We start from the raw sequence: 72,089 nt of genomic DNA, 5'->3' as shown, positions 1-72,089 counted from the left end.
ACCCTGGACGCAGGTGGGAGTGCAGTGAACTTCAGGCCCCTCCAGGTTTCTTATCCAATGAGCAAACTTCCCCTCTCACCTGGGGCCTTCTGTAGACCCTGGAGCCCAGGTTGTGTAAATGTGTGCAGATGACTCTGCTCTCCATGCCTCATGTTTCTCAAATGTGAGGGGGCATGACAATTACAGTTCTTAACTTGGAGCTCATGGTGAGGATGAAATGATGCTCATCTGGTACAGTGCCCAGCACTTACTGTAGCAATTGTTCACTAGTGTCATATTAAAGCATGATGATCTGCCATCTCTTAGAATAGTCAAAATATTTGCCCAAGTTCTGAAAATAGCTGGAAAAGAGAAAGGCAAAAATGTTTTGACACAATTGGGAAAAAAAAAACATAGCCTTTTGAGAAAATTGTTTGGAAGAAGACAGCACTGAATTAACATAAGGTTAAGAGCAGGCTCTGTAGAGATGCGGCTGGAATCTCGGCTCTTCTACCCGTCAGCTGATGGCCTTGGGCAAGGTACTCAGCTGCTCTCAGCCTCAGTTTCCTGATTACAAAATAACACAGCACAAGTGTCTACTTCACGGGGTGTGTTGAATACCTAGAACCACGAGTGGACAAAGTGGGCATGTAGAACAATACATATCGCAATCAATGTCATCATGGGCTCTTGAACAACAGCAGCACACAAATGATGGTCAGTTGATTACAATGTGATTATCCTTTATTGTCATGCCTCCTTTACACATCGTGCCTTGATTTATAGGATCACCTGGTTTATCTGATGTTTTCCCAAAATTAAATGGAAGTATAGGTTAGAGTCAAAGGCTGCTAAATTTGATCTTAGCTGAGCCTTGAATGGCTTGCCACAGCCCTTATCTGAATTGGGTCTCCAGTCTTGCCTGGTTTCTGTGTGATGTGTCAAGGTAAACGTGCATTCACTTTGCAGTGACTGGCCGGTCACCCACAACAATGATAGGCCCACTTTACACGAGGAAACTGCCACTCAAGGAAGACAGTGACTTTTTCATGATTAATGTAGGCCTCAGGCACCAGCCCCAGAAGGAGGACGTGAACCAGTGTCCAGTCCTCTGAGTCATGCTCCTCCACCTAATCAGTACCAGTGGCTGTTCCAAACCACAGGCCTCCCTGCCGGGAAGGAGAAATTAATCACAGAGGCCTGCTGGTATGTGGCTGCTTGGCCACATGGTGGAGCTTCATGCCTAACAATTCCTTGGGTCTGCATGCCCGGAAGATTTGAAATTCAAACCACAACCCTGGCCAGGGAGCACAGGGCGCATAGGGATGGTGGGGACAAGCTGGATTTATTAACTGGTTGCCGCATTGTAGGAAAAACCTGATTCTTGCTGGTTTCATCAAAACCAAGGGGAAGGCTCTGGTTTGAAACCAAAGGACCTAGAGTTCTGACTTCAGAGTCCAATTCGCACAGTGTTTTCACAACATTGTACCAACTCCACATACAAAGTAAGTAAAACATCTACCACGGTGGCTGATGGAAGAAAAAGGCTCCAAGTGAGGCAGAGTTTTGACTTTCCAGAAAAGAGATTTTTCTGAAGATACCACCTCACTCCAAGATAGGCCTAAGCTTCTTCCAGGGGAAAAAAAAAAAAAAGCTGATATGATCACCAACCATTTTTATTACTTTCTTGGGGATTGTATAGGACATGAGTCTAAGTTAGAATGCCAGCTCTGACACTAGCTAGTTTTCCAGCCTCAAAGCTACTTAACTTCTTGATGTTATTTTAAAGGAGGTAAAGTTTATAGAACCTGCTTTATGATGGTGGTAAGGATGAATTAATGTCCCCTGGAACCAAATGGAATTGCTGACATTTGGCAGTTTTTCACCCACAGGGGTGGCAATTTCTTAGGGTTCATCCTACAGAACTTGGACCAGGCACATAGGGAGGCTTTGTAGACAGTGAACTAGTGCCCTCCCAGCTAGCATCACAAGAGCACAACAAGCACTTAACTGAGAACATTTAGAAAATAAGCTTCCTTCTTCTAGAAAATTTTTCCTGCAGATTCTTATCGATAGGTGACTGTTGTCTCTGTGTGCCAAAATTCCAGATATGAAAATATGACTGAAATAAATCTGTCCTTACACATCACAACTGTACTATTAGCCAAATCTTTCCTACCTCACGCTAGGGGGGAGACCAGAACCAAGGTGAGGCCAGTGGCCGTCCCAGTTGTTACCCCTTCCCTCCACCATCCAGGGCCTCCCTTTGTATGTTGTGCACAACTTGGCTCTCTGGGAGAACTCTACACATTGAACTGATAATCGGGATTTACCTTTCTCAGTCTCTCCAAAGCACATAGATCAGTTAATCTCTTTTGAGTCCCAGTCCCCTTTCAGGCCAGGTGAACACTCGCTGATCTTCTTAACCAAAACAATAGATATGATTTTCCTTTTGGCAGAAGTTTTGAAAGCTGTAGCCAGAAGAAATGAGAGTTTCAGGCCTCTGGCAGGTAGGGGAGGTAGATATTTTGGATGAGAAGGGCCTCAGGGAGTCGAGTGCTGGGTCACATTCCACCTTGTGTTCCTGCTGCTTTAGGCCCCGATGGGAAGTGGTGCAGCCGGGGAGAAGCAACTGGACTCGGGGAGACCAAGGGTAAAGCAGAAATGCGGAAACTAACTGAAACCAGATGATGGTTGTATTTTGTTGGAGAAAAGTCTACAGACTCTTTCCCTGTGCTCTCCTCTCATTTCTGCGACTGTGGAGATGTTCTTTAGTGCGTGTGCTGTGGCAACTCATCCTCCCCCCTCAGATGGGAAACAAAAGGTTTGTGATTTTCACTGCCCGTTGGGCACAGGCCACAGAAGATGGCAAGTGTCTTGTAAAATCTCATTACATATCACAGAATATGTATCAGATGAAACTGTTTACATACAAATGTCTATTCGGGAAACGTTTGAAACTTCAGTGCACCAAACATGGCTTAACAGTAAAAAAAGTCAGGGCCTCCCCGGTGGCACAGTGGTTGAGTGCTGGGTTGCGAAGCTGCCCACAGCCACTGCAGCGCTGGTTTGATCCCCGGCCACAGGCGAGGGTCCCACACGGCGCGCAGACCTCTCCTGCTGCCCGCTGCTCCCCTCAGCAGTGTACTTCATCCGTCTGCCTGTTCTGCTCCCCACTCTGGCTCTGGTGAATTCTCTCACCCTCCCGCGCTTCTGACTGTAGCCAGTGCTTGTATAAATAAATAAATCTAAAAAAAAAAAAAAAGTAAGAACATAAATTAAAAAAAAAATTTAAAAAAGTCAGACACAAAAGAGAACATACAGTATGATTCTGTGAATATGAAGTTCAAGAGCAAACAAAACTCATCAATAGAGTAATCCGAGTGGTGGTAGCTGGAGCCCCTGGTGAAAGGGAACCAGGAACTTGCTGTGACGGCGGCCCCTGGCCCTATCTTGTCTCTTTATACCAGTGTCAGTTACACAGGGGTAGACGTTTGTTGGCGTTTGTGGGGATGTGCCCTGAAGATCAAAAGAGGTGGCGGTGAAATATCCCACAGAACAATGCTCGCTGCACAGGCGGGCAGGCCCGTTATGTTATGGGGAGAGAAGGGGATTTCCATCTACTCAAACTTCCTCACTAGGCTGTCGATGTGATTGAAAAACATAAAACATCAGCCAATTTCCCAGACAGTTTCAAAATCTAGGGATGCTTTCTTCATGCACACGCTGCCTATGTCTTTTCAAATGTTTACAGAGTATTTACAAAAAGTAGTCCTTTGGGTGGCAGCTGTAATTAGGAAAACTGGCAGTGAAAATTAACACATACCATAAAAGAGGGATAATTGCTCACTGCTATCTACAATATTATTATCAAATGGCATTCACCAAAGAATCCCATTGGCCCAGGCAAGCTCAATCTCGTTGTTCTAGGAAAGATTCTCCCCTTCCTTGTTACTCCGAGGATGAAGCTGCCACAGCCCACGAATGATATGCCATATGGTACTTAACATCAGAATCAAAATGAGCTTGTGCTTTTTGTGTGAGATGCTGAAATTTATTAGAAAATCAGAAAGCCTAATTTCCACCAAGTTCCTGAGACCTGCCATCTGCTGCATGAGAAAGAAAATGGAGATTTTAAAAACCATTTAGGTATTGTGAAATGGGAGAGCGCTGGTGTGCTTGAAAAAGCAGGGTGGGTGCCGGGCGGGGGGCCTGAGAGAGAGCCAGAGCAAGCCCACTTGGCAGGGGAGAAAAGACTGTCAGCTGAATGGTGGCAAAGACTTGGGAAGCATAATTATGGAAATCACCTATTCCAGAGCCTTTTTTTCTCCTCCCAACCACATGTTCCTTCCACACAGGAACAGCAAGTAGAAAGGCCAGCTTTTGAGAATAAACAGTCTCTGATTTAGGAAGGACGACGAGAGGTCTTAAACAAGTACGACTGTCTCCTAGTGTCAGGTCTCTCCATGGAGGTGTTGGTACAAGGAGGATGGGAGTGGGGGGGTGAGGGGGGTGGGTAGGAGGGTACAGGAAAGGCAAGGAGAGCTTTCAAGGGAGGGTACAGAGAGAGGGGGAGGGGGGAGGCAATCTAAATGGGAGAAGATCTGAATGGGAGGTGGCATGGGGGTGCCTATTGAGAAGGGAGAAATCTTCCAATGAATTGTTTTGAATCCTAGAGTATATGTTGGGTATCAGGGCTACAAAGATAAAGATGCTTTGCATGATAAGGAGGGCGTGTCAGATGTCAGCATTCACGTCAGGGGAACACCTCCATCCCTGGCCTTACAGGGCCATGAGCTGCTGCCTGGAATGTGATCGTGGCTGCAGGCTGTCCTTTAGCTCCCAGGGCATTGCTGCGTGGAGGGCTTACCTAACTAACCCCTTAACTAACCCCTGGTTTTATTGTGTTTATTTATTTTTACTCTTGTTTTTACACCAAAGTTGGCATGTCTTTTGGAACTGCTGCAGGCAACATTCATTGGCCCTGGTTTGTGGCTGGGTTTCTCCACTCTGATCAGGAATTAGACTTCTAGGAAATCATCTACTGACTCCTGAAATGGGTCAGTGAGGGGGAAAAGGATAAGGTTTTAAAGTACCTGGGACTTTTCACATTATAACATCAGAAAGTCAAGTTCTGGTCAAAGCAGCCTGTTCTTGGACCACACCCAAGGAGGTTTAATTAGAGAAGAACTAAAAAGACCACTCAACAGACAATCTCATCTGCAAGGCAGGCTTCCTGCAGGATCCCAGAAGCCGCCCCAAAGTTGAGTTTAGGGTTCTGAGAATACTTTGAGGACAAAGGTTCTATGGTTGCCTCCCCACCCCCGGAGCATAGCCAACCCTCTCAGCCTCTAGACTCCCCAGGGACTCATCATGGGGTGCCACACAGGGAGATGACCAGCAGGGATCTGTTGAATGAAAGAAGGAATGATTTTGCAAAAACCTCTGTTGCAGGAATCCTGGTCTCCCAATTAAGTCAGTTTAAGAAAGAATGCCCTACAGAGTCAGACATCAGCCTCTGAGAGGAGGAATTGAGCGGGAGAGCAAGAGAATTTCTGAATTTGCAGCAGATTAAGTGGGACGTGATGACAAGCCCCAGGATTCAGTATAATCAAGATGTGCTTGTCCTCCAGTTCTCCTCCATGGAGGGTAGTGCTCTGGCTAGGCCACTGCCTCCTTTGTGCTATGAAGTTCCCTGCTGTGTCTGGGCTCCAGGGGTTCCATGCTGTTGTTTTGGCACTTCAGGGAGAACCTTCAGGTTTCAGGCTGAACCCTGGAGAGTTTCAGTTTGGCAATGTGCACTCCCAAGGCACCAGGCCACGGGTCCCACACACTCACAGGTGGGTCAGCCTTTACTTTTACTTCCCTGGAGACCAAAATACTCAACAGTTAGCTTCTTGCCTCGTGGCCAGTGATCAGCTCCTGATTTCCCTGTGGACCATCCAGACCTCTACAAGACAGCCTTTGGGAGATGCTGGGATCCTCTGGAATGACCGCAGGCTGACGGGAGGCTTGGGAGCTCAGCTCTGCAGTGCTTGCTCGGGCCTGAAGACAGCTCTGAGGCAACATGGTAAGCAGCTATCAGCCTCCTCTGTCCTCACTTCCCCTCAGCTTCCACTTGTTGAGCACCTGTTGCTCACAGTGCACCTTATCTAAGAATGATTGACATTTCCTGAGCCCTCACTATGTGCCAACTGTCACATGCTTGTTATCTCATTTATTCCTTACTATCATTACAACCCTTTGAGGAAGGGACCATTCTCATCCCCATTTTCTAGACAACTGAAGACAAGTAAGATTTGGTAAAGGGTTTGGATCAAAGAGCCAATAAAATATGGGGTCCGCAATCAACCAGTGTAGTGATTCCAGAACCTTCTGTCACCCCAGCAAGTGTTCCAAAAGAGTAAGCACTATTATCTCCTTAAATTAACTCTTGACCAAACTGGGCTCAGAGAGACTGGGTAGTTTACCCAAAGCCACACAGCTCTAAGGTACAGAGAGTTATCCATCTGGCTCCAGAGACCAAGTTCTTTCCTCTTGGCCACACCCAACTCTGGGCTCACTGAGGCTATTTTGCACTATGAAGCCCCTTCCCTGCCAGCAAGCGGCAGGCACAGTAAGAGAGACTGCATGGCAATGTGCAAAGTCACCTTTACAGGAGAAAGATTTAGCTAACTCTTAACATTTTCAGTCATTTTAGAAAAAGAAGTAAGTTTCCTCTGTTAACAACAATGTTGCTCTGCAGTACCGTGGCTACTACCCAAGTAGCCCCCGGAAGATTTGGGTGCCACCAGCCAACACGAGTCCCTGCCTGGTTTCATGACCTGACTGGTTCGACAGGGCTGAGCATTGGAGGACTTGATTGCTGTTTGGTATTCATGCGCATTTCACAAGACTCTCAACTGTATAAGGGGTGTGTCTTATCAAGAATCCCTGTGACCTGCTGCTGCACAAATTATGGGGAGCCACCTGTCAGTTCCCTCTTTTGGCTATCCCATGGGTGAGGGAGTCCCCTGATTTCAGCACCCAACAGAAGAGTGCAAAAGCAGGGACCCAGGAGAAGGGCCTATTTATGATCAGCAGAGGGTGAGGGGGTTACTCTCTGGTCAGTATGCTCAAGGGCCCCGAATCAAAACCTGTGCCCCAGCTTCATGGGCCTCTGAAGCCAAAGACCAAGTGCTGACAACATGTCTCACTGACCTCCAAGTCATCAGAGAGACATTATCCCATGTGGTTATAACCCAGAAGCAAATTGCCTTGGTTTCCTTTGTCCCACACTGGAAGGCTGAGGCAGTGGGCACGAGCCTTCCAGGGGACTTGGCACTACTGCTAGGATAAACAATTGCTAGCTTTGCTGACGTTGGATTGATTTTCAGTGCCTGAGGGCATTTAAGGATTTTTATGAGTTCAGATTGAGGTTTCAGTTCAGTACTTATTTATTCAATAAGTATTTATTAAATCCCTGCTGTGTGCCAACCATCATCTTAGTTGAAATATAGATTAGTTACCCTACTTCCTGACCTTAAGGAACTTGTAATTTAGCAAAGGAGTAGGGGAAAAGCATATGTACAGATTATATATATTATATACACACATACACACACATATATGTGTGTATTTATATATACCTACATACCGATGAATGTGTGGGTGCGTGGAAGGGTGGGTGGATGGATGGATAGGTAGATAGATAGGAAGCGTATGTGTGTGGATATGGTTCTTTACTAATACTGTGATGTTGAGGACACAGAGGGTTTCGGTGGTGCATCTGAGACAGAGAGAGGCCAGAGTCCCGCAGAGGAGTGGTAAAGGTGCTAGAGTCAAGGTGGTTTTGGAGCTGAACTATCACAGACTGACTGAGCAATGGGGGAGGAAACACCATCAGCGCCAGAGGTAGCAGGAGTGGGCGATCATAAGAACATAAAGATGTTTCTAGAGTGTTTAGAATGCCAGGCCAGAGAGGGTGTCTCTATGGATCACATTTTGAATGCGGGTAGACACAGAGGAAGGGGAGTAACGATGTCCTGGTGGGGAAGTGGTCATGAACACCATTCCCAGAAAAGAGTTGGGGAGTTTAGAGCCCTCTCCTTCCTCTTGGCATTGGTCTCTTTCCCTTTAAGAAATCCCAGATTTCCCAAGAAATCCCAGAAAACCCAAACTCAGAAGAAGTCATTGAGCCTGATATTTGGGATACACGGATTCCTCACCTTAGGAAGATATCTTTTTAACACCCAACTCCCTTGTTGCTTTCAAATACAACCCAATCATCCACTGCCCTTAGGTTAGGAGTCCCCATGGTGTGAAAAATGGGGTGGCCTGTGTTTATGTTACTGCCCTGCACTAAGCAGAGGACTTTAGGGGCTGTAATTTTTTTATTTAAAAGTGGTTGTTTTCTTTTTTCAATCTGAGTGAGCAAAGAAGGATCATGAAATAGGAAAAAGTTGGAGAAAAGAAGGAAAACCACAGATTTATGAACAAACCTAGTAGAAAGTCTTTCTGTTCATCTTGGTGCTCTCTCTATCATTTTTTTTCTTGCTGCAGTTCCCTTCTTTCATACACAGGCATCTCTAGGTCCTTTTCTGTAAAGAAAATTATCCTTTCACGGCATTTTGGGAATTGACCCGAGGAGAGCGGCCTCCCCCATCCCTCCCTTCTTTGCCACTGCTGTGTTTTTAAACTTTGCTCCTACCAAACAATTCTTTATTTCAGAGGTGATCACAATGAACCTCTTCTAGTTATAATCTGTTTCAAATTCAGTTCATATATTTCTCTGTGGAAACAACGTCTGCTAATTCTGGGAAGGGCGCAGATACACAAGAAGTCAATAGGGGAAGGGGGTATTCCTTTCCCCTAGGGGATGCCATCACATTTGTCCTAAAGAAGCCCACTCAGAGGCCCTTAACTGAGGATTTCATGCTCCAATACCCATATTTTCTCTTTCATCTTACGTTCTAGTATGGATTTATCAACACCTGCCTGCAATCTCTGGTCATAGAGAAATTTGGTGAAGAAACATGGGAAAAACTGAAGTAAGTACACTGAAGGAAAGATGAAGTATCCGGTGCAGCTGGTAAGCTTCCAGGCTTCTGATGAAGCCAGATATAAACATACCAAATAAATAATTAAAAACTTGCCATCCATATCTATATTTAAGGAAGGTATCATCAGTCTCCATCCCTAACCATCTTTAAGCTCCCATATGAATCATAGCAACACTATTCTACCTTTTCTTTCATGAAGGGATTCTTATTTGCTTTTTTAATCGCAGGAGAGAGGGCCACTGCATCATTTGCATTGCACAAAAATGGAGCCACCAAATCCCACAAAAAGGGGCATATTTCTTTTGAGTGTCACTAGAACGCTTTCTTAGGTATTCCTTTAAAAAAATTATAGCAGTAATATTGGTCTGTAATGTTATATAGGTTTAAAGTGTACTCACTGTCCTTTACATCTGTATCTGCTACGCTGTGATCACCACCAAGAGCCTAGTTTCTGTCCACCATCAGATGCTTGGCCCCTTTACCTACTTCACCCACCCTAACCACTTCCCCTCTGGAGTAACCACCATTCTGTTCTTTGAATCTAACCACATGATTTCTTTCATCTGTAGTAAAAGATAAAAAACAAAGCAAGTGAACAAACAAAACAAAAGCAAACCCTTAGATGCTATTTAGGTAACTGGTTTTCCTCTCTGGCCCTTGTGGTAAACCTTGAATGCTGTCTTTCACATCTCCCTACACTCTCCTGTCTGGTTCCTACAATCCTGTGCCTTCGCCCTGTGTCTCTGTGACTCCCAGCCTTAAAATGTTAGAGGACTGGACTGAAAGGGTGTCTGAAATCACCTAGTTCTATGAAAAGAGAGGAATAAAAAAAGTATGAGAAAAATGATTATTTTCCTCAGTTAATCAATGACATGCAAATTAAAACAATTAAGTGCTGCTTAGCCTAATAGGACCCCCAAAATTTAAATAATAATACAAATTCTGGTTAAGATGCAGCAAAATGGATAATTGCTGATGGCATTGTAAATTAGTGTAGCCCTTTTGGAAAGCAATTTGACATGTACCAGAAGCTATGAAAATGATGGAATTCTTTAAAGTGGTAATTCTATTTTTCAAAATTTATTCTTGAAAATCTACTCCTTTAGAAACACACGTAACTAGATACGCACAACTATGTGCATGCAAAAAGTGGTAACATGGACTTACATTTATACTTAATGAAAGAAAAACTGTCTTTGTTCAAAAACCAATCATCAAGCAAGTAGAATGGCAAGAAATATGTACCATTTATACCTGCTGATTGCAAAGATCAGGAAGCAAGCTGTGAAGTTTTATGACGATATAAGGCAAAACACAAGCCACTGGGTAAATCGCACAAATGAAAATGGACCAAGAGAAAGACCAAAATAATAATTAATAGTAATGAAATAGAAAGATGAAATGCTGGATATTTTTCCTAATATTTCCCAAATTTTCCATGCAGTTTTATTGCTTTTCTAATGTGAAAACAACCCAAAATACTTAGTGTAAACATTCCTTTGTCCCCTCCTATCCCCAATTTGCAATTAAAATAAATAGAACTAACGGTGCAGGAGACTTGCAACCAAGAAGCTGAAATGAGGAGGAGTCAGGCACAGGCACTGCCCAGTTCCTGTGGCCAAGGGCTCAGACTGTGTGCCCCCACCTGCTTGTTGTAGGGAAAGGCAGCCAGCCCATTTGCACAGTATCTTTAGGATAATTTGCTGAGGGCAGATAATTTGGAGAAGATGGTGCTTGACTTCCTTCGAGGCAAAGAATATTCATTTCCAAATACTTCAAAGCAGAACACTGAACAATTATGACCAGAGAAAAGTTGGACAGGTAGACCCTAGTAATATCTAGCCCTGTCTCCTCATTTTATAGGTGAGAAAACTGAGGCTCAGAGTAAGTAAGAAACTTGCCCAAGAGACTGTGCAGCAGTGCTCAGTGGGGCCAGGGCTCCATGTCAGCCTGTGGGCTGCTCCATTTCTACCCCTAAGCTGCCTTGCGGAGAGAAAATTTTGAGGACTCTGAGACATGTCTTTTTTCTTTTAATGTTGTAAAGAAGAGTTTTCTTTTTCCTTATTGAAGTAACATTGGTTTTCAACACCGTATATAATTTAGGGAAATAAGTTCACTCCTCCTTAGCTATATGTTACCACCCCACTCCCATCAAAACACCCATAGTCTTTTACCCTAGGCCACTGGGTCCCCCTCCCTCCTTTGTTCCCACCCCACCATGCCGCTGCCTCTAAAAGTCGTATTTGTAGGGTTTGTTTTGGTTTAATTTTGTCAATTCCTCCTCCCCAGCATATTCTATATATGAGTGAAGCCATCTAGTATGTCTTCTGACTTATTTTGCTTAGCATTAGCCCCTCTAGTTCCATCCATGTTGTTACAAATGGCAAAAGTTCATCACTGTTTAGTTCATTGGCTGAACAGTATTCCATGTTGGATGTCCACCACATCTTCTTAATAACCACTCTGCCAATGGGCATTTAGGTTGTTTCCATAAGTTGGCTATTGTAAATAGTGCTGCAATAAATACGGGTTTTACACAGTGTATCCATTCCTTCATATTAGTGATTTAGTATTCTCCTGGTAGATATCTAGGAGTGAAATTGCTGGATCATGTGTTATATCTTTTTTTTATTATTTTGAGAAACCTCCATATTGGACCAGTCTACATTCCCACCAACATGTAAGAGGGTTCCATTTTCTCCATATCGCCAACACTTGCTATTTCTGATTGTTTGTTTTAGGTGGGCCACTCTCACTGGAATGAGATGGTATCTCATTGTGGTTTTGATTTGCATTTCCTTAGTATAAGTGACGATGAGCATATTTTCATGTGCCTGTTGGTCATCTGAACATCTTCTTTGGAGAAGGTCTTCAGACTATTTTTTGATTGGTTTCTTTGTTTTCTTTTTTACTGAGTTGTATGAGTTCTTGTAGATATTGGATATTAACCCCTTGTCAGATGTATGATGTGCAAATATTTTCTCCCCTTCAATAGAGTGTATTTTTGTTTAAATGATAGTTTCTTTTGCTCTGCAGGTTTTCAGTTTGATGCAGTTCCATTTGTTTATTTTTGTTCTTGTTTTCCTTGTTATTGGAATTGAGTGCCAATGGGCATCCCTGTGTTTTGAAAGAACACAGGGATGCCTGTGTTTTCTTATATATATTTTATGGATTCCAGTCTTACAGCCAAGTCTTCCACCCAGTTTGAGTTACTTTTTGTATATGGTGTGAAAAAATGGCTTATCTTCATTTTTCTGCATGTGAATGTCCAGTAGAAAATAACTATTATAGTAAGCATTCACTGTGGCCAGACCCCTTCTATGATGATATTATTAAAGTTCCACATTTTATTACAGAGAAAACAGAGTTCCAGAGAGAACCTTGCTGAAAGTCACACAGTTTAGTAACAGGGCTGGAGCTTGAACCCAGGCCTGTGACTACAAAGATTTCTCTTTCTAACGGGCCATACTGCCTGGGGGAAGTGACTTACAATAGCGATGAGTTTCTGTTTATATCGAGTCTCTGGGTAAAAAAGAGGGGCATTTCTTTAAAATATGTATTTACCAAGTTCCTACAGTGTGTGAAACCACTGGAGGATCAAACACCCAACTAAGCCATTTTGCCTGGATAGTGTCAGGATCTGCAGAAGCATTCTATGTCTACCTGGGACATAGGAACCAAGTGCCAAGGGCTCACAGCAGATGAGAAAGTGGGAGCATTTGCTCTGCCACAAGCTGGACAGGGGCAGCTTAGCTAGAGCCCTGCCCTCCTCTGCCTGCCAAAGGTCAGCTGCCCCTACCAGGTGCCATTTCTTGGGAGGAAGATGGCAGACAGGCTATGGGGTGGACATTACAGGGAGGAATGCAAACCAACTTGGGAAATAGGATGGTCACACTCTTTGAAGGCACTGGATGAGGCTTCATGTCCCTATGAAGTTGTGGTTCCTTTTAGCAGGGACACCAGAACTACAACCTCGTAGGGGAAGCACACAGGCATCACTTGCAGTCCATAGGGCCCGGGACAAGTCACTTAACCACTCTGTGACCCAGGAGTTCACCATAAAATAATGATATAAAAGTAGCTAACAGCAAAGGGGTTGTTACCAGCATAAAATTAAATAATACAGAGTAGACACTTAGAGACAAGTGGCTGGTCTTTGGTGCACACTCAGCAGGTAGAAGGTGCTATTACCCATTTGCTTATTTCAAGATGCCCATTCAGGGGGTTGGGGAGAAGTGGAAGGACAGTGGGCGGCAGCTCAGTGCATCTGAGTCTTGGGAGTGCTGCTCACAGCTGCGTGCTCTTGAGCACAGCACTCCCCTCACTGAAGAGCTGCTTCCTCACAAAGAAAAGGGGGAGGGTACACCTGTCTGCCAAGGCTGAGGACTGAGAGGGAAAATCTACCTTAAAGTACATGGTAGGAGAGTCACCCCCTCAGGATATAGGGGCAGCATTAGAACTTGATTATATTTAACATTAGCAGGCACCATTCTGTGGTTGGTCAGATAACAGTGCCTTCCAGCAAAGGCTTCCCCCTTGCCTGAGGGAGACCTGGCTTCCTAAAATTAGCATAATTTGAGAGATGATGTTGCCTCTGCTCCCTTTTTCCGTCTCCCTGATGCCAGTGTGGGCATTTGTCTTGCTCTACCCTGAGGACCCCCATAAACACTAGAGAGCAGCATATAAGAGGGAAGGACTGACTTTTGTTGCTTGATTTTTAACTTATGAAACTTGTACCATCTTAACTCCTGATCAGGACATATAGCAGGTTGCCCAGAAGAAGAGAGAGGCCAGCGTTCTGGAAATCACATAAAATAACATAAAAAATACCTAGGGCCTCCCCAGTGGCACAGCGGGTTGAGCACAGCACTGTGAAGCTGTCTGCAGCCTCTGCAATGGGGGTTCGATTCCTGGCCAGCCAGGGAGAAACCCACATGGCTTGGCAGACCTCTCCTGTCTCACCCGCTGCTCCCCTCAGCAGTGTATTTCAGTCTGTCTGCCTGTTCTGCTTGCTTCCCACTCTGTCTCTGGTGAATCCTCTCACCTTCCCATGCCTCTGGCCTGTACCTCAATTCTTGTAGGAAATAAATAAATATTTAAAAAAAAAAATACCCAGACAGACTTGAGTGACAATAAAAAGCAAGGTATTCATTCAGACTGCAACAAGTCCTGGGATTTGCTAATTAAAGAAGCTCCTTACAGAAGGAGCAGATGTAGTGGAACCAGCGACCCCAACTTTGACCGGTTGAGATATTGCATATCCGGGGGTGGGGGGGGAAACCTGTTTTTTTTTTTTTTTTAATGTATAAGCAAATGGAAGAAGCTTTTTTCCTTTTTGGATCCTTGGTGAGAAAGGAATTGTACATTTCCTCTTCCTGACCCAGAGGGGCAGTTCTTCTAGCACTCCCATACCCAGGAAACCCTGGAATCTTCAGGAATTTCAAAGTGATAAGGACATAAGTGAGGGGTACAAAAGAGTGCAAAGGAATCAGAGACACATGTCCGGGGACAGCGAACCAAGCAGCGCCATATCCTGAGTCTGTGTCACTAGGTTCTACCTCTTTATTTTTCAAGCACCAATTCTCTTTGAGACTAATGAGTCTCAAAGGACATGTCCGCACAAGGAACACTAGACACCTTGTGATTGGAAATGCATCTTTAAGCCAAAAGTGGACTAGCTAACAAACTCAACCAGCTTTGAAAATTGCATCATATTAGAACTTGTTTAAAAAAAACAACTGTAGAGTAGAAAAGCAACTTATAAAACGCAAATTAAGGCAAGATTATTTGCCATGCAAAATGATTTGCCTCAGGCTACATTTAAATAACAAGTTCCCTGATGCTTTTAAAATAGAGTTGAGCTGAAAAAGAAAAACCCATCAATTCTTACACAAATTTTAAGAAGAAACAATTAGGTAAAATGAAGAATGTCTCCAGACTTTATGACACAAATTTTATTTTACATGAAATAATCAGAAACAGATGGCTCGCCTCCTTTGCCTGCATTATTTATTTCCCTCTAAAAACCTAGATTTATAGGTTTTTAATTATGAAACTCTCTTTTATAACCTTCTGGCTAAAATCTTTATCAAGACTTAACAGTGAGAAGCAACTAATGGATTGGGAAGAGTAAGCCCTTTGGAGTCAGATAAATCTTTACAGTTTGCCTGGATCATTTACTAGCTGTTTGACTTGGGCAAGTTTATTTACTTAACAAGCATTAATTTAGCTCCTAGTATATGCCAAACAGAATTACCAGCACTGGAAATAGTGGTGGTGAGGGAAACAGAAAGGGGCTCTGTTCACCAGGAGTAGGTATTCCAATATGTGATGGACTAGACAAAAAAATAAACAAAAATTTTTGGATTGTGCTAAGTGCTGTAAAAATATAGACTAATAGTATCTGGGGAGAGAAGATGCTAGTCTCCTGAGGTGGTAAGTAAAGTCCTCTCTGCAAAGGTGATATTTGACTTGAAAGGCAGGAAATCTGTGTGTTCGAGAGAACAGCAAATGCAAAAGTCCTGAGGTAGGAAGGAGTTTGGTGAATTTCAGACCCAGAAAAAAACTTAATGTGATTGGAGTATCATGAGCAAGAATTTGGTAGGAGATGAAAGTGGAGATGTCATTAATGATCAGGATATATTGGTGTGTAGAAGATGGAAGTTGGAAGTTGTTTTTTTTAATTGCAATGGGTTATCTAGGTCTCTGAACCCGAGTGTACTCACTTTTAAATGGGATAATAGGGCCTCCCTGGTGGCGCAAGGGCTTAAGATACAACCTATGAAGCTATCCACAGCCACTGAAGCATGCATTCGATCCCTGCCAGGGAGTTGACCCACATGGTGCAGCAGACCTCTCCGGACTTGCACGCTGCTCCCCTCAGCAGTGTATTTCAGTCAGTCTGCCTGTTCTGTTCCCCACACTATCTCTGGTGAATCCTCTCACCACCCGCAACACGCACACACACACACACACACACACACACACACACACCTCTGGCCTGTACCCCTGTTCTTGCATTCATAAATAAATAAACCTTTAAAAAAATAAAAATAAATGGGATAATAATGGTATTCACTCATCCACTTGTGAAGACTGAGGTGACTAACATAGGTGAAGCTCCTGGCATTTTGCTTGCAGAACTGAGTCCAATATTTTACTTGCAAGGATCAGCAATTCACTATGTGAGCTCAAGTTTAAAGGAGTTAGTGCAAGGATTCAGAGGATCACAGACCTCTATTGCAGAGAGTACAGAAAAACCTTGGCAGAAAATAGAAGACTCTTTCCATCTCCATGCCTCACTTTGTGTTTAATTTTATTTCCTATCTTTCTCTGCAAGTCTTTTAACATCTATTTCTCCAAAACTTTTCTGTGTGTCCCTCCAGTTGAAGAGATCTCATTGATTCAGTTTCTCAGGGTCTCAATTCCAGATGCCTGAGACAGAGGGCTTGATAGGTTGGTGCTTATAGGGTGTCCATAGCTGGCCCAGTCAGAGGGAATTTGGAGGCCAGGGCCTAAGCAGAGTTTCTGGGTAGAGCCTCGTGACTGCCATGTCTTTCCCACTGTATAAACAAGTGCATACAGAAGGGACGGACAGTTGGATGATTTTTGTGTTGTAGAATGGAGTAAAGTATGGGAGATGGACGAATGACTACCAAGCCCAGACCAATCCATTTAGGGGTGTGATGGATGGGATTAAATGGCATCTCCCTGTCTTAGGGGTTCTTAACCAGCATTACATGGAGTTTCACCAGAGGATGCGAGAACCTCTGAAATCATCTATGAAAATGTGTGCACATGTCTATGTGTATTTCTGGGGAGAGAATCAGTGGTTTTCATCAGAATCCTTAAGAGTTCTATGACTTAAAAAGTTCAAGAAACTCTGCCTATGCATCCTTGTGACCTTGGTTCTTACTAAATAAGAAATGCTCCTAATATTTTGACACCTTGAAAAGCATCTGTTCAAATACACTGAAAAGCTATCTGAGCCAGAAACAACTAGCATGGACATTCACCTCCTTCTGCTTACCTCTAGCCATCAAGTCACCCCTCCTTACAGATCCAGAGCACTCACTCACAGTTTTCCACTGTTCTCAGAAGTAAAGTCAGGTTAAGAAGTAACTAAAAGCCAAGCACTTTTGCCTTTTTACTAATATGAAGGAAGTGTGCCTATCTGCCCACTTCTATTTGGTCCCTGGCCACAGCGTGATGGTTTATTTGTTTGGCCACCTAAAATCACCAGTCATCAGAGCAAGAAGCACCTTGAGAAGCCAATGTGGTAAAAACATTTCAATGGGGTGACTTAACTCCCCCAGAAATCATATCAGAACAACCAAGGTCTTAGAATATTTAAAAAAAAACACATGTAATTATATATATAGTAGAAACCATTTTTATGATAAAGACCCTCACATATATGACTTGTGAAATACTTTTGTTAAGTGGGAATATATATGGAAGATAAAATTTAGTAGAAGTAGAAAAAGATAATATAAGGCCTGAAGTTTACATATTTTGGAGACTCTCCTTCTAAAAAGAATATAAAATTTTAGCTACAAAATATTATTTAGCTATAAAATTATTCAAAATGAGAAAAAAATGTAAAAACTGACAGGTAACATAAACATCAAAAGTCCAAAAGGTAACATGTACCTATTACTGATATCATTAATTGACTATCAATCCACTTTTAAAATACTTTTTCCTACATCTTTGATGCTTTTGGTTAACCTTCTCATAAGACAATAATTTTAGTATGATCATTTTCTATAAAGAAACTAACATGAGTATTTCTCTAATATGGTTTGCTGAGAATTATTTTATTTTATTTTCATTGGTAGCTTTCTTTATGCACATCTATAACTTCTTCTGCAGATTCTTGCAGAGGTGTGCTTCCACATGGCAAGTCCTAGGAAAGCACCAGCCCTTAAATCTATCTCCCTCTACAAGTCTCAGATCTCTCCCTATGTTTTCTTGAAAGTTCCTGGTGGTTGCAAATCAAGGGATTTGGCCTCTGCTTCAGCCTCTCTTCAGATGTCTTTTTTTTTTGGATGGGGGGATTGGGGGGCCACATTAAGGTTTGGATACTTGTTGAACCTACATGAGGGCTGGGTGTTCTGCAGTCCTTCCCAAAGCATCAAGGACCACCCATGTGTGTGACCTCCCCAGGCAGGGGATGACTCCAAGCTAAAAGGGAGCCGCTTCGTCCCCTCAAAGACTCAGTTTCATTCACTTCCAAAGCAAATATGATTCACTCTGGTTTTAAATGAGAAGTTCTCAAACATTTTGGTCTTGAGAAGTCTTTTTAATCTTAAAATTTACTGAAGACCCCAAAGTACTTTTGCTTATCTACCAATATTTACAGCATTAGATATTAAACTTGAGAATTTTTTTAAGTTACGAAGTAATTAATCTAAAAATGACAATTACAAACATTAAGTATCAGTATAAGTAAATGCTTTTATAAAAAAAAACACTGTATTTTCCAAATAAAAAATTTGTGAGAAAAGTGAAATATCACTCTTTTTACATTTTTGCTAATGTCTGCAACATTTGACTTATTAGAAGAGAGCTAGTTTCTATCTTCCACATCCTATCTGCTTTGATCTGTGGGTTTAGTTAAACTAGATGAAGAAAATATGGGGGGAAGTACTTTTATGCTATTTTCAGGTAATTGCAGAGATTCTTTTAAACCTCAGAAGAGTTCCACAAGTGGTAGTTTTCCAAAGGTCAGGTACAATGTTGAGTGTTAAACCACACTAATGGCTCTTTTCACTCGGTGATCTGAAACCTCCTGCTTAGTCTTAAACTTTGAAGTAAATCTTTTACCATCATTTTGTACTATCATGCAGCAATCATTTAGAAAATATTAGCTGCTGAGTAATGCAGATCTCATAAATATCAACAGATTAAACAAGTCAAAATCACATTTTTTAATATCACCACAATCTCATCAAAACCTCTAAGAACTGGGACGCTAATGAGCTCACAGCAGCAGATGCAAGTTTTCCAAAATTCCAATTTTCACTTAAAACTTGAGTTTTACCATTGGCAACAAATTCTGTCAGTTATTTTCCTTGAAATGACAAGCTGGCTTTGTTCTTTTATTTTATAAAATGTCTGCCAAATATCCAAGTGTGAGTGACTGTTGTTCATCTGTCAGGGGCTCTTTCAAGTAGAAATGACGTTTCATGAAAAAAGTTGCTAATTCAGTCCACAAAACCAGTTGTGTGAATGCCTTTCCCTGAGGTGACCATCCACACCGTACAGCAGATGCATTTTGTGGCTGTGCCCCTCCCATTTTGTCACATAGAATCTTCAAAAGGTGTGTACAAAGGGCCAAGATTTATAAAATTGATAGTTTTGTACTTCTTCCTTCGGGACAATCTCAAGTGAAACTGGCATTTATTTTGAAGCACAAGTATGCAGCAGTGACAACTACAATGACTCCTGCCTTGATTCATGCTGAGAGACTGAGAGTTTTACAACAATGCTTTTTGCACCACTAGCACAAATGTCAAACAGTAAAAAGGGCAACTATTGTCTCAATTATGAAGATGGACCCCTAAAGTCAACTTAGAGATCCCCAAGGTTTCCATGGAACACACCTAGAGAACTGCTGGTGTAAGTACCAGAGTCTTCCTCCGTTAATCACATCATTGTTGGCCGGAGAGTATAAAGCGGGAAGGGAGGGTCGAATGTCAAAAATGTCCATGGAAACACTGACTAACTCAATACCATCATTTGAAAGATGAAGAACTGGAGGCAACAGTGAAATTTGTTCCAAGTCATCCAGCACGATTGTGGTAGAGCCAAAATTAGCTCCCTGGTCTTCGGATTCACACACATGGACACCTTTGTCAAATTAGGTGCCTCACAGTTCCGAAAATCTCTTGTAAATATCTACCAGGCCCCTATTGTGTGAGCTACTATATTAGGTATTGAAGAAATGAAATCAAATGCTTGTTGGGACTCTGGAGTCTAGGAAGCTCGCAGACAGATAAAATATACCTGCAGCAGTAAGTGCGGGAGGCTCAAGTAAATAGGGGACAGGTACACACAGGAGGCTCAGGGGCTCAGAATCTGACTGCAACTCAGAATAGCAGGAGTCAATGATTCTTAAGCTGAGTTGGAAGGAGGAAGAAAAGCTAACCAGATCTGTGGATGCAAGGTCTGTGCCATGCAGGGTGAGCTGCTGGCAAGGCAGGAAGAAGGCATCCTCACAGGAACTTGGAGCAGCTGCAGGATTGGTTAGGAGAGGAGGCTTGGGGGAGAGAGGGAGGTGAGGTGCTAGGTGCAGGAGGACATCTGCGTCAACCCAGGAAGCCTGATCTTTATCAGAAAAGACTGGGGGAGCTGGAAAAGCAGCCATAGGACTGGTTGGAATGGTGGGCAGGTGCTGCTTCACCTCCCCAGCTGGGCATGACATTAGGACACTTTCTGACTCTCACCTTCCCTGGCCTCACCTTCCTGAACTGTCCTTGAGTCACTCGGTGACACATACGCACATTTGTTATATGAATCCCACCAGCCAGGAGGGAGCTCCTCAAGCTCTTGGCAGGCAACTTGCTACAAAGCGCTCTTTATTTTTCCTATGGGCTTTATGGCTCATTCCAGACTCTTAGAAACATGACATAACTTTGGTAATGTTGAACAATGCAACATCTATAATTTGTAATCTGTCCTTTTGCCAGATTGAATCCTAGAAAGTGTTTCTGAACAGTGGATTCCAGGCCTGAAGCGTCATTGGAGACACCTGGTTGGAAGCAGATACATTGCCAGATACCACCTCTGGGGTCCAGGCATTTGGGTGTTTATCTTGCTCCCCAAGTTAGTCTGACACAGGCAGCCTGGCCCTGGTGACCTGCCCAGATATTCTGGTCATCACTACTTCATGGAATGGGACTGACTAAAGAGGAACCCATATCTAGAGGCTGGCTATTCCAGCTAAATATTGACTTGTCAGACCTCCTGACACGGTGTATATGGCCGACTATGTGGCCTGTGTTTTACATTACATGAAATGCACTCTTCCTTGTGCGAACTGGAGATGGCAAGCTCTTCCTTCGTTTCCCACTCTCTTCAAACTGTTTTCTGATGACCGTGTTTCTCTCCTTCCCTTTTTATCAGAGGGTTTCCTATCTCATTAGAAAGATATGACATAGCTTATTTACTTTCTTTATTCTTGGTGAGCACATTGTCTCACTAAAGCAGGCTGAGTGGCTGTCTGTGCCAGCAGGCACTGATGCTGTGGGAAGGTTACAATGCAAGACTGTGGGGGTCAGCAGACACGAAGCCAGTTCCCGGCAACCTAGACAGTCTGTGCAAGTCTGGCATCCCAGAAATGTGCATCCCAGAAATGTGCTAGATATATACCAACCAAACATATATATGATACCAAAGTATTATCAATTCAGCCTCCAGCAAAGAAGAGGCTGCCAGACCCAGCACCGATGCCACACAAGAGGCTGGGGATACCCCAGAGTTGGTTACATTTCCAAGGGGCTTTCATTTTTACATTTCCTTTGGGGCTTTCAGAATACATGATGACACGTCAAGTATCAATTTGAGTCTTGTCCTCCGTGTTCTGATTTTGTTTGTGGGCAAAGAAGCAGGACACAAAGGTCCACAGGCCCTGGGGAAGGGGCTGGAGGAAGAAAGCAACACACAAGCAATTGGTGGTAACTGCCCCCCTCACTTGCCCTTGGCCCCACAGCCAGCTTCTCTGTGCAGTTGCAGCTGATGAGGCTTAGACATGAACCTAAACAGGAAATCTTACAAGCAGAGGGCAACTCAGAGCACCGTGTCCAGTGATGCCCAAGTGAGGGGTAGGTCCATTGGACTGTTTGAAAATGCCCAGTAAATGTGGATTGAAAAAAATGACTGAAGGGGCCTCCCTGGTGGCACAAGGGGTTAGGATGCAAACTATGAAGCTTTCCGCAGCTACAGCAGCACGAATTCAATCCCTGGCCAGGGAGCTACCCACATGGCGCAGCAGACCTCTCCTGTCCCTCCGCTGCTCCCCTCAGCAGTGTATTTCAGTCAATCTGCCTGTTCTGTTCCCCACTCTGTCTCTGGTGAATCCTCTCACCCTCCACACCTCTGGCTGGTACCCCAGTTCTTGTATGCATAAATAAATAAATCTTTGAAAAAGAAAAAATGACTGAAGCTGGGCTAAGCAACCACCTCACTTATTTTATAAGGAAATTGAGGCCCAAAGAAGGGAAGTGCTTTTCCTCTTCAAAGCTCACTGGTGTCGGGGGCATCTGACTTCCAACCCCAGTGACTCTCCTTTATCCCCTGCTGCCACTGTGTTCTCATTATTGAAGTTCCTCTTTGCATATCTGTGGTCGTTCTCATTTCTCAAGCTCCTTTATGCTAATTAACCTATTCAGTCTCAGATATTATTCCCCCATTTTATAGTGGGGGATAAGAGGTCCAGAAAGACAAGGGGCTTCAATCCAGAAAAAAATAAAGATTTGGGAATAAATGAGGATTTTCCAATATTGGAGGAGCTGGTTTGTGGAGGAGGGACCAGTCCACTCTGCATTTCTCCAAAGGGCAGAAATAGGACCAATGAGCAAAACTGCAGTGGCAAGATGCCAAAGATATGTGGGCTTTGCAGCACAAACTCAGCACCTTAATGAACTGATGAGGTGATCCTGGGAAGATATTTAATGTCACTGAGTATCAGTTTCCTCAACAGCACAAGGGATGATCAGAAAGAATATGCCAACAATTTGGCCAAAAGCAGATGGTCAATAGCAGGTACTGCTGGAGTCAAGAAGTTTTAGTTCAACATAAGAACTAGACACATCAAAGCAGCCTGTAAGTGGGATGTGCCACCTTGTAGAGGAGTAGGCTTTCTGTCACAGGAAGCATTCAAGAAGAAAGTGAAACACCAGCAATCAGAGATAGAAGGTGGGGAATTGGACAATCAGAAAATTTCAAACCCCTTCCAATTCCAAGATTTGATGATGTGTTGGGATAAACTCAAATGTTCTACACTCTTCTTCAAGCATGCTCTCTGCTGCTCTGGCCTAATCTCTCTGTCCAGGATGCTTTTCTTTGCCTTCATCTTTCAGCCTCAGCTAAACCTCCCTTCCTCAGGGGAGCTTAGTCTGCTTAGTCTCCTTTCCCAAACTGTCTGAATTGCTAACCATGGTTTATTGGTTCACCAAGAACAGAACCCAGAGGGCAAGCCTCCTAACTCTCAACTTAAACCTTTGTGCCAGGTTTGGTTAGTTGTTGCAAAATTAAGTCCATCAGTGAGTCCTGCAGCATAGCCAACCATGTTGTACAAGAGTCAGAGTCTCAAGTAGGGACTACACTTGCTTCAGAGAACTGGGCTCCCTGACTGCCAAGTTCACTACCATGTGTTAGGTTCTCAACAGGTGCCAAGCGCAGTGCCACTTGCTAGGGGCTCAAGGACAAAAATAAGTCACAATGCACATACTCAAGTAACCCAGTCTAGGGAGCAAGAGCAACAATTTTGACATCAGGCAGGGAAACACATAGCCTAGCATGCATACTTGAGAAGGGAGCTCTTGGCTCAAACAGGTCTGGCAAGGGCTTTTTGGAGGTGAAGATGGAGGCAGAGCTACTAGCCATGCCTAATGATCAGGAGTTTTCTTGCTATGTTATACCTTGCGGCATCAATGGACATTTCTGGGGTAAGTCTTCAATGGCTGGGTTTTAATTGCATCCTGGTTTATCTTCCAGAACATCTACAGAAGTGCAAGATGCCTTCATGACTTACACAGTGTATGACGATACCATCACCATTAAGCTTGTCCAAGAGGCTTGCAAAGTTCTGGGTGAGTTTGAAAAGGACTTGTTTCGGTTTTCTAAGCCTGCCATAGCAAAGCACAATTAACTCTCATTATTTGCAGTAATTCTGTTCTGTCAGATCACTGCAAACACTGAATTAGCAAATATGTACCATGCCGTGACTCCCAGGGAAAACACAGGGCTAGGTTCCTAAGAGCCTTTTCTCCAAGCAGTAAATGCATAACCTGTTCGTGTGTGTTTCTACTTAAAGATACCTTATTTAATATATATTTATAATATACTATTATACATGTTATTCATTAACAGTGCTAACAGCTGTAGCACTCATTCCTGAACGACGTTTACCCAGTGCATGGATTTTCTCTGTAAGGCACATCACAGTCTTCTTGCTGAGGAAAGCTAGACAACATATCAGCACTGTTTGGAGCATTTTAAACAGCACAATCACCAACAAAAAGTGCAAGAATGCAAAAAAAAAAAAAAAACCCATGGCACTAAATAGATTGCATAAAGGACACTTGTTTATAGGATGAGAACTGAAACAGGAACAGAGTGTTGCCATGTTTGGCCTTAGCTAGAGACATGTTTGGCCTTGATGGCGGTTTTGAAATGGATTGTCATGATTCTCTCTGGGCATCAGGAAGAACAGCGTTGAGAATTCTATTATGCCAGCTACCCCATGTTTATCTGGAAATGGACACGGTGTGTTTTTCATAGGGACGAGGGACCTCTGCTCCCAGTGGCTCTGCTGTGGGACGTCTTCCTATCTTCCCAGATGTGGCTGCTTCCACTTACAACACACTCATGCTTCTAGGGCGATTTTTCTCATGGACATATCAGCAAGGGCTGATCCCTCCCCGTGCCTCGAGGGGCAGGACAAAAAGAGGATTTAGAGCTACCTCTTTGTAGTTTAGTGATCCAGTTAAGTTACTTATAATTTTCTCATGGGCTAAACACAAATAAGATCTAGCCTTCAGAGTTGTTTTGAGGATTAAATGAGATAATGTATAAGAAAATACTGAACATGAGATCTGGTTTATAAAAGTTCTCAAAAAGTATTAATTTCCTAGGTCTCCCATAACAAAGTTCCATGAATTGGGTGGATTCAAACAACAAAAATTTCTTCTCTCACAGTTTTACATGCCAGAAGTTGAAAATCAAGTTGTGAGTGGTCAGTTCCCTCTGGAGGTTCTGAAGGAGAACCCACCCTTCTCCCTAGCTTGTTTGCCCACATCCTTGGCTAGTAGCTCTGCCTCCATCTTCACGTGGCCTGCCCTGTCTGTCTACATATATCTCCTTTATTTGGTAAGATTTATTTATTTATGCTACAGCTGTTAGCACTGTTAATGAATAACATGTATAATAGTATATAATAAATATATAATAAATATATTTATGAATACAAGAACTGGGTTGTAGACCAGAGGTGCGTGGGGTGAGAAGATTCACCAGAGACAGAGTGGGTAGCAGAACAGGCAGATCTACCAAAATACAATGCTGAGAGGAGCAGCTGGTGAGTCAGGAGAGGTCCGTCGCCCCATGTGGTAGCTCCCTGGCTGGCCGGGGGATCGAACTCGTGCTGCAGTGGCTGATGATAGCTTGATAGTGCTTTCTTTAATCCCTGCACCACCAAGGAAGCCCCTACACATATCTTTTTATAAAGATGGATCGGATCATTGGATTTAGGGTCCACTCTAGCCCAGTATGAGGTCATCTTCATTTAACTAGATATAGCTCAGACACCATCTCCAAATAAGGTCACATTTGGAGGTTCCAGGTAGACATTCAACCCAGTACATCCTCCTTTCACTTATTCTTCCTTCTCACCGGCAAGTCATGCAGCACATGATGAGCTGGGCCGGGAGAGGAAGAGGGGCAGGCAGCCCAGGGCAGGCCCCTGTGACCCAGGCTCTAGGGGCAGCTATGGAACCAAAGGAAGACCCTCTGGCACTTTGGGCTCTATGAAACACCCCCTTTTTGGTCCAGATAAATATATTTGCCCATTACTCACAGGAAGCTCAGCTTTGGGTCACTGTGAGGAGGAATCAGGAATTATTGTAGGTGGACACTACGTCAGCATCCTTGTCTGGCATTCAGGAACCTGGGCCATAATTGTTGGAAGTTGTGGTGAGGACTGAGTGCTTGGGGCCTTCAAGCTGGTTCCAATGCAGCCCACAGAGGGTCAGGGTGCAGGGACAGATGTTTTCAGGCTGGTTTTCACCATGTCTCTGCAGACCCTGTAATTGGCCTGCTGTCCTTATGGCCTCTTCCTGAGTCACAGGCTAAAGCCACCCCCAGATCCACAATAGCCAGCCTGGGAGGGGTGCTTGGGAACACACGGGGCAGGTGGCTTCTTCTGTGCAGCCATGATGTGTAATGTGGCTGTTCCAGGTGAGGCGTTATGCTTATTATCCTTTCCTTTGTGTTTCTAAAACATTCTCTTTTTAAAGAAGTGTGCCAGTCTTAACTCCATGCACCTGGATCTAGTAGGAAAGAGAGGTTTCCCTTTGCTTTTCACATGGCAGTTTGGCTGATGTCTACATCTCCTCTTATGGTCCTGGTCATCTCCTGGGTGCAAAAATCCTTCTGGGTATCTGTCTGGGAGAAGCTCCAAGCTTGCAAAGGATGGGGGGAAAGCCACTGAGGACTGGGGATCTGACTGTCCCCAGAGTGGTCAGCTGCTGACCAGGTGAGCTACTGTGCCAGCTCATCAGGCTGCTCTGCTGTCTTACAGCCGCAGAACGGAGCAGGGGCCAGAGGTTCCAATAAGGGCTGGCAGGGTGACTGCCATCGGAGCTGGGGGGAATCAGGGCACCCATTGGTCATTAACTTCGACCCAGATGTATGTTATGCCCTGGTCACATGCCACCCACGTCTTTTGATAGAAGGCAAGTTTGTTTCTGATGCTGGAACAAGTAGAGTAAAAAACGTTCATTTGCTCCTTTAGTTTCTGGAATTTGTCTCCAAGAGCAGCTGGGTCCCCTGACACTTTCCCCAGCCAGTGCCCAGCCCCCCCACCCCATGACCCTTGAGGGGGGACACAGGCCATGGGCAGGCAGGGCTCACGTGGCCTCATAGTGTTCATTGACCAGCAGCCCCTGGGTGTTCCCCCTTCCAAAGAGGTTCATGGAAAGAATTTCTAGGAAAATGGTAGGCCAGGACTCAGGAAGTATCAGTGGTACTTGCAAACCTCACTCTTACAAGTCTATCCTATTTGGGGGAGGGTGGGGCTCCCAAACTCATTCGTTGCTCCCATAGCTGATATTAGGGGACACTTGTGTGGAGTTTAGATGATCAAAAGCAGGTAGAGTCAGGATGTCCCTAGGGAGTCCTCCCCAGCTATGTGTTCTCCCCAGTGCTGTGCCGGTGCAGCGAGCTGGGCTGGCCAGCTCTGCTCCTGAGCTCGCAGTAGCAACCTGCAGACCCGAGCTAGGCAGGGGCTGGTGCCGCCAAGACCCCCTTCCCTACCAGCCTGCTTGCCTGATACACATCTATTTTCTTAAACATCACTTTTCAATAGTTTTCATTATGTGATTATAGTATCAAATGTGCTCTTCAAACCACACAGGCAGAGTCCTTCCTTTTTTTAGTCTGTAGCTACCATCTGGGGGGCTTGATGCTGAGTGAGGGCAGGAGGCCTCAGCAGGCCTGGATGCTCACATTTGCCTTTTTCCTTCCAACTAAGTAGAAGGAGCATCCAGTTAGTTTCCTTCTACAGAAAAAATAAAAACCATTAGATGGCAATGCTGTTCTGAGAGGGACTATTTAGACTCAACCGGAAAAGCTGGAGTTTCAACAAAACTTAGACACTATAAAAGCAAAAAATCTTAGACCGGGAAGCAGAATGAAGCCCACCTTCAGGCTTGTCTTGATTGTATTTCAAGGGATTCCAGCAGCAGGAGGCTGTGGCGGCCCTCTGCTGAAGGCTTCTTGGCACCATTCTAGTAGGAGCAGGAGGGGCTGGATCCTGCACTGTCATGCCAGCTGTGTGACCCTAGGTCAGCAATGGAATTTCATTGAGAGTTGGGCTCTTCTTCAGAAAGGAATACTATCTATTTGAAAGAATGGTAAAAAGAAATGAAATAAATCAGCAGCAAATATAAAGAAATGAGCCACATAGTGGCCACTTGGTATAAATTAACTGGATGGTGAATCTGAAGGGGAGGCGAGGGCATTTCCATGTTTCATGCCTCTGACAATAGTCTCTTCAAAGTAGAGACAAGCTTTGCTGTTTGCCTTAAATGAGTGAAGTAAGGTATAAAGTAATGTTCTGGCGGCTCCGTACAGTAGTTGGCAAACTACCTGCCATCCCTTGGCCAAATCTGGCCCCCTATCTGTTCCTATAAAGTTTTATTAAACTACAGCTATGCCCATCTGTGTATAAAAGCTTTTATGCTATGATGGCAGAATTGAGTAATTGCAAAATGACAATATTTACTATTTGCCCTTTTCAGAAAAAGCGTTGCCACCTCATGTGCTAGAGAATGGATTTTAAATAACATATTTTTCAAGATTTTTAAAATCTTTTTTCTACTGAAGAACTAATATGGACTGAATTATGTCCATTCCCACATTTATGTGTTGAAACTCTAACCCCCAATAAATGTGGGGCCTTTGGGAGGTAACTAGGCAGATGAGATCATGAGGGTGGGCCATTTATAATGGGATTAGCACTCTTACAGGAAGAGATACCTGGAAGCAAAAGCAAGCACTCCTTCCTTCCCGCTTCTCTGCTCTCTTCGCTCCCTCTTCTTCTGTTGCTTGCTCCTTAATTTTATTCTTTTTCCTTCTCTCTTTTTCCCTCCTCACTTCCCTCTTACCCTTTTTCCTTCCCTCTCTCCTCTCTCTGTCATATCAGGACACCATAAGAATCCAGGAAGAAAGTTCTCAATAGAAACCAGCCATGCTGGACTTCTAACCTCTTCTAGTGAGAAAATAATTTTCTCACAAATAAATTTCTGTTATTTAAGCTCCCCACTCTCTCTAGCCTATAGTATATTATATGGAAGCTCTAGAAGACTAACCTAGGAACTCTAAGGTTTTTAGATTTCCAGAAAGAAACACTATATACATATAATATGCTCAGGTCATCTCTGTAGCTGTGTATGACTGTGAGCCCTAAGCTGTGGCCGCCCTTTAGCAGAGAGAAGCCGTCATGCACCTGCCCTAGCACATCTGGCCCCAAACCCACCAGCATCATCAGAGGTGGCAGCGAGTCTCAATGCTGTACACACTGACCAGTACCTTTCCACAAATGCCAAGTGCATCGTTGTGATTTTTCTTTATCTAATAATGAAAATCAGAAGATAGTTTCCTTCTTGTTTACCTCAATAATATCTGTTGGCCTGTATTCCAAATAAAAAGTTGGGATTTAAAATCAAGAAAATATGTGCATGAGATTTGAAATTAGGATGCCCTGAGAAATGGGCCCTACGGTCTCTCTCTCTCTCTTTCTCTCTCTCCAAGTAAATATCTCCCATGAGTCAGCTCCCATGAGAGAGAAGCTCTGCCAGAGGACCTGCTGGAAAAACATTTTACTGTTTAATAAAATATACTGGTCGGTGGATACTCACTCCTCCCTTAGACAAAGGAAGAGCACACTCCTTTACCACTAGTCGGTGCTTTGCCTTCCAAGCGGGCTTCAGAATGCAATTTGCCTACCTTTAAGAGATTGTTGGGACCTTTCCAGACCCCTCTGCCACTGCTGAGCCCTGTGCTTGCCAATTAGCATAATTCAGGATGTGACCAGATGGCAGGTTGAGCATTGCGTCAGGAATTGTTCTGTGTGTGAATAAGTGTCTACTTAGTGTGTAAGTGGGTTATTAGTGTTCTGAAGTGACACAATTCAAAACAACACACAACAGCCATTTGGCAGAGCTGGGTCAGTCTGGACTTCCCTGCTAAGAAACTGGTAGTACATGTGTTGCAACAGTTAGTTATCAGCAAATGCCAACAAGCCCAGTCTGCATCTCTCTTTAAAAATTAGTGACAACACATAATTTGTCAAGTTCTGAAATCGGGCACTGTAATATTTGATCTTTACCATGGTACTCTGAGGTGGGACAAGTCACCCAGGCCACGCAACTGACTGAAAATGGAGACTGAATTCAGGCGCCTAGCCTCTGAGGCTGGTGCCAAAGACCAAATACTGGAGGAGCAGTTGACTGTGTGGGCATGAGCATCTCGTGCCCACCCAGAGGGTCTTGTGCCCACTCAGGGCTTGGGATTCAAACAGCCATGTGTGCTAATAATGTAACCGCAGCCAGTGTCCCGCTGGTAACCCAGCAAGGGGGCTGAGCTCAGAGGACTGTCAAGATTAAGTCCAAGAGTGGGAGTAAAGTGGGATCCTCAACAAAACAGTCCCTTGTCCCTGTCCCCCTCCCAACACTCCATCTAGTAGGCCCCTGTCCCTCTGTTATGGCCCCAGGTTGGACCAATTTCTTTGTTTCACAATTCATCTGGAAGCAGGCAACTCTTTCCTAGCAGGTGAGACCGCTTCGTCGCTGCACAGGGCCTCCCAGCTGAGCACAATAACCTATTTTCCAGTTTGCTTTTCTCCGTGTTCTGATCAACTTGTCACCGCATGTGGAACCCTCCCAAGTTAGCCTCGATTTCCTCCTGGAAACCTATTTCTCTCCTTTTCTTAATTGCCTCCTTCTACTCACAAAACCCTTCCCCATCCGTTATCTCATTTGTGACTTAAGTGCTACCTTTTGAGAAGGAGAGCACTTGACATGAAGGACTCTTTCTAGATACCCCAAGCTATGCCTTTGGATATCAAAGCCTAGTTTAAAAAATACTCATTTTCCATGGAAGACTTTTTAAAACAGACAGCATATGCTTCTCTATCTTGTGAAATAGCACATGGTTTGCTGGGGGCCACAGGAAGAGGGTCCCCTATGAGGAATAGTTCTTTATTCCGCTATATTCAGGTGATGGGAGGTAAATGGCAGTTGTGGGACATCGAGCCCTGAGCTGACCCTTTGCTGTGGCTCCGAGGTGCCCCTCTGCCTGCCAGCTCTCATGCGGCTGTAGCTCTGCCCTCAGCCCCTGCCCTACCTCTGCTCTTCCCAGTCCCTTGGGCTGTCACCCAGCAAGAAGTAAATATTTCCCAGTGACGCAGAAGAGCCAAGCTTGTTAAGTCAGAAAGTTTGAGTTCATACATCATTTCAATTGAAAAGCTTCTTAGAAGGCTCCACACCTAACTGGGAAGCCAAGCGTAGAAAATTTGTGACACTTATTTTCCTGGCAACAAGGAAGTCTTCTATTAAAAATAAAAAACCCTTTAAGAGAATTTTTCACACAAACACAAAAGCAGAGAGAATTGCATACTGCAATTCATGGGTCCTTCACCCAGCTTCAATAATTATTAATATTTTGCCAATCTTGTTTCATCTCTCTGGTCCCTCCACCCTTTTTCTGGTTTTGTTTTTGCTGGAATGTCTTAAAGCAAATCTCAGGTTTCCCATAATTTTGCCCATAAACATTTCAGTATGAGTCTCTAACAAGATAAAGACATTTAGAAACATAATCACAGTGCCCTGATTATACCTAACAAAATTCATAATATTACAGCGGCCCAGCTGTATCTCAGTTGACCATGGATAAATGCGGTCTTTGTGGTCTTATTAGATTAGATTTCGTAAGGTCTTTTCAGGACAATCAGCAAAACCTTTTTATTTTGACATAATTTCAAACTCACAGATGGTTTGCAAGAATAATACAAAGAATTCCCAGATACTTTTCGTCCATATTCCCCAAGTGTTAACATTTCACCCTATTGGCTCTATCCTTCTCTCAATCTGTGATTTTTTTCCTGAGTCATTAGTATGTTGCAGACGCAATGTCTCTTTATCCCTAAAAATTCTCTTACATAATTACAGTACAACTATCAAACTCAGAAAATGAACATTGATACAGTGCTGTTTTCTAATCTATAGACTTCATCGAGGTTTTTCTAGTTGTCCCAGAGATGTCCTTTACAGCAAAAGAAAAAGTCAGTTCTCACTTCCTTCAGCCTTGCATAGTCTAGACCAGTCCCTGAGTCTTCCTTTGTGTTTTATAATATTGCTATCTTTGGAAAGTTCTGGTCAACTGTTACATGGGATGCCCCTGATAATTCCTCATGATTCCATTCAAGTGGCATTTTCTTGGCAAGAAGACCACAAGGTGATGTTCTGTCCAGTTTATTATATATCAGGAGACATATCAATTTTTCTCAGTACTAGTGTTAACTTTGATTGCTTGCTTAAAGTCCAATCTGCCAGGCATCTCCACAGTTACTGTTTTTCTTTTTTGCAATTATTATCTGGTAAAAAGATACTTTTAGACTATGTAAAGTTTTTGTTGCTTTTCAAACTCCTTCCTCCCTAATTTTAGTATTCAATGGGGATTCTTGCCTGCCTGAATCAACAATTTTGATGGTGATCAAATGGTGGCTTTCTAAGTATATATCATTCTCCTTATAATTAGTTTGGTTTTAATTATCTGTAAGATTTTCCTCCTCTCCCCCATTTATTTTTACCCATATGAACTCTTGATTCTAACTTTGAAATACATGCTGTAATCCTTTACTTTCATTATTTATTTGGTTGTTCAAATTCCCCCAAGATTTAGCCAGTGGGAAACAGTAGGAGCCCCTCCTAGCTGGCCCTGCGTCCTTTTGACATGTTACCATCATTCTTTGATCACTTCTTTAATTTCTGGCATAAGATGTTATAAACTAATTTTATCCTTCCCCTAACCCAGTCTTGAAAGCTGCCATTCCTCCAAGAGACCCTGAAAACACACACTCACACACACTCACACACACACACACTTTATCTGTCTCTCTACGTACCTATCTAAAAAATCATGATGGTTTTTGTGGTCTTATCATGGTAGACAGTCTGATCTCTCCCACAGGTTTCATTCTATTTCCCCTTTCCATGATTACAATTTCTTTCTCATTTAGTGACTAACATGCTTCCATTATCCAGCATGTATTTACTTATGTGCTCAAATGTTCAAAAGGCACTTCAGAATTTCTAACTCACACTGCTGTGTAAAGGAAATCTGGTGACTACAGTTACATATTTGTTTAAAGTTCTTTTTGTTTTTAGTCTGAGGACAAAGCAGTAGAAATACTATGTTCCCATATTACTGGGTTAGTTTTTGCCCCTGAGTAATTGTTATTTAAAACTGTCCTATCAAAATACCATTCTGTTAATGTTTCTGTTTGTATTCCATCTAGGGTTTTCCCTCTTTTTTTTTTTTTTGATCTATTTATCTTCTTCAAGCATATAAATCATTAACATAATTCCCCAAACCAGAACTCTACAAAAACTTATGCTCAGAGGAGAGTTAGTTCCTATCACTCCACAATTTTCCTAGCCTTTACCTCTTATTCCTACTATTGTAATCAGTCTCTAAAGTCCCTGGTTTATCCTTCTTCTAATTTTTCACAAATAAGCAGATAGCTACATGTTTCCTTTTATTTGTTACAGCAAAAATAGAATAATCAGCATATGACAGAGTCTCCTTTGCGCAATCAAAAATATGTTAAGGCCATAAGACTTACATTTTCTTTCAATTCCTTATATATCCCTGGCCTCCTGTGACTCAGAAAGTCCATGAAATCCTAAATGCACTGAAGTGAAGCTGTATAAGAAAATAATACAGGTGTTGCTTTTTAAAAGTGGCCTCTGTTGGACAAGAACACTCAACCAAGAATCCCAGAAGCCCCAACCCTAGCATGAGTGGAAACACCCTACCTAAACCCAAGATCCTTATTCAAGAAACAGCCAGTCTCTGAGCCAGACATCCTTTCCTATTAACAGAGCTGGGTGCCCAGAAACAAAATCACCAGTGTCTGGAACAAGCCACTCCATAGACGTCTGCAGGCGCACAGACTGGAGCAGGCAGTCTGTCTATACAAGGACACCAGCCACCTTGCCATTAACTTCGCTTGGCTTGCAGACAGCCCAGGCCTCCTGAGAGGGGCCCCTGGGTGAAGGGAGGCCTCTGGGACCTGTGCTTTTCCTGGCAGGTACAGGATGCACCTGCCCAGAGCTCCCGCCTGCCGGATACAAAGCACAGCTGTTTTTTCTCAACTTGAACAAGCTACATTTAGTGGGAAAGCCAGGCTGGGAGGAGGAAAGAGGAAGAAAAATTCCACACCTGTCCTACACTTTTCAGGAGTTCTCCTCCCAGGACTCATAAGCATTGGGAAGGACTTGAGGGGAATTTACTCAGTTCCTTTGAGGGTTAGCAGGTGGCTCTTGATTGCTGTTACAGACAAGCCTGTCTGTGTCTGCCAGGGAGGGAACTGCTCGCAGAGAACCCAGTGGAGGCAATTAGCACAGGCTGAGCTTCCCACCCTATGTCCCAAGCTTTGTCTAGATTCAAACGCCTGGACCAATACATTTCGGGGATGTATGTATAACTCATCTCTGACAAGACCAGACCAACTCACTGGGGACTCGCCCCTGCTCAGATTACAGAACAATTATCTGCCCTATAGTCTGGCAGTGGACAATGAGTCACAGGGAAGCTGCTGCTCAGACCATCATAGGAATCAAATGGAGGCTGGAACGCGCCCAGACAGACCCAGACCTCCTTCCCTGCCCTCCCTGTAGGAGCTGGCCCAGGATAGAGCCAGAGGCCTGGGGAGCCCCTCGCTGTCATTCCAGACCTAGCGAGAGTATCCTGGAGTTTTCAAGGATCCAATCAAGGATTCTGGCAATTGAATCCACAGGTCTCCCATAAATCGGAGCATTCCAGACTCTCCTCCAGCCTCCAAGACTTACCCTGGGTCACCACTCTGCCATGAAGAAGAACATGTTCTCTCACAGAGGTGCCAGGCTGCTAGCATTAAGGGGAGTATGTCTCCTGTGTCAATGATGAAAACCTAGGAGCAGCTCCTATCTTGGAGGACTGCCGCCCCAGGCAGCATGTAAGCACTGAGGTCAGAATCAGAGTCTCTGCTGTTGGTATTTGGGCCAATTCACAGAGATGACTTTCACCCTTAGCAGACACACCTGTGTAAGAGGAGACTGGATAATGATTTTCTATCTTATGAGGTTTTGGCAAGCATGGAGTAAAACAATATTGACTAATGAGGGTTTCAGGAACTATAACAGTCTTTAAAACACACTGCCCCTCCGTACAGCGCTAGTGACACACTGTCTAGCCCACTTCTACAGCAGGGGCAGTGGCCTATAGATCTTACTCAGGTATTCAGCAGGCACCTACTTTGTGTCTAGCACAGAAGATACATAGAATGAAGTCACTAGTCTTCATAACTCTCACACAAACGGTAAAGCTGGATAATATCACCTTGCCAGTATCGGTTTTTTAGTTGTGGGACCTTTTCATTTTTTTAAGGATTTATTTATTTATTTATTTATTTATGCGCACAAGAACTGGGGTGTAGGCCAGAGGTGCAGGGGTGGTGAAAGGATTCACGAGAGACAGAGTGGGGAACAGAACAGACAGATCCACTGAAACACACCGCTGAGGGGAGCAGCAGGTGAGACAGGAGAGGTCTGCTGCGCCATGTGGGCATCCTCCCTGGCCAGGGATAAAACTTGTGCTGCAGAGGCTGTGGATAACTTCCTAGTGCTGCACCTTAACCCCTTGCGCCACCAGGGAGGGCCCGGGAGCTTTTCATTCGCCTTAAAAGCCATCGTACTTAGAGATGGCAAGATGTGGTAGGGGAGAAAGCAATGGGCCTCACGCCACCCAGCGTGGAGCAAACTTCGACCTGCTAGCTACATACACAGGAATTTGACAGCTCTGCCTCCCCTAAAGGAAGGTGAAGAAGTTTCTGCCACAGGGTCCGTGGAAAAGACTGGAGTAGGGGGGAGGGAGTGGACATTTAACGCCAGGTGCCAGTGAGGGCTGGGCTCCTCGTGACAGCCCCATGACCTGGACACTGGTTATCGGAAGCTGCTAAGGAAGGAGAAGTATCATATCCCACAGCCAGTATCTGGACCCTCTGGAAGGACGTGAAGACCATGCAAAGGAGAACACCACCACTTCATAGGTGCTTTTATTTCAGGAGGTATGCTTTGGATTCCACAGGTGTCTCCATGGAAACTGTTCTGAAACTCTTCGGCGAGTACTTCTTTAAATTCTGTAAGATGTCTGGCTATGACAGGATGTTACGGACACTGGGAGGGAACCTCACAGAGTTTATTGAAAACCTCGACGCCTTGCACAGTTTCCTTGCTCTCTCTTACCAGGTAAGACTGTCTGGGTCTGTTCTTGGTGAGAAGAAATCGCCCTCTTCCTGGGAAGAAGCAAGTGCCTGTAGCAGTCTCTACCCAGGCCGGTGCAGTTCTGGGGGAAACAATGGAAAATGAATACCTATTGGCCACTTTTGTAAGCTGACTGACAACAATTAAAGGCGGGCAGGCCAGAGACGTCCAGCTTTATTCTGATAGGGGTTGGTGTGGCTTGGAATTAAATCCAGAAGATTAATCACAATGGGAACAAAGGCTGCGGGAACAATCAGGTTTCAGTGGATTTGCAAAATCTCTCCTCAGGTTTCCTGGTCTGGACAGGGCTGATAAATAGCTTCTGCAGCCAGATTCATTTATTCATGTATCCGAAGGAAAGACTCGACAGGGCCAAGAGTTGGAATCGGAAAGCATCCAACTCTGATTAACCCGCGGGTGGCTGCCTGGAGTGTTAAGAAACTAATTTCCCTATTGGGTGATGTCCTTCTGGAGTTTGTTTCTTGGTTTCTTGTTTGTAGAGATCATTGGAAATTCAAATTCTTAGACTCCTTTTTCTTTTTTTTTTTAAGGAAAGAAAATGCCTTGATGAAAAGAGCAAAGTAGCATTTACATATCTCATAAGAACTGTTATATAAAATAGTTTATACTTATTTTATGGCCCTTTGTAGTTTATCAAACTCTTTTTCACCATTTCTATATTTAATGCTCATAACCACCCTTGAAGGGTGTCATGAGAATAAAGGGTTTTGTATGCTAAATTGCTGCATGGACCATAATACACCCTTGTAGATGTGATATGAAAAAAGTATTTTTTCTTTATTTTTCAAATAAAGAATAAGCAGCTTGGGAACCTTCATTAGTTCCAAGTAGGATAAGTCGAGGGGCCTGTCCTGGTGTCGTGTGAGGTTCCCGAGGACAATGGAGGGCGCCCTGGCTCTGGAGGCAGAGGGCTCAGCTTGCTGTAAGACCAACTTGTCGACATACTAGCTCTGTGACTCCAGACCAGTTCCTTGCCCTCTCTGGAGTGCCTAATATGTGCCCAACATTTTTTTGAGACATAGGACACACGGACAAAAGAGTAAAGGGGGAAAATCACTCATGTTGATATGCAAATTAAAAGAAATAGCATGTAAAATTTCTGATATTGAAATCAGCACAGAAAAGCAATTTCCTAAATAATAGTTTCCTTCTCCTTCTTTTTCTCTCTGTTTAACATGGTGCAATTTTGAAATTACAATAATTTTTCATTAAGGTAACTTTGGTTTACAGCACAGTATATGTTTCAGAAATATAGGGTCCCATTCAGTGTATGTCACCACCCCACACCCAGCACCCAAGCCCCCACCGTCATCCACCATGGTCCCCTGGGCACCCCCCAGCTTTGCTCTCTGCCTTCTCTCCAGCTGTGGCAGCCTCAGTTTTACAGTCAGATTTCTAGAGTTTGTTTTGGTTTGGTTTTGTCTGACTCTTTATTTTGTTTCCTCATATTCCACACATGAAGGAACCATCCAGTATTTATCTTTCTCCTCTGGCTTATTTTGCTTACCATAATTCCCTCCACTTCCATCCATATTGTTGCAAATGACAAGAGTTCATCTTTTTTAATAGCTGTATAGTATTACATTGTATATATACATTGTCTGCTTTTCATTATATTCCCATTGCCCTGATTCTCCACTTTTGTAAAGCCCTATTTTAATCAAGAAATGAAAGTATAAGCATATTATTTAGAAAGCTGAAGACATACTGACCAGAAGAATTAAAAGCACAGATTATGAGAAGTATGCCTCAGAAGTAGCCTGGGCTGGGGATGAGCTGGGACCCTGAAGTGGTCACAGCAATGTGCTGATTTTCACTGTGGCCCTTCTGTGCTCTGGTTATTTTCTCCACATGTAGAGTTTTAAATAATTTTTAAATAACATTTATTTTCCCTTTTTATCATATATTTTGTATATACACTGCCTCATATATTTAGATTCAGTTAAGCTGTAAACACAAACACATACTTTATGTGTATGCTTTAGGAAATGTGAAATAAATATTTTGGGGTTAAAAAAAACTTGATTTTCACCCCATGATGGAAGAGAGCAAAGATCTCAGAAGGGACCCACCCTCTTTGTCTCTTCCCTTACTCAGACCAAAAGCTGTCAGTGAGAGTGCCGAGATGCCCACCAACCAAGCAAAGCAGGGAGAAAATTGCTTCTCTGAGAGACTCCCCACAGCAAAGTCCTCGTCCTCGTCCTACTTCCATCTACCTTGAGATAATGCCCACTCGATCGGCAGAACTTATTCCCAGATTATGATGATCTCATTTGATGTATCTTGATTTTCCTAAGTGCAACTTTATACCACAATGGCGTAATCCTTCCAGAACAAGAAATGAACTCATCTCCACTTGCAAATTCCTCTGAGTCCTTGCTTTTTCTGAGAGGGAAGATGTCTGAGGTTACTTGGTCATAAGCCAGGCGGAACAGCCAGACACTCCTGGGAGTGAGAGCAGAAACAGGACAGCATAGTAGAAAGGCTCATTAGAGGATCAAAACATTATTTTACCATGAATCTAACCTTAACCTGAGCCTCCATTTCCTCCTCTTTAAAATGGACATAATTCTTACCACATGCAATCGGTTAGGGGGCAGGCATAGTATAAAAGTCCTGACATAGAAGAGCTAAAACCATGGTAGATTTTATTTTTATGTGATTGGAGTGGGGGTTTGGAGCATAGTTTTGTGGGATGTAGTGGATATGTACTGTTGTTTCATAAACATTCAAAAGTATAATTTAACCAACTCGTATTCACTGGGAGCAACACGCTGTGTCTTTTTATTAGGAGATGAATGCACCCTCGTTTCGTGTGGAGAGAGATGCAGATGGGAGGATGCTTCTCCATTATTACTCTGATAGAAGTGGTCTGTGCCACATTGTACCAGGTAAGGGGGTGTTTCCACCAGTATCAGATGTGGGGTCTCTAGAATGAGCAGGGATTCCCCATAAATTCTCCAAGAAGGCATGTAGCTGGAGGTAAGATGTTCAGCTTCATCTTCTGTGAAATTAGACTCTTTTCCATTTAGACCATTAACTTCCAAAGTCTTTGAACCTTAAGAATAGGCTTCCAAAGTGCCAAAAGAAGTTGTTTTCCTTTTTATTTCAACAGTTTAAATTATGCAGGATTTTACATAGTTGTGATCATTCTGCATGTATTATTTTGTGCCAAAGATTTGTATTCAACATTTTTTTAAAAAAGCACCGTCCACATTTTTATAGAGTCCTTAAAACTTCCATCGTCAACCCCTGAATAGTGTTACATATTCCAGTTAACGAGTCCTTTGCAGTTGGACATTTAGTTAACGCCGCTCCTTCGCATCTGAGCAGTGCTGTGATGAGCATCTTCATACCAATATGCTTTTCCTGTGCTTTATACTGTAACTTGGGTAGATTTCTAGAGGAACTCTTTTTAAAACATGACCCTTGATGCTTTCACAACTGAGTTTTGCTTATATTATCTCTAGAGTTCATTTAATGAAATAAACTTCCTGAAGTAAACAGATTAATAGATGCTTAACTAGAAATAAGAGTGGCAGGGATGTATTTAGTATCCAGTCACATATTGTGTAAATCTCTGTTGTAATGTTATTTTTTTCATTTTCTTTATCTGTCATATGCTGCCCATTTTGCTGCAGGGCCTGGGCTTGGTGAACCCGGGACTATTTGTCAGCCACGTATAATTTAAGTTGCTGACACAACTGTCCTCTGCCATCCCTTACACTAAGCATCCCTCTGCTGCAGGTATCCTTGAGGCTGTGGCCAAAGATTTCTTTGACATTGATGTGACTATGGATATCCTTGACATGAACAAGGAGGAGGAGAGGACAGGCAAAAAGGAGCATGTCGTGTTTCTAGTGGTGGAGAAACCTCTCAAGCAGATAAGAAAGGCAAAGCCACAGAGGTTACAGGATGGGGAGGACCTCCAGCGAGACCAAGAGGTACTGGGTTGGCTGTATCTTCAGAAAGCAGAGTTCCTCCTGGTGGAGCTACCTGTCTTAGACAATGCAAAGAATAGCATCGCTTGACCTTCTAGTAATGAACTCAAAACAGGGCTTCTCAGTCTCAGCACTATTGCTATTTTGGGCCAGGTGATTCTCTGTTGTGACGGGCTGTCCTGAGCATTGTAAGTTCAGCTGCATAAATCTACCCACCAGATGCAGGTAGCACCCTTCCTCACCCCCTCAGTTGTGGCCACCTCCTGCCCCAGTTGTGGCAGTCAAAATGTCTCTAGGCACTGCAAAGTGTCCCCAGGGTGGGAGTGAGAACAAGATCACTCCTGGTTGAGAACCAGTGGGTTAAGGCAACCTGGATAATATGAGGCTTTGAGGGATGTACCTTAGCCTGGAACACTTTCACTTATAGCAGTGCCAATAAAAAGGGCTTGAATTTGGCCTATTTTGGAATCCTAAAATAAATTGACCTTTCATGGTCCTGATGCCCACTTCTGCCTCTGAGACCTGTTAGGAATCTGGAGTCAACACATGATCCTGTGGCTGGCTGCCCTGTTACATCTCGTAGAGTGACCTGTCTGTGCAGGTACCTCACAGGCTAGCGGCACAGCTCTTTGGTTCACAGGGCTTGCACAAATATCCAGGTAAGGCTGTGACTCCTGTGATATCAATGTTTATACCTTAGAATATTCAAGCCTACCTTAGAGTCTGCTCACTGTTCACAACTACTTCAGGAAGATATGTAGATATCTGATTTTCCTCCCAGTCCTCTCTTGATATTTTGTGTAAAGTTCTTGCGGCCTCTGGTAGAGGAATGTCATGAGGAGCCCTTAGGTGAAAGTCTTGGGACATCCAAAGTCTCACCAGGATTGACCTGTAAGCGCTCATCATTCCTCTGGCCCCAGTCATGGCAAACAGGCTTGTTCATTTCAGCCACATGATCAAGTCGATCACATGACCAGACACAAGGCCAGTCACATGACCAGACAGGGCTACTTCTCTTCCTGCCATCTATAGGCCCTGGACGCAGCTTTCCTGAGAATGAAGGAGAAATATTTGAGTGTCTCTGTTTGTCCTGTGAAGAAACCCCACTGGGAAATTGTGAGAAGTATAGTCATGTTTGGGAAAGGTGAGTGGAAAGTCCCCTTGACCTCAGTTCTCAGAGCAGTTTGCTTGGGCCAGCTATGGCAAAGTCCTCTCTGACTATCATGTCACTGATTTCTGCAGAGCATGGATTTGGCAGGCATGGCTTTTCACTTTAAAGTGTCACACTTTACCTTGCCTTCCTTTGGCCCATTTAAGTGTGCTGTAACCAGGGAAAGCCACTGAAGAGTGGATTAGAAGCAGTCCCTATTGGTGGTTGTGTTGAAAACAAGGAGAACAATGGATTTTCCACAGCTTCTGTTCTGGATTCAGGTCTTCTAGACTGGCCTGCAAATCTGTGGATTTTACCCTCTGTGTAAAAGAACACTGAACCAAGAGTATAGAAAGAAGATATCTAGCTCTGTCCCTAAAAAGCTTCGTGACCTTGCACAAGGTCCTTCAACTTCCATTTGAAAAATGAAGGCGCAGGCACTGCTGTTAACTGTCCTTGTGGCTCCCAGCCAGTCTGGCAATCAGCACCTGGTACCTGAGTGGGTGGAAGGGGCCCAGACCTTCTACTAGAGGGCTCCTCCTCCCACCCCTCAGGTCATGATGACAAGCATCTGGCTCAAAGGGATGCATTTTGAGTTCCTCAAGCCCTTGGCAAGCGAGTCAAACATGCAATTGACGTCCTTTGTTTAGGAGATTTTCATATCAAAAAGGCTCCATTTCGAATTTCTACCCCCTGCCAAATAGGGCTGTTGGTTAAATTTTCATGTGCCACCCAAAACTGTCAGTCTAAAAAGCTCCATGGCAAATGTCCCTGACGCTGGGCTGGGCGCACACGCTCTGCTCTGCTAGCCCATTGTCTAGCTGTCACCGGCTCAATGCGACTCTGTTTTCATGGCGAGACGTACTCAATTGGCCCAGATACTCTTCAGTGGCGGGCAGAAACTTGGCAGGGGGCAGAAGGGCTTCTCAACCTGGTAGCAAGTTTTCTGTTTGTTATAATTTTGAAAAAGAATTGCCGTGGCCATCTGGAGACGCCGAGGGAGCCCGCAATAAAGAGCCAGGTCTGCACTTTGCCCATGAAACATTTCAGACGGGAACCCGAACTCTGCCCCGTGCCAGGTTGGCGCTGCTGGCCGCTGCCAACAGAACTCTCTTTCTCTACATCCAGGGCATCTCATGAACACCTTCACGCCGATTTATCCTGAGCAGCTCTGGATTGAAGAGAAGACATTCTGCAATGCTTTTCCTTTCCACATTGTGTTTGATGAATCAGTAAGCAGTTCTTCCCTCTGTAGCTCGACTTGGGGAGGGGAGTATGCTATATAGTCAGATTTTAAGGCCGGTGGAATGGTCAAGTTCCTGAGGATCCCCCAGAGTTTGGGCGTAGGATTTAGCCTGGCAGGAGCTTGGACTTCCTTTCCATTGAGACATCTCCCAGATACCAAAATGCAGGATCTTCTTCATAGACATGGAAGAAGGCAGCACCAAGGGGCTCAAATTAGTGGTGCCTGAGGCATTTTGCTAGTAGAGAAAAAGGAGTGACATTAAATCATTACATCAAGAAACAAAAGAACACACTCAGTACCCATGGGGGGAGGGTTCTAAACATGCCTCCCCCTATCCTTGTGGTCCCCATGGATGCCTTTCTCACCACGCTCTACTTTCTGCCCCTTGAAGGTAGGGCAGAGGTCTGTGTCAGCTCATGCTACTCTTCTGTGGGCACTGTGACAGTGATCACTTCAACCTGGTCATTACTAGTTTTCTGGATAAGATATGTGTTAAGTGACTTGCTAATAAACTCATATAAAGCGTCATTAAGCAAAATAAATTTCGTCCAAAATGTCAGTTAAAATACCTTCAGTTACTGGAATTTTCTCTGATATTTATTTGAAGGCACAGACATGATTTCCACCTACCTGTCAACTACTGGATACAGATTCAATGAAATTTACTCATTTGAGGTCCTAGCGCTGCTTGCAAACAATTCATCTAATCAAGGAAATCAAACACTCCTATAAAAAACAAGTGGAGAATAATGCAGACTTTTCTCCAGAGCTACAATGATATTATTCCTGCTTCTACTAATATTTCAAACACTGATTAATTAAAAACTCCCTTCATTTTTGATTAGGTTGATTTTTTGAGTCTGCCAGAGTGCCCGTGGTTAGTGAATTTAAGTATTAGTGAGTAGGGCCTCCCCGGTGGTGCAGCGGTTGAGCGCTGGGTTGCGAAGCTGCCCGCGGCCTCTGCGGCGCCGGTTCGATCCCCGGCTGCTCCCGGCCACCGGAGGAGGGTCCCACATGGCGCGCAGACCTCTCCTGCCGCCCGCTGCTCCCCTCAGCAGTGTACCTTGGTCCTTCTGCCTGTTCTGCTCCCCGCTCTGGCTCTGGTGAATTCTCTCACCCTCCTGCACTTCTGACTGTATCCAGTGCATGTATAAACAAAAACAAACAAAACAAACAAATAAATAAATAAATAAAAACATGCCTCTATTAAAAAAAAAAAAGTATTAGTGAGTAGCCTGGACTGACATTGGACACTTTACATAAAGAATATTCATTTTTTCTTCTTCCTTCTGTATGTTCCCTGGAGATACTGTGAAAGGTATCTTCCCAACCCTTCATGATGGACTGGATTACAGAATTTGCCTGGGGAGGGGGGTAGGGAGCGGGGTGGGGGGGGGAGAGAGAAAGCGAGCTGTTTCACAGAACCTGTTTCACAGCTTTAATCTCTGTTTCTTGCTAGTTGGAGATATGCTTTTGAGCATGTCCAAACTATTCTTCTCTTACAGAGATTTGCTGCAGATTGATTTTTTTTTTAATTGATTACTTCCATGGTGTTTATCCCACCACTTTCCTCCTAGTGATTCACAAATCCTGGCCAGAATGATGTTTGAAGGGAAGTTTATCATGGAGGTTGCTTTCTGTCCCCCATCTTACATCTATGCTCTGTGACTAGCTTAGGGTCAAGCAAGCTGGAGTGAATATTCAGAAGTATGTTCCAGGACTCCAAACCCAGAAGATTCGATTAGATGAGTATTTCTCCATCATTCATCCCCAAGTTACCTTCAATATTTTCAGCATCTGCAAATTTATCAACAGTCAGTTTGTCCTGAAGGCACGAAGAGAAATGATGCCCGAGGTGTGGAGGAGTCAGCCCACACTCAAACTCCGAGGTAGTAACTCACTCCATCCTCAGTTTGGGGGAATGGTCAGGAAGGGAAGGGGCAAACTCTTTCAGTTTCCTCAAACTAGTTGGGTTAAAAAGTGAGACAAAGCCTACACTGAGAACAGTTGTTTTCTTCTGACATTTCAACTTGACTTGATCTATAAACAATGCATTTTATTTCTTCAACCATATTGGGTCTAAACATAAATTTATGGACTCTAATTATATTTTTATAAAATTCTGGTGTCTGTAACCAAAAGGTCCAGGATGCATGTGGTGCTATTAGTATTAATTTCACATCTGTCCTTTATTTAGCAGTCTGATTATCCACCCTCCTGGTAACAGAGCACTCATTTTAGTGGGTTTTTATTTTCAGTTGTGATAACATTTCTATAACATAAAATTTACCATTTTTAGTGCATAATTCCATGGTATTAAATACATTAATATACTTAATGTTTATTATCCAACCATCAACAATTACTACAGTCCTGCTCCAGAACTTTTTACATCTTACAAAGCTGAAACACTGTACACTTTAACACAGTCTTCACCCCCTACTCCAGTGGTCATAGCCATTCTGCTTTCTGTCTTTATAAATTTGACTACTTAGGTAACTTTTATTAGTGGAATCATACAATATTCGCCCTTTTTGACTCTTATTTCACTTATTTCTCTGCAAATTTCATCCATGTTCTAGTTTATGTCAGAATTTCTTTGTTTCTTAAGGCTGAATCATTATTATTATTATTAGTTTAATTATAGTGTGTGTATATATGGATCACGTGTTTCTTATCCACCCACCTGTTGATGGGCACTTGATTGCTTATACTTTTTGACTTTTGTGAATAATACTGCTATGACTATCTCTTTATACCCCTAGTTTGGTATATATCCCTTTTGGTATATATTCAAAAATATTTAACAGACTTGCCGGATTATATAATTCTATTTTTAAGTCTATTGAGAAACCACTGTACTGCTTCCCATGGCTGCTGCACCATTTTATATTCCATCAGTAATGCCAAATATTCTGATTCTTCTACATCCTTATGAATACTTGTTATCCTCTACTGTTATTAGCATTTGTTCTTAAAGAGAAATATCCTAGTGGGTCAGAAATAATATCTCACGGTGGTTTTGACTTGCATGTTTCTAATTACTAGTGATGGTGCTTATTGGCTATTTGTATATATATATTTGAGAAATAGCTATTCAAGTCCTTTGCCCACTGTTTCTTTGTTGTTGAGTGAAGGAGTTCCTCATATATATCAGATACAGAATTGCTTTTCACTCTGTCGACTGTGTTCTTTGGTGCACAGATATTTTCTATTTTTTATGTAGTCTCTTTGTTTTGCCTTCTGTTGCCTAATCCCGGTCAAGAAATCATTTCCAAGTAAAGTGTCATGAAGCCTTTTTTAATGTTTTCTTCTAAGAGTCTTATAGCTTTCACTCTTAGAGTTATTTGAGTTTATTTTTTGCATATTTTGAAGCATCTTTCGACTAGATTGACTATTAGATATCCCAGGCAAAAGCACAGGCTGAGTTGTGGAGCTCTTTGAGAGGAAAACAAAATGTTCACAGAATCCCAAGTGAGTGGTAGAGTGGAGTGTTGGGAGCGAAGACTGCCAATATGAGGTCTTAAATGCTATCATGCACTTGGATATATTTTTAAATGCCCACCATGATCATAGTTGTTGTTGAGAATGATCAGTCTAGAGGTGTGTGAAGGATGGGCAGAGTGTAGTGAAAAGGAAGTCTGGGAGACCTGATGGAGGTTGCCACTGAGGAGCAGATGAGAGGATTTGAAGGGTAGGGGTAGTGATCAGGTAGGAGACTCACAAGGTAATTAAGGCAGAAATTGGTGACTGGGTGTAGGGGTTGAAAAAGAGAATAATATTTAGGATAATTAATAGTTTTCTTGCTTGTTGATGAGGTTTGATTCACTGAAAAAAATGCATGATGTAAATTCCTTGAGTGCAGGAACTTTTGTCAGTTTGAGTCATTTCTGTATCCTTTTTTTTAATTTAAATTTTATTTTTATATTCCCCATACAATTACAACCCCCTTATTTTGACCCTAAGCCCTCCTTTCCCCGCCCCCACCCTCCATAGAGAGTCTCTTGTTCATAGTTATTTGTTGATTTTGATATTTTCTTTCTTATAGTTATTCTTTTTCCTGGTCCCTTATTTAAGTTTTCTAGATTCCTGCTATGAGTGAGACCATCTGGCTAATTTCGCTGAGCATGATCCCTTCCAGCTCCATCCATGTTGCTGCAAATTGCATGTGTTTATCTTTTCATTTCTGTATCCTTAATGCCTAAAACAGTGTGCCTGACACATAGTAGGGATCAAGTATGTATGTGATAAAAGAGTTAGCAAAGAAATGGAAGATTTTCAGAGGGGACTGAAGGTGAGTTCAGTTGCAGACATCAGTGTAACAAATAATTGGTAATTTAAAAATATCAACATTGATAGGAATGTAAATTGTCACTTAGAAGGCAATGTGTCAATATGTATCCAAAGCTTTGAAAATGAGTATATCCTTTGTTAAAGTAATTCTTGTATAAAAATATATCCTTTAACAAAATAACCTTGATTATATACATGACATCTCAAGTTTGTCAAATTCAGCATTGCTTAAGTAATGATAAAACAGACATGATCAATTCTGGTTTCTTGTTTAAATAAAATAGAGTATAATCAAAGCAACGAGGGGAAAAGTGATGCAATTTCTATATTAATGGTATGGGAAAATATCCATTGTGTATTTTAAGTGAAAATTTCAGACTACAAAAGGGAGACACCAGATAACCACATTTGGGGATAATTATCAGTGCAGTATGATTTTGGGTGATTTTTATTATTTATTCCACTTTTTAAATTTTCTGCAACGAATGTGTCCTGCTTTTATAATAGGCTAATAAGCATACCTATTTTTAAGATGTGCACCTTGAGTTCAAGAACCAAGTTTTCTCTGGAAATTCAATTTCATTGGCAGCATGGTAGGATGCAATTGTGAGATGCAAAAGAGAAGAATACAAGACACCATATTTAAGAAAGAAGCAAAAAATAAACCACCAAACCTAAAGAAAAAAAAGAAAGAAGTAGGGAGGATCTCAGAGAGAAAGCAGTGTCAGGGGAGTCCCCAAAAGTGACGTTTCAGGGAGGAGGGTTTGCTTAGCACCAACAGCAGAAGGTCTGAGCAAGGAAAACACTGATGGACTGGTGTTGGAGTGGGTAGCTTCAAGGTGGTGGATGGCAGCCCCCTCAAAGGAAGAAAAGCAGCCATGGAAAGAGCTGGTGTGGAAAAAGGGAGAGATGAGTGAGTGTAGACAGCAAGTATAGGTAACTTCCATGCAATTTAGCTTAAAGGGAAGAAATGAGACGCAGAGGGTAGAAAGCATGGTGTGCGGGGCAGGGGTGAGGGGGTGATTTGGCAAACTAGCCTCACCTGCCTGTGATATGCTATTTTGTGCTCTTTCTCTCTGCGCTGGGAAGGCCAGATGATCTGGATGGAGTCCATGCGGTGCATGATATACATGTGCTCCCCAAAGCTCCGCAGCCTGCAAGAGCTGGAGGAACGGAGGATGCATCTTTCTGATATCGCCCCCCATGATACCACGCGGGATCTCATCCTCTTAAACCAGCAGCGGTTGGCTGAGATCGAGCTGTCCAACCAGCTTGAGAGGAAGAAGGAGGAGCTGCGTATCCTCTCCAAGCACTTAGCCATAGAAAAGAAGAAAACAGAGACCTTGCTTTATGCCATGCTGCCTGAACACGTGGCCAACCAGTTAAAGGAGGGCAAAAAGGTCGCGGCAGGTAAGGCAGTCCCTGCCCCTTGCGGTGTCTGCGCAAGAAACAGCGAGCCTGCATGGATTGAGGCACAGACTCTGAAACCAGATAGACCCAAGTTTGAATTTTGGCTCCATTATTTGTTAGCAACATGATTTTTGGTTAATTACTTAAGTTGCATATCCTCAGTTTTTTTCTCTCTGCGTTGAGAATAGTAAAAATATATAGGAGTGAAATATGGGTTAAATTAAAATGCCTGTCTACACACACACGTGCTATGTTAACTATAAGGACATGTGTTATATTTTCTAAGGATTTAAAGCTGTGTCCTAAGATTGGCTTCTTTGCTCAGGGACCATGAATAGAGTTCTTCACTATAAATCGAAGAGTTACATTCCCACTTTAATGAAATCATGGAGTGCCTCTAAGGACCGTCAGGGAGGGCCAGCTCTTTCTGGAGGGAAGGATGCCATGTTCATTCCTCACTCACCTTCCATTTATCACAGGCATGTGTTCACTTACCAGACTGCGTGGTGAACTTACTCCTGCCGGAGTGCTGTCCTGGGCCGTGGGGACCCAAAGCCAATCGCAATCGTGTGGCCACAGAATGAATTAATAGGGAGAAGGGGCTGGAAAGCACTTGAATCCAGAATTCACAGAATTATTACTCTATCTTCTTGGCTATCACTGACACCTGGTTTATGTTGCAGGAGAATTTAAAACCTGCACAATCCTTTTCAGTGACGTGGTGACATTTACTAACATCTGTGCTGCCTGCGAACCTATCCAGATAGTGGATATGCTAAATTCTATGTATTCCAAGTTTGACAGATTAACCAGTGTCCATGATGTCTACAAAGTAAGTGTCTGTGTATCTGGTGCATGTCTGTTTCAGTGTGCTCAGGCAGGCAGTTGCTTGCCGTGGGGCTTTCTTGCCTCTCTCTTCACTGTGTGTGAATTGATATGGGTAGGATTGGGGTATGGAGGAAGAGCTAAAAGGGAATTGGAAGTATTTTAGCAATTATTTTATAATACCCAGTGCTAAGATGTCTTTGAGAAGCAGACAGTTTACCCAGAGAATAATTCTCCTACTCCTTAAATTTCTCAGTCTAATCTAGGAAATATATATCTAATATACAGCATCATATGACTATGCCAGGGACCTTCATCTTCTCTAGGATTTATTTCCTCCAAAAGCACGAAGACCTTTGGCCCTCTTATGGTTGGTCCTTGAGACCTTGAGACTTTTTTCTTGTTGTCTCCTCCCTCATGCTTCATACACCACTAACAAATAATCATCAGCTTTAATATGGTTCTTCTGTCAATAGGTGGAAAATTAAAAATATATTTAGGGTGATATATTTAGTAAGTTAGTATTCAAAATCCCCCCCTGAATACCTTTTTTTCTTCCCTCCCAGGTGGAAACAATAGGAGACGCTTATATGGTGGTAGGGGGCGTCCCAGTGCCCATTGGAAGTCATGCTCAAAGAGTGGCTAACTTTGCCTTGGGGATGAGACTTTCTGCAAAAGAAGTGATGAATCCTGTTACTGGAGAACCCATCCAGGTAGACATCAATGGCACACTTGGCTTAATACCAATCATCTCACACAAATAAGTAAAATTCTTTTTATCAGTCCCTCAGGTGATTGCTGTTATATTAATATTGCTGTTATAATAATATTAATAGCAATGGGTAATTTGCAATTTTCTTTCTCTTCTCTTGCATATGTTGCTAAGTAATAGAGATATTAGTCAAGATAACATTGTCCCAACTTCTCTCAAGTTTCAGAAGAGGCTTTGGAGTTGGGAACTTTCTGTGAATGCTTCCTTTGTCCAGAGTGTGGGACAGGGCTGAGTGTGTCTCTTTAGTTAGTTTGTGGGACTCAATCCACCTTGGAAGTCAGCTCATTTATAATTCCTGTTTTCTTGTTCAGTCATTTCAACAAGTGGTTCGGGCTTACTAAATAGCTAACTTTTCATCGCTTAAGGAAATTGTATATCCAACATGCCGTCTGACAGGTTCAGAACTCAGGCTGAGGTGTGAAAATGCTGCCAGCCAGCAGGCTAGACACCATGGTGCCATAAGATATTCAGCATAGCATTCCTTCCAGCATGGCTATTAGTGGGACATCTGCTCGCCTTTCTCACAGGAAGCTGCTCTTCCAAGTACAGAAGTTTGTTCACACTATAAAAGTCAGACAATTTTGGAGATTGAGAGTAGGTGTCTTCGTTTGTCTGCTCAGCAGATCCTAGCCTCCCAAGATGGCAGCGTCTCTGCCTCTTAAAATCAAGAAGCCTGCCCTGCTCCTGTCAGTCACATACTCGAAATAAACTAAAAAACCAACTAAAAATAAATAAAGTCAATTGTAAGATGGAATGTGGTTTTCCAAATTATAACCCTTATGCAGGAGATTCTGAAAATGGCTATGCTCACCTCATCCTCACCACCACAGTTAGAGCTGAGGTCCTGGCTATTATGTCCTCTGTAGTCTTCGTAGCAAAAGCTAACTACGTAATCGTAAGAACGGCATATCTACAATACTTGGTTTGTTGTACACAGATATGAATAAAACCCTAACTAGGTAATAAAAAATCACGGTAGGAGGCAATGGAGGAACAGAGGTAGGGTTAGGCAAGAGAAAAGTGTATTAGTTCAATGACTATAATATACGCCACTGCAAAAAAAAATTGAAAATTATATTGTGTGTAAATAAAAAGTATGTGTGTACATGTGAGAATACGGAAGAGACATAGCAACATAGAGGGAAAAAATTCTATACCGACAAGAAAGAAATTAAACGATGAATTCCTGGGAACTCTTATGGTGGACTTACCAAGAAGAAAACAGGAAAAGATACTTTCAAGTCTAAGAATAGCGATGTATTTAGCAGCATCATACATCTACCAGAAACAGTATACTGTGTAGATTTATTTAAGGAAGTAGGGAAAATGACTGAAAACATTTTCATTCTTAAGAGAATTATGCTGCCCTGTCTACAGTTTTAAAATTAGTACTCTTTGAGATTCTTGATTATTTCATTTATACACTCCTTGGTATACATACACTGTGATATTATTATGCATGAGACAGTCTCACTAACTGCTTTCAAGGATTAAGAGAAATATGTTACAGGCTCCTTTTCCTAGAGGAATTTATAGTGTTATTTCAGGGAGAAGAAGATCCAGCATGAAAAGACAACTAAATCTCTCTAGGATATAGAAGTTGCAAGAGAATGCTGTTCCCACACTAGTGGTTTTTTTTTTAAACCCACCAGAGAGCAAAGAAATATAGATGAAATGAATTTTAAAAAGTGACAAGATTTTTCAAGGAGCATACCCATAATTATATTCATCCCAAGTAGAGAAATAATCCATCGAGGTGAGGGTAAGAATAGAACAGTCTAAATTTTAGTGAACTTTTATTTTTTTATATAATTTAATTTATTTATCTGTATATATTTTACATCATTGTTCATTTTTGTACAATGTTTGCTTTCTCCTTTCTAGTGTAGTCCCTATAGAATTCCCACCACCAATTCACCCGTGCACCATCACCATACTCCCTTGTGCTCTTCCCTTCTCTGTTTTGATCCCTCTCTCTCTCCCTCCACTGCAGGATGTCTCTGATTTGTAGTTGCCAGTTATTTTTTTTTTTAATTTATTGTTTTATTTTCTTCTGATCCCTTATTTGGTTCCCCTATATTCCTCCTACAAGTGAAACCATCCGATACATGGATGGAGCTTGAAGGGATTATGCTCAGTGAAATAAGTCAGAAGGAAAAAGAAAAAAATTAGTGAACTTTTAATGGCCACATGGGGGCTGGAATGACAGGATCCTATAGATCCTGTCTTTGAGAAATCCTAACCACAGATCTGTACTCATTTAGCAACTCCTTCCACAGTACTTCATGAAGTTCATGGATTATTCAAAGTCTAGAGGTAAGGGAGGAAAGCTGAGAGAGCTCCCCATTCTCTGAAGTATGTAGAACCTTTCAAAAATGCAAAGCACTGCCTTTAGGAGGCTCCCTCTGAGGCAGGTTTGGTCTTCACCAAGGGTACCATGATAACCATTGAAGTCTTGAGGCAGAGAAGAATGGTAGAGAAAAATCTCCTAAGGTACAGAGAGCCAAGGTGGGGCTGAAGATATGGGAAATGCCCCCAAATATCACTATTAGGCTATAAAGCAGATATCTCCCATTAGTCAGAAAATTAGTGACTTGACTGAAATCAGGAGGCTCTCTTCCTTACCAGCCTTACTGGTAAGGAAGTCCTCATCCCACCTTCATGATATCTGGAACTAGTGCTGCTTAGATGCTAACACTGACACTGAGAGACCCAGATCCAAATCAAACACAGATTAAATCCACCCAGTCTCCACTCCAGCCATTTGCCAGGAGTGGTATAAATTTTTCTGAGGAGGAAATATCATCTACTTCAGTCTCTATCATACTTTCGCACACAATATGGGACATATTTTTGAGTAATTTAAAATGTGAGGTGCAGGAAGAAACAAGAAAAATGGCAGTGTGGTGGATAGTCACAGGAGGAATAGGCCCAGGGACGGCCTGGGTGTGGGTTATCAGACAGAGTCTTAAATCTGACTATGATAACGTTTCAAATAGAAAAGGGGAACAACAGTTCTGAAGAGGTAGGAATTATCTAGCCATTCATCCATTCATGGATCCATCCATCCATCCAATGGAAATGAAAATGATAACAGAAATAAAATTTCATTTCATGAGCTTAACAGAGACTAGACACAGGAGAGGAAATGATTAGGGATTCTGAAGACAGAGCAATAGAAATTGAATAGAAAAGAAATGAAATATAAAGAAGAAAACAGTGCATCCTAGGGGTGTAGTCTATATCAAATAGACTACTGTATCTAGAACTAGAGTCCTAAAAGAATAGTGTTAGAATGGGTCAGAAGAAATATTTGAAGGGGTGATTGTTGAAATTGTTTTAATATTGATCAAGGATATCCATCCCTATATCTGTGAGAGCTTCATAAACCCATACAAAATAGATACAAAACAAGCATTTCTCTTTAGGTACACCCAAAACCCTAGTCAAACATGCAAGAAAAAGAAATATAAAGCATAAATTGAAAAGGAAGCAGTTAAGTGATCACTATTCATAGACCAAATAATGACACACCTAAAAATCCTTATACAAACTATATATCTAAAAAGTGGGCTTACCACCTCACAGTATACAGGACAATACCCAAAAATTTGTTGAATTTCCATATACTAAGGACCAAAAAATTGGGAAATGGAATAAAAACAGATTATTTAAATCTTGGAAAATAACAAAATTGGAGAACTTTCATTATCTAATTTCAAGTCATTCTAAGGTCACAGTAGTAAAAACAACAGAAATGGCAGAAGGAAAGAAAAAATAGATCACTAAATCAGTATAGAATGTCCAGAAATAAAAGATACATTTAAGGCCAACTGATTTTTGACCATATCCACTTATAAAGAAATGGTTTTGTTCCAATTGAATATCCATACGAAAAGAAAAATGTATCCCAATCCTACTTCATTCCCTATATAAAAATTAATTTGATATGAATCACGTGCCTCAACATAAATGCTGCAACCATGAAACTCCTTGAAAGGAAATGTAGCAGAAAAGCTTTGCTTCATGGTTTTGAGATAGGCAAATATTTTAGGACACAAAAAGCAGTAACCATAAAAGAAAGAAAAAAGATCTAAACGTCATTGTTTTGGATCAAATTGTGTTCCCCATTAAGTTTGTTTTGTCTTGTATTGTTTTGTTTTTTGTGGGACCCTTGCCGGCGACCAGGGAATGAACAGCCTCGCAGCCCAGCACTCAACCGCTGCGCCACCAGGGGAGGCCCCCCATTAAGTTTGTATGTTGAGGAGTGTGCAAGATTGAGGGGTATGCAAGCTAAGGAAAGAGGAAGCCTTGGAAAACCAAAGCCCCCAACCCCTTGATTTTGTACTTCCAGGCTTCAAAACTGTGAGAAAGTAAATTTCTGTTGTTTAAGTCACTGACTTTGTGGTATTTTGTTAGGATACCCTCAGCAAACTAATGCAGTCATCAAAATCAAAAATTCCCACATTCCAAAGAAAAGGCTATACCAACCCACAGAATAGGAAAAATATTTATGATATGTATATATCACACAGCCAAGTGTATATATGCTCTCATATATTGACAATGAAAGATTAAAAAAAAACAGCTTTTAAAATGAACAAAAAAAATTAAACAGACTTTTCACAACAGATCTGTGAGTGGACAGTACAGGCATGGAACGCCCTCACATCATTAGTCGTCATGTTACTACACTTGATCTTAGCCAAAAGGCCGAGAAGCAATAGCCGTCACGTTACAACCATGAGCAACCATTTCACACCTACCAAATGCAGTGAACACGTGGAGCAAATCAAAATGTCACGTTGCTGATAGACTCTAAAATAGTACAAAGACTTTGGAGAATTATTGGGCAAGGGATTTTTTACTTTTATCTTTTTGATGTTAAGTATACATCTGCCTTGTAATCCATGAATTCCAATTCTGGGTATTTACTTGAAAAAAATGAAAATATATGTTCACAAAAATAAATGTAAAAATGTTCCTAACAGCTCTAAAGTGGAATCGACCTACATGTTTATGAAGAAGCCTAGATAAATAGTGATATATTTTGAAATAGAATAGTATTCTGGAATAAAAGAATGAGTGACTGACACGTACAACAATATGGACAAATCTCACAAACATTAATTTGGACAAATGAAGCATGATGCCAAATAGAATATACTATATACTTCCATTTACATGAAGTTCTACAGGAAGCAAATTCATCTTTGTTAGAAGAAATAAAAAGCCAGTTGCCTCTGCAGGGAGGAATAACATGTAACTGGAAGAGGGCACGAGATAATTTTGCAAGGTAATGAATTAGTTTATCTTTTATTTTATATGGCAACTATAGGGATATCCACGTATACATGCTCTTGTCAAAACTCATGGAAAGGTCTGTCTCTCTTATGCATATTATATCTCAATCTAAAAGCAAGAGTGTCTGATGGTCCCTGTTAAGTGAGGTTCTCTCTGCACAGATCAGAGTGGGGATCCACACAGGACCAGTCTTAGCAGGTGTCGTGGGGGACAAGATGCCAAGGTACTGCTTGTTTGGTGACACCGTGAACACAGCATCTAGGATGGAAAGTCATGGCCTTCCCAACAAAGTGCACCTCAGCCCCACGGCCTACAGGTAGTCATTCAGTCATTCATTTATTTTGGCCTTCCTCTGTTCCTCCGTTCCAGAACCAGAGTGCCTAGTAGCCATGGCATGGGGGTAGTAGAGGAAACCTGTGATTTTTCACTTATAATACATGACTTAGATTAGACATTATGTCAGATGATAAATATTGTTGAGCTTCAGCTATAAGATAGATTCTACTCTTAAGAAGTGTGTGGTCAAATGCAGGGATTGGCAGATTATAGCCAAAAGGCCAAATCCAATTTGCTGCTTGGTTTTGTAAATAAAGTTTTATTAAACATAGCCATACTCCTTTATTGACACATTATCTATGACTGCTTTCAAGCTATAACAGCAGAGCTGAGTAGTTGTTACAGCATTGCCTGCAAAGCCTAAAATATATACTGTCTGATCTTTTACAAAGGAAAGTTTGCTGACCCTTTTTGTCTAGTGGAAGAAGAAAGAAATATATTTTAAAAGCGTGACAGCACAATGATAAAGTACAATGATAAAGATCTGCGCAAAACAATACTTATGGTTTCTTAACACCTTCCAAGACCCTATGATTCTATTTTAAGTTCTTTTACATATGTTAGTTCATTTACTGTTGCAACAACTCCATGAAGATGTATTATTCTTCTTTTCTACAAATGAGGGAAAAATCAGGCAAAAAACCTTAATATCGTGCCTTAGTTCAAAAGCAACGAGGAAGGAAAAAGCCTGAATATGACTGGGGGGTAAGGTTGGGCTCAAACCACTTTTTTAACTACTTTGCTCTCACATCAAGGGAATTACAGTGTGTGTGATGGGAGCCTAGCCCTAGGCACCTGAGCCAGTGAGACAATTCTTTGTTGAAAAGGAGATTCCAGCTCAATCTTCAACAAGGAGTTTCAGAGTGGGAATTAGCCCACGCTGGGGTACTGAGAGTGAAAAAAAGCAGCACAGCACAGATGTCCAAAGTCTACAAAGCACCACAGCAGCTTAGCTTTATTGGAGTAAGACTCTGAGTCAGGATGAGGCGAGAGCTGCGCGTGGGCCCTGCTGCAGGACAAGGACTTGCCTGCTGGTGAGGAGGAGCCCGAGGAGTGTGACGCTGGAGGCAATGGCAGGGCCACGGTCCTGTTTAACCCAGGATGTCCTTTTTTTTTTTTTATTCTGTACAGTGCCCTGGAAAATCAAGGGTTTGAGATCATCGAGAGGGGTGAAATCGAAGTGAAAGGTAAAGGAAAAATGACCACGTACTTTCTGATCCAGAACCTGAAAGCCTCAGAGGACGAGATCATGGGCAGGCCGCCGCTGGGTCACCAGGGTAAGCTCGAGGGAGGAGTCCTGTCAATCGTGCCCAACATTTTTTTCACTAACAAATCCAGGTTTGTTTAGTGTGGTCCTTGGGTTGGCTGGGTCAGCGCGGGTGTCACCCCCCACACCCATCTGCTGCCTCCTGTTCAGGAGATCTGAACTCCCTTCTCTTGCACCCCTGATGCTAAGCTGTTGCTTGAACTGGGCTGATGGACCCAAATAAAGGGTCCCTCATATTCGTTTTTAAGGCTCTACCCTGTCCACAAAAGGGATTGTTTTGGGTCCCATTCTCCTGATAAAGAAACTGAGAGAGAAAGAGCTAAATTAAAAACTGGAAGTGAAGACCAGGAGTGACCATCCTTTGAGTTTTTGGGCCCTGACCATGCCCACTGACATCACTCCATTCTCTTACCAGTATGCCCGCCTCCCCCCCCCCCCCCCCCCCCCCAGAGTGCAGAGGATTGCTGGGGAGAGATAAACAAACATTTTTTTTTTCTTTTCTTTTCTGTTTTCAGAAATAGAAAAAGTAAAGGGGAAGGGTGCTTATGACACTCGATTGTGAGGGGAAAGCACAGCTGGAGGCCTTAGCAGCCCATAGAAGGTGTATCTAGCTCAAACCAGACACTGCTCTTGCCCATGCCCGCTGGAGGGGCTTTCCCAAACTTCCCAGCTTGGGAAACAGGATCTGGAACGTGGTATGGGTCAGAAGGCTCTACCCCACTTTCACTTCTGTGCTGGACAAAACAAGAACAAAAAACAAACCACTGAGGATAGAATGAGTAAGGGTTGCTCCATTAAAGTCTCAACCTGGACCCTGAGAAAGAAGGGGAAGAAAGGGTGTGAAGAGGGGGGAGGGGATAGCCCCTCCCAGACCCAGAACATCTGTGCAGATTAGGAAAAGCATCCCTTTGGTGGGGCTCCCTGAGACATGCTTACTGCAGAGGACAGGCCCCCTTCTGCTGGTCCCCAGCCTGGTTAGCTCTGTCCTTTCAGAGGAACAGCAGGACCCCAGATGCCGAACTCAGAGAGGAGATTTCCGTCCTTTCTGGCTTCACTAGGTTTCCCAGGCTTTTGTCCCCATCAGTCCAGGGGCTCATGCCATGAGCTCGACTGTCCTTGGGGGAAGGGGTGACTTTCTGTCCAGCCTCCCCTCCCATCTCCACCGGAGCACAGTGTTGGCTGTTGGAGCAGGAAGATGAAGGCCAGGACCTCCCAGGGATGCCCCCCTGCTGGCGGCTCTCCTCTCTGAGTGTCTAAGTGGCTTGAGAACAAGACCCCACTGACCTCTGGGTGCAGAGGAACTTTCTCCGACACAGCAAGACCAAATAAAAGAGGGGGAGAGAAACGCTACCTGCATGCCTGTGCTCTTCCCGAATTAACCTCTCCCATCAGGTCATCCCCATGGGACACACTCTTCAGTGACTGGGGAGGCTTGGGAGGGAGACTGCCATGAACTTCCAGTGACTCACCCCGCGCAGTGAGCAGTATAAGCCAGGGCTCCACCGCAGCCGCGCAGGGGGAGACGAGCCTGCCCTCCTTGCCTGCCCTCCCGTGCCTGCCCTCCCGTGCGGTGGAGCTGAGAGCCACCCACTCACCAGGTGGGAAGACAGGAGCGCAGGCCCTGGGGGGCTCTTCATCCTCCTTTCTCCTCCTTTGTTCTCAAAAGCAGGTGCATTTGCTGTTCTTCACTAGATGGCGAACACATTAAACGTATTAAATGTCCAAGAGCGCACCAGCACTGACATTTAACAGTTGGAACCTCTGGTCCTTCACACTTGACACCCAAGGGGCAGCTGTGTTCACAGGCAAAAAGATAGACCCCTCCTCTCCTCATGCAGTCGGCTCACGCTTGGCCTCTCCCCTTTCCTGCCCCTCATGCTTTATTAATTAATTAATTTATTTATTCATTCATTCATTCATTCATTTTTTGCAGAGGCCGGTGCTCAGGGAAGCCAAGGTAGCAAAGTCGTTGCCATCTTTAGGTACGCAGACAACCAGCAGCTGCGTCCCCCAAAGAAAGAGACAGCAGAAGGTGAGTACAGCAGACAGGTGCATGGCACTGCTGGCTGTAAACAGGATCACTGGGCATAAGGCATGGCTCATGGGGGATAGAAAGAGCCAGAAGGGACATCATTTGTGAGTGTGGGCCCTCATCTTAGGGCTCATGAATGGTTGCCTCGCTGTCTTTTGAATACACTGTTGTTGTTGTTGTTGTTATTATTATTATTATTAACCTATCCACCTTCTTTCCCACTCCAAGAGTCCCCTTCAGTCTATAAGGGCCCTTTATGTCCTCCTCCCAAGGAAATTTCTAGTACCTAGAAAAACTCGTTATTCCTCATGTGGCCACAAAATGAACAAGGGGCACCATGCCCTCCAAGGCAGGGGCTCCTTGCTCAGCAGTGCCCAGCTTCTCCCCTTCCCACCAGGTGGTGCCCTCAGGACACTGGTACAGTCAGTCACCCAATGTAGACTCACATCCCCCTCGCACACTTGCACACTTGTCCCTGAGGGCATTTGGGAAGGAAGGTTTCTCCCACCTCATGCCCATGCTTGAGACTCAGAAGTCCTCAGGAGCCATTCTCAGCACTGCCACAGCTGGGTTTGGGGTGCAGGGTCACAAAGGAGCATGAAGAACCAGGGCTGGGCGAATGAGTTTCTGTCGCAGCGGCAGCCACCCCCCCACCCCCCTCTGGCCTTGGGGGCCCCTCTCCCTTTGGCAAACCCTCTGTTCAGTGACCCAGATAGAGCTGAATGTTCCAGGCAGTCATGTATGTGTCACAGAAGGCCGTGTTCCAGGGAGTTTTCAAAAGCTATCCCAGGACCCTGAGACAATGTCTCAAAACTAGTGTAAATCCATGTGAAGCGTTAGAACAATTTACTAATCCATATACATAAAGAGTTTGGCTTCATTATTCTTAGTATCTCCTGGCTGAGTGTCACTGAGCCACTGCTGTTGGGCACTGACCCAGCACCTGCAGAATCTGAGGATGAGGGAAACAAGAGCAGCTTGTTTGGGGGACAAGAGCAGCTTTAAACAGACTTTCTGTCATCACCGGGAGGCATTTTCCTACCCACCCATACCCCCCCCCCCCACGTTTCCGACAGGGTTCAAGCCCTGAACAGTCATCCCCTGCTACTACAAGCTCTCACTTTCACGGATTCAACAACATTCCTCGGGAAACTGCTGATGGTCTAGGAAGTCAGGGTCAAAGCCAGGCACTGTCCTGGGATCGCTCCATGCTAGAGTCATGGGGATGACGACCAAGGAAGTCTCCCTGCAGGTGCAGTACTTTAGCTGCATTGTACATGAGGGGAAGGAGCCAGCCTGACAGAGAAGGGGTTTCCAGGCAGCGCTGTGCCCTGGACCTCAGGGAGAGGGGGCACTGCGGCTTGGCGGATGTGAAGGAGGGAAAGAAGGCCAGTGTATCTAGAGGGTGTGGAAGGGAATGGAGCCGTGGGTCAAAGCTGGGTGTGAGCCTGGAACAACCTGGCCTTGGCTCACCTCTGCCCACACAGCGAATACGAGCAGGAGGTCTGGGGTGAAGTGGGGAGCTGTGAGGCTCTGAGGGAACATTCAAGGGGAAAAGGTCATTCAGAGTCCATCCAAAGTCCTCAAAGTTGCTCCATAAATAGCAGGGAAGGGAAAGTTGAAGAACTCCTTATGTTCCAAGAAGGTGAACAAATTCACTTTCAAAATTCTGTTATATGAGGTCCTACCAGGGAGAAACCAACAGGGCCAGGCAGGGCTGTGTGTCTTGTTTACAGGTGAGAGGCAAAAATTTACCAACTGGGCCTGGATACAGTACCTCTTCCAACTATGGCTTTGTTGTTCCAAAACCAACACCAACTGGAGAAGAATGGAGACCACCTCTGTTTGGGGTTGGGGCCTGGAAGGGTGGAGAGCATTTGTTGGGCAGCTGCTCTTGAGATAATACATATTATCTCATGTGATGCAATAGTCTCTTGGCTATTCCTATAAAGAGGTAGAAACTTGAACTTCAGAAAGGTTTTATCTTTTATATGAGGTCTCACAACTAGCAAGTGGAAGAAGTAGAACTTGATCTTCAGGCTTGTGTCCCGAGCCAGCCTGGCCCTGTGAGACCTCTTTGAGCAGCAGGCCAACATGATTTCATAGTTTCCCCAAGAGGTAGGCCACCACCCTGGACATCCTGGCCTCACAACGGCCCCGGCGTGTTTCCCGCAGGTCCTCTGGGCCTCATCTGAACAGATTTCTGACGATTGGGTGTGACTAGCAGGTGACACACTGTGAGTGAATGATGATCTGTGTGGTGTGAGCCAGAGGCCTAGAGAAATGAGGACACAACCGATTGGGCCTTTGGACCTCAGTCTAGGAACCCAAGTTCGACCTTCTGAATCAGAAATTGTTTTTGACAACTTGCCCAGGTAATTCAAGTTTGAATCCATCACTGACACACCTTTCTTAACTCTGATGGCCAATCACAGACATAAAATTTAGCCTTGATGAGTTTCTGTCATCTGCCCCAAAGGTCAGCTATGGTTCTAGATCGCTTGGGGTCTTCAGCTACATTGCTATGTCATTCTTACCTCTGAGGAAGGTGGAGGGTACCAAAGAGTCACTCTAGGACCCCCACTCTCATATCCACCTCAAAGCCATTCCACCTGCCCCCTATGTGGGCATCTTGGGAAATGTTCCCTTCAGAAGCCAAAGTCCACCAGGACTCTTTAGATCAGGCTGTTGTCTCCCTCAGAGACCTGCCTGTTTCCCAGTCTCCAGAAATTGAGAGGATATTCAAGGCTCACCTCATCGGGCATGTGTCCCATCTACCTCACTAGGTGGTCACTTGGTTGCCAACCTTATGATTGCTCTTCTGGGATGTGCCTCCCTTTTGACTTGGCTCCTGATGGAGGGAGCAGGTGCTCCCCTGCCTCCCTCTCCTCTGCCCAGTGGTTCAGGAAAAATATGCCAGGACCTTGGCAGAGACCCCTCTCTGAGATGTGATGCTCACCCTCCCCCAGAACAATTTAAAGGGGGCCTCCCTGAATCTCTTCAAGACTCCTGTAAGTCAAGGGCAGGGGGCGAGAGGAAGCACTCTCTGGGATCCTGGCCTGTGGCACCCCGGATCTGGTTTGCATTTCAAAAATACGCTTTTCTTGCACTCCACCGTGTGTCTGGGTGTTAGATGTGTCCATAGAGAGACTCAAAACCAGTGTATGTTGACTTAGATATTTAGATATTTAAGCAATCACCTTTCAGTATTGACTAAAAAATTGGCCTTTCAGCTTTCTCTGCTGGCAGGCTCTTCTGGCATCTTGTCAGATCCTGTTAATCTGTTTTTCAATTTCAACTTGCTTCAACTTGTCTCCTAACTGATTCTCCTGACAATTATAGTAATGGGTTCCAGGCTGACCTGCACACAGCACTTAGGCAAGTGGCCCAGGCTCCTTTCTGGGGGTGACCCCTCCTTATAAATCATGGTCTGAGGGTGTCCACTTGGTGGATCATGGCAGGTTAAGATAAGGACTTCTTACACCAACTCCTAGTCTTTCCTCTGGAGAATGTTAGTGGCCGAGGTCTCTCTACTGAATATGTATAGGGTTTAGCGTTGTGCCTGAGGTTTGTTGCTGAATTTCTCCACATTTGACTCACTCTTCCCAGTAGGAAGAACTTTCCCACCATCCACAGCCCTCAGTGGGTAACTCTTGGGTGGGTTTGTGGTCACTTAAGGTCCCTGCCCTTCACAAGAGTCTTGACAATACAAGCCCTTTTCCCAGGCTTGTCCAATGACTTGGACAAGCTGGTTTGGAGCCAGGCTAAGGTGCAGGGGCCCCCATTCTTGGCCCTGAGGTCTTTGTAAATGTGACTGTCAAACTTTCCTGACTCTTTCAACTTGGGGTTGATGAGTGGCATAGCTGTGTTGGAACTGGGCCTTTCTAGAAGTTGAGCTGTTAACCCAACATTATTCTACAGAAGGAGGTCTCGGAAGGTGTGAATGAATCTTTACAAATGAGGAACTTGCTAGCAGAGGAACATGTGACTTTCTGTGTTAGGCGTCCAGAGACACTTGTCACACTTGGTCAGAATGCGGAATGAGACCTGGTCGGTGTGGGAAGGCAGCAGGTGACAGGGCAGCAGTCATCTGTGACTGACAATGCAGATGTCCAGGGCTCACCCCAGTGCTAACTTAGTAGGTCCAGAGGCAGCCTTCAGCTCTGGCCTGTCACCCATCTTCACTGGCCCCCTGAAGAGTGGCACATCTAGGGAAGCACCGTCATGGTGGAAAGAGCATTTGGTTGATATTATTAATAGGTTTCCCAGGCCTGCAGGCAGGCAATAAGCATCAGTGTCACTGGGCAAACCCCTTTCACTTCATTTTTCCCTGTTCCAAAGCAGGGGTAATGGGATACCTGTTTTACAGGGTGGCTTTGAGTAATATGAAAGATACTAACTACCCTCTGAAAACTGTGAAGAAACTGTGAAGTGCTGAAGACGGGTCAGGTTTTCCAAATAATCATTTAGGGACCCCGCTGTTGGGAATTCATTCACTTAGCAAATCGATGAACCTTCGTACAGAAAGGCAGACAGGCGCTGTGTAGCTCACTAATGCAATAATCCCTTCTTGTCACCCCACGTTATGACCTCCATGACCAAAGCCCTGTAACAGCCAACCAGGGACCCAAATTCCACCTCTATTCCCTCCAAACCTGATGTTGCTCCATCCAGCCTGCACTGCAGCCCTCTACCCCAGTTCACCTTTGACAACATGGTCCATGTAATGGTTGTTTTCCAAACAGGGGAAGATTCTTCTGCACTCTTTGCTTCACCCATTCCTCAGCTAGCTGAAATGAGTTTTGGGGCTGCTTGTAGTTATTTACTGGGCGGCACTGGTTTGCTTAGCTAAATATTTGCTTCTTGACTTACTTTATAGAGAGGATATTTAATTATTGTTGTTCTTATTATTACTGTTTAAAACCAGGAAGTGCACATAAGCCTAAAGGAAGGACCAAAAGCACCTGTAGTTCTGTCACCCAGAGAGACTGCTTTTAGAATGTTGGTGCCTGTCTTCCCAGACATGCAGTCATGAGGGTGTGTGCCTGGGACTGCCATGAACGCACCTGTCTTGTAACTTGGCAGGTCATGATTTCTTTCCTTTGAACATTTACACACATTTCCAAACAGAGGAAGGAAATGTTTAAAAAACAGAAAGTGCTTAATATGGAAGAATGGTTTCCCTGTGACTTATGCTGTTACATAAAAGCCACATTTATGTTTACCAAATGGAAACCCCAATCATCTTCTGCTTTTGCACATTTACAGCACATTTGTGATGACCCTGACATCCTGTCCTAAAGTTTGCTCTGAATTTTCCAAGAAAGACTAATCTACTTCAATTTAGTCATGTTGTTTATATTATTTCAGGCATCTAGATTTCAGTAATCCATGGATTATGTACATTATACATCTCAATTAATCATGAAATCTAATGAAGCAGAAGGCTACATTTCCCAACTGTGCACTGTAATAAATATGGACTGGACCAAAATAATGGTGCTCATGGGCAGTCCTTGGCTGTGAGCAGTGGTCTTGTGGGAGCAAAAGATTGATAGATGAGAATTCATCTGAAGTAAACAAGGGAATTCTTCCACCATCTGTGCTGTGGGATTGGACCGAGGTAAAATGTCAAATAGTTATGTGTGTAGAAATTCCAAGAGAGTCTGAAGATTCTGTGCCAGTTGAGGCTTGTTTGATTTGTCAGGTGTCAGGGACTCTTATTGGTGGAATCCTGTCTCGTCTTGGCTTCCATATGCTGGCTCAGTTCTTCTACCAGCCCAGTCCTTGTGGAAAAGAAAAATCTTTTTCTCCCTGATGATCAGGGATTTTTTTTATTCAAGTACAGAAAAAGGAGGGAGGCAAATGAGTATCATGGAAGTGCCAAGGAAATGGGAGTAGAAACAGAGGGAGAAGGACCACAGTTAAAACTGAGAGAGGACATGAAAATGCCAGGTTAGAGGAGAGAAAAATGGGCCTGGGAGGCAAGAGAAGGAATCAACTCTGACAAACTAAGTTGAAAAGTTTTTGAGAAGTTAGAAGGAAGAAAAATATGAAGAAGTATTGAATGAAGGGGAAAATAAGGTCTATGAAACATTATTTCCTCATGTTTTCATCCTAAATTCTTGCTGGGAGGTGAGGCCAGAAGGCTGATTCTTAATCTTGGGCCTGCGGAGGCCCTGTGCTGTCTGGAGGCAGCGGCGCATTGTGAGTGGGTCCGAGTGCTAATAAAGGGGAAGCTTCCCCTTGCTTCTTATTTTAGCAAATCCAATCCCTTTTCTTGCTCAGTTTTGATTTTTTTTTTGGGGGGAGGTGAGGTAATCTCCACTTTTGGTACAACTATAAGGACACAAAACAAACAAGTTCTGTGACCATAATACCATTTTGCATTTTGTGGAGATTTTATCTTAGAGGATTGCACACATTTCTGTAAGTTGAGTGGGAAACAGATGTATGGCTTAGTAATTCTATATCTGGAGAAACTGAGGCACAGAGGGACATTAGACAGGGGCGGTTCAGTTACCCTTTCTAGTGTTGATGGGCAGTTATAGACACAGGGGTAGATAGTCCTATCTTATCAATAGAAAAATGTAATCAACTCCTTTACCCTTTATTTGCTATGATACTTAAACAAAACTAATTTCAGACTTTTCACACACACTGTCCTTATCATTTATTCTGCCTGTTTCCTTTTTTTGAAAAATTCAATTTCTTTAAAAATAATAATAGTGCTTACATCCTAAAGAAAAAAAACACTACTGTAAGGAACTCTGTAGTTTAAAATGAAAGGGATAAATGGTATTTAAAATAACAAAACTAGTAGAGAATTAGAAAAAAAACACCTCATTTCTGATAATTAAGAGTTTCCAACGAGCAGGACCATATTGCTGAGCATGAGTCAGTCTTGTGTGAGTGTGTATGTGTGTGTGCATGCACACGTGTACACACTCATGGGGGTAGCTGCTATGGTACTTAAATGAACCTGTAATTAATGACTTCACAGGGAGCCAATTCCAGTTTGCCCACTTTATAGAAATGCTACATCTAAGGGTTTAGGCACCCCAATGCCTCATCAGGTTAAGTCCACTGTGCACATGAGCTAGATTCCATATAGGTCATCACACAGAGTGGCCCTAATGCCATGATTCTAGATGTCCTAGGAACATCCCCCTTCTTTGCTCCAGGGAGTTCTCCCAAATCCTTACCTCATCCTGGTAATATCACATGGGAAACTGGGGACAGGTCTAGTAGCCAAGTGTTTCCACATCCATGTCAACACTTAGGTTCATTAGGGGCCAGCACATCAGCAAATGAGCTGGTCTCGATCTAATCATCTGTGCTGAAAACTGCTCATTGCTTTTAGGACATTAAAGCAAAGTTAATCATTGATCCGGGTTCAGGAAGAAGTCTGCAGTGCTAACAGCCCTCATGGTGAAAGAAGTCTTTCATTAATTAAATAACAGAAGACTGAGGGTAGAAACCCCTGTCATGTTTCCTGATTTCTCGAATGCTAGATGGACACAAGCCTCAAACCGCATGAGCCTCTCTGACCTTGCATGTCTCTGAAACAATGATTAATGTAAAGAAGAAGTGGAGATGATATATAACTCTAAATATCTTAGTTGCTGACATTTCTGGATGAGACTACAGGGAGAGCAGGGGATGGAGATAGTGACTTCCGTGCAGGCTTCTCATTGCTATCCTCTTGGTCCTGCTCCCTCTCTCCTCAAGATGGCTCACAGTGTGAGGGCCTTCTCTCTGGGCTTCTCCCACACTTAAATATGAGAACCGGTGCCTCTGAGTTTGTTCTCTGTGGGGGTGCTGTGTTCATTACTTTGTGTAACTATCTAATTTAACTATTACAACCACCCAGGGAAGTTGGTGTAATCATTATCTCCCCACTTTCCACATGAGACCACATGAGGCCCAGTGAGCTTAGCCATGAGCAGCGGCAGTGCTGGGTGGGACCTCCGCCTGTGTGAGGTGGATCCTCCAACTCCTGGGTTTTCATGGGGCCCACAGGTCTGAGGACTCTGGGCTCTTGTGTGAGTTATGCACCAGTAAAGATTTGGTAGGTGTTGGGCCTCCCCTGGTGGCGCAGTAGTTAAGCTCTGGGCTGCCTCAGCTGCCTGCAGCCTCTGCAGTGCCGGTTTGATCCCCGGCCACTGGCAAGGGTCCCACATGGTGCAACAGACCTCTCCTGCCGCGCCCACTGCTCCCCTCAGCAGTGTATTTCATTAGTCTGCCTGTTCTGTTCCCTGCTCTGGCTCTAGTGAATTCTCTCACCCTCCTGTGCTTCTGACTGTACCCAGTGCTTGTATAAATAAATAAATAAATCTAAAAAAAAAAAAAAAGATTTGGTAGGTGATTAGCAAGATGACACAAGATAGGACAAGAGAAATGATACAGTGATAAGGCAGAGGTCGGCATGGGCCTTTCGGTCTTCTCTGGGAAGTTGCTGTCCTGCATAGAAGCCAGCATAGGAAGTCCAGTGTCCACACTGTGTTCCCAGGGCCCAGCTCAAACCCACCTCACCTCAGAGACCAGTTCGAGCTTGACTGACTTGCTCACCCGACTCTTGTTTTAGCTCCTGAGGAGCCAACCCCCAAAGGAAGTGCAGTGGTAGGACAGGACTCCATGGAGGCAGCAGATGGACAATCATCTTCAGATCAGACAAAGACGCATCCCTTTCCTAGTGACTCTCTGCCTTCTGGTGTCTGTGCTTTGTTGTGACAAAGGAAGAATGAATCCCACCGCTTCATTTTTCTCCTGCTCTGCTTTCAACGGCAAAGAAAAGCAATGTTTTTTCATTTCTCAGCTCCAAACTTCCTCAACTGCATCCCTTCCAATCATTGTCCCTTTGAGAATAAAAGTCTAGAAATGAAACACAATCATGACAAGGTTGGAAAATGTGCTTTTACATTCTCAGTTCAAAGCCAACCCCTACACTTTGAGACTCTGGGCCTTATTTGCTCTCAGAGATGATAAGTCCGGCTGTGGGCCACTTTCTGATTTCTTCTAACAGGAGTGAGTGGCTCTCGTGTGCTCGTCACTGGGGCCCCGCCGAATCTTTGCCTCTGAGCAAATGCCCCAGTGGCTGACTTCAGAGGACACCCTGACCTCAAAACTCGTCATGTGCAATGTCTCATTTTAAATGATGTGGGGAGAGAGGGAGGAGGAGGAGGAAAGAGACCCAGACCCCGCAGTTTATAAATCACCCCATAACACAGACTTGATATGAAAGGCACTCAGCCAGGGTTGTGAAAGGAAATAATTTTCATCCCGGCCCAGGGAATTACATGAAGCAATAGAACAAAAGCTGCATTCCCCAGAGATTTCTGAAAGTAAAATGGAGGGGGAAATGTGAAAATCACCCCATGGGCAGAGTGAAGGACAATAGGGAAGCAAGCCAAGTGCAGCCAGACTCAGGGCCCTCGGCCTCTGCCTTCACAGCACAGAAAGCTCCCCCACTGCTTCTCATCGCTGTCCTGGGAAATGTTCTTGCAGGCATGGGCTGGGGGTGGTGGGGAGGCAGAGGCATGCTCATGGCTGTGCATCTGCATTTGGTAATGGTGAGAAAATTTTTTTTACTGAAAATCAGAAAGGAACACAAAATGTGATGCATCCTTGCTAGGACCTCACTTGTCACAAGAGGCCATTAATTGTCTTTTAGCAATTCCCAGGTGGATGCAGGCAGACCCCGACTCTGTCCCTAGTCGATCAAAGCAGCAGGAAGGGAAGGAAAGGTGACAAGAGTTGCATTCCTTGCTGGATGGCAACTGTGCATGGATCTAGGAACAGGCAGGTGTGGCCTGAAGGTCAGCAGAACAGAAGCCAGCTCCAATTAGAAAGCAGAGTGCAGAGTCAAGATCTGGGGGTTCTCGTCCAGACCCTACTGCTTGAGGTCTCGGCATCTCAATTTTACCAGCTATAAAACAGGGTGAGTGGCTGCTGCCCCACCTACCTCACAGGGTGTTTCGTGAGCATTCAGGGAAATACAAGAGCACAAGAGGGACAGCAATACTCACAATAACAGCTAGTAACATTTATTGGGCACTGCAGCACACCTCACCACAGGCACAGGTGAAGAGCAGAGGCAGGACTTGATGCTCAGAGTTATCACAACACCTAAAAAGCAGGATATCCTGGAGGAACAGAACCTGGAACCAGGTAGAACCAAGTTTGAATCCCAGTGCTACCACACAACTGATGAGTTGTGTGAGTGTGGGAATGTTGCTTAACATCTCTGTGCCCCAGTGTCTCTGTTGTAAACTGGGGATAATCAGAGGAACTGCCTCATGGGTGTCATGAAGATTACGTAAAATATACACAAAACACTCGAAGAATTCCTGTCACTTAGTAAGCCCTCTTTAAATCCTAGCATTTTTCATTTCTAAAAATGTCCTGATAAGTGGTCTTCCTGCCAAAGTGGAGCAAGGAAAGATGATCCAGACCACAATTTCCTGATCCTTTCCCTATGTGATTCCTTCAGACTCCTGTAGCCCAGTTGTGATAGCCCAACCCAGAGCAATGGATGATGTTAGGTGGTAGTTTGAGATATAAGGCAGTTGTTTGGTGTTTTTGAAAGGAAAAAATGAGCCTGTAGTCTCGGCTCCCAGCTGGCCGCTTCATTTGCCTTCCTGGCTGCAATAGAAAACACCAGTTAAATGTTCAGCTACAAGTATATTCTCAGCTATACCTAAGACCCCCCAGACTTTGTGAAGCAGGTGCCCTCGCCCTGGCTGAAGATGGGCAGGATTTTATTCAATGCTCATTCTGATTGGGATAATCACTCCAGCTGCAAAAGACTGACTGTCCTGCATTTGGTACTCCCTTGGAGTCTACTATTTATTTTTTGGAGTAAACCCAGGTAGGGACAAACTTTAGACACCCAGAGAAAACTCGCCAGGCTGATGGCATGTTTTGTGAGCCTCTGGCCCTCCCAAGGGAGTGTTCCCTCTTCTGTGTGATTATCTGGCTTGGAGCCCTCGGGAACCCCAGTGCCACACTGGAGTGTGTGAACACCCACCAAGAGGGCAGATTAACTTGCCGGAGGCCTGCCTCCCTGCACACCTCTGAGAATGCAGTGCTCTGATACCAACATGGCTGGTCTGCTGATGTCCATCAGCAGATAACAGGCTTTTGTTTATGAGCAGTGGCTGCTTTGCTCAGCAGGGAAGAGTGACTCAGAACTAGACTGCCTGCTGAGTTCCCTCCCAGGCTTAGGAGTTTCGCAAGGAGAGGAGTCCTCCCCCACCTACAACCTGTGAGGTTCATTTCATGGTAACCCTGTGTGGCTCCAGCCCCTCCGGCTCCCTCCACCCCAGGGCACCAGCCCAGGGGCACTGCAGACTCACCCCAGCAGATGGCTCTAGCTTCTGACCTGGTCCAGCAGGCCAAGGACTATCACAACCCCACTGGCCTCCAGCCCAAGGAGAGAAGCATTTTTATTGGTAAGAGCTTGACAACACTGTCCACCATCCTCGCCCCACCAGGGAACACAGTTTCTGCAGCCAGACCCTGCCCCGTCTCCCAACCTCTTACACACCAGGCCTCTGGGCCGCATTCGATCATGGAAGCAGAGTTCACAGACACGGGCGGAAGGGAGAGTAACATGCCTCCTCTCTCCCTCCACGTGGCTTTTCCTTCATGGACATCTGAGCCTTGTTTTCGAACTCGCGGGCCTGGACGGGGCTGGTGTCGCACCCTCCCCTAGACCACGACCGGCTCATTCTTTGCAACAACCCCCACCCCCTCCTTTTCCACCCTTTCTTCTTTTCCAACTTTCCTTCAGCCCAAGTGGTGTGAGAGAGAAAGAAGGCAAACCATGCGCCTGGTGAGGAATGAGATCATTTCTCTCCCCTCTGAGCAGGCTTGCTGTCTGCTAGTCGGGGTTACTGGGAGAAAGTGGGAACGCTCGATTTCCACAGAGAGCCATCTGGCTCCACCAGACTCACGCTGATGCTAATCTGTTGGTTTCTTTTTCTTTATTCTTTTCTTTCTTCCTATTTTTTTGTTGCCGAGGAACACGTCATCTGCAGCTGTAAACTCAGACCTGGTCCATCTGAAGGCGGGTGCACGTATTTATTCCGGCATTGTGCCCCCCTCACCCCTACCCCCTTGTAGGTGTCAGGACATCATTGTTATCACTGGTGGTTCTATGTAGTTGTGATGTCAGGGCTGTACTTTCAAATGGAAATCAGGCAATTATGCTCCACATGGAGAACTCTGACAGATGCGGAGGTTTTACACCACTGGCCGTGTCTTGAGGACAAAGGCGGCCAGTGCTCCCGGGGGGGATGGTTAAATAAATAGAATATGTTTCAAGAGCACAGAAAAATCCAGGAATAATTAACTACATGATGAGAGTTCATAGATCCTCTGGCTGCTTAACGTCAAAAATGTGATAATGATATGTCAACGAAGTGCTTAACTCATCCTTGTCAAGGCGGCACTAGAAAACGATCACAATGTGCATTCAAACAGAGGCGATGCTGCTCCACGCATCTGTTTTCCAGTTTCCAAATGCAAAGCATCTGAGCATTTTCACTTGTTTTGCGTCCCCTGCACAGTGGGCTCCATTTGGCTTAAGGAGAAGAAGGGCTGGGTGTAGCCCAGTGTCTACCTGAAGCAGCAGCTCCCAGTCCACATTCAGTGTGGACTAGATCCACAGGCACGAGGGCGGCAAACTTGGGTGACAGCATCACCATGGCTGCCACAAGCCAGGTTACTTAAATACCAAGTGTTGGCCATGCGCGCCAGTCCTGTAAGGGTCAGGAAGGTGCTGTGGCCACAGTTCATGGATGGGGAAGTCAGTGGAAGGACCAGGTTTCTGCCCCGACTGTCACTGGTCTTAGCTCTCAGCTCCTGGGCTGCACCTTCTCTATGTTACGACAGAAATTAGAAGGGAAGATACATACTCGCTCATGAACTTTCCATAAAATTCTGTATGTCAAACACATATAGTTGGAGTGAACTAAACAGGAGAAACCTATATTAAAAAAAAAGAAAAAGTGAGAGCTTTATTTCTCCCCTAAAATATCTAGCTTTAAATAAATGGTTAATTTGAAACGAACCATAGTACATTTGAAACATGTAGTAAGAGTCATCACTCATTGGATCCCTAGGCATAGCCTGGCTTATATTACTTAAACAAAGTGCCCCAAATCCTGGCCACCACTCTCTCTTGTCACAGAGGGAACAAGTCAGTGAGAGCCTTGCTTGTATGTGGTTTTGGTCTTCAGCACCCCCAGAATGTCCCCAGCTTGCAGCTGCCCTGGACTACACTAAAGCTGAAGCTGATTAGAACTGGGAAAAAAAGAAAATATTTTATCTCTCGGAAAGGTTTTGAAGTATATGACAAAAAATAGAAGACAGGTTTACACAGGAATTCTACTGGTTTTTCAGACCCACCAGTGCCATTTTGAAAGCCCAGGAGGCCCC

General features: G+C 43.9%; 1 protein-coding gene across 1 annotated transcript; it reads left to right on the top strand.

Annotated features, from left to right (window-relative positions):
• Positions 1 to 23,754: 23,754 nt before the first annotated feature.
• On the top strand, positions 23,755 to 56,698 carry LOC311172285 (guanylate cyclase soluble subunit beta-2-like). Its single transcript, XM_084235582.1, has 12 exons — positions 23,755 to 23,836; positions 35,874 to 36,034; positions 38,862 to 38,961; positions 39,818 to 40,014; positions 41,044 to 41,155; positions 42,290 to 42,393; positions 44,080 to 44,296; positions 47,790 to 48,110; positions 48,794 to 48,942; positions 49,502 to 49,648; positions 55,173 to 55,327; positions 56,479 to 56,698. Exons 1-12 carry the CDS (start codon positions 23,770 to 23,772, stop codon positions 56,693 to 56,695), a joined length of 1,947 nt encoding a protein of 648 aa, XP_084091708.1. The 5' UTR covers positions 23,755 to 23,769; the 3' UTR covers positions 56,696 to 56,698.
• Positions 56,699 to 72,089: the final 15,391 nt, after the last annotated feature.

The sequence above is a fragment of the Talpa europaea genome (genome assembly GCF_964194135.1).
Source record: "Talpa europaea genome assembly, chromosome: 6".
NCBI classification, from domain to species: Eukaryota; Metazoa; Chordata; class Mammalia; order Eulipotyphla; family Talpidae; genus Talpa; species Talpa europaea.
The sequence above is the reverse complement of the archived record's forward strand: the minus strand, read 5'-3'. Positions and strand labels throughout refer to the sequence as shown.

What these genes read in the sequence shown, in the direction of transcription:
- LOC311172285 (XM_084235582.1), top strand. Translation starts at nt 23,770, where the DNA reads ATGACTTACACAGTGTATGACGATACCATCACCATTAAGCTTGTCCAA. An exon ending in AGAGGCTTGCAAAGTTCTGG is followed by an intron (nt 23,837 to 35,873) that starts GTGAGTTTGAAA and finishes TGGATTCCACAG; the next exon opens with GTGTCTCCATGGAAACTGTT. An exon ending in ACCTCCAGCGAGACCAAGAG is followed by an intron (nt 40,015 to 41,043) that starts GTACTGGGTTGG and finishes TGCCATCTATAG; the next exon opens with GCCCTGGACGCAGCTTTCCT.